At 41.1% G+C, this 72,089-nt stretch overlaps 1 long non-coding RNA gene across 1 annotated transcript; it reads left to right on the forward strand.

Moving 5' to 3' along the window:
* The first annotated feature begins 12,430 nt into the window (after positions 1-12,430).
* On the forward strand, positions 12,431-43,980 carry LOC134516676 (uncharacterized). The gene is made up of 5 exons (XR_010071398.1): positions 12,431-12,579; positions 13,229-13,361; positions 24,290-24,388; positions 30,496-30,698; positions 43,727-43,980. It is a non-coding gene; the product is annotated as an uncharacterized LOC134516676 (long non-coding RNA).
* Positions 43,981-72,089: the final 28,109 nt, after the last annotated feature.

Below are 72,089 nucleotides of genomic sequence, written 5' to 3' on the forward strand. Positions count from 1 at the left end.
CATACAAATTATTTCTAAACATAACAATACTCTGAAACTGGGATGCATTTCTGGAAGGAGACACTCTGTTTATCTCGGCTCTATGAAATACGTAGAATACTGTGTGGTCAGAGGCAGCGAGGAGCCACCCCAGGATGGGATCCTGCTCTGATGCTGCTCTGCTCCCATCTGTGTCCTTTCCCTGCCGTTCTGCGGCTCTGAGGCTGGGAGCAGCTTCCCAATCTATGTGGAGCAAATCTAACTGTAAAACGAGAAGTAAATCATATGTAGCATCTCTCCCTGGGGATGTGTGCTACATACACATAACAATACTTCCAGCTGAGAAAGCCATTCCCAGTGTGCCTCTTTAATGGGAGGAAACTAGCGCTTAATACAAGTGCTTTAGTAGCATGCACCCCCATTCTGCTTAATCTTAGCAAAGCTTCTTTTTCCTGTTTTAAATTCAGAGCTTCAGTTCCCTTGATCCAAGAGGTTAAATACTTCAAATCACATCAGTGCCCTAAGATTGTGAAGGGCCAGCTCAATGCTGATGACTGCAAGCTGAAACATTAAGAATGCAAATTATCAGCCAAGTGACAACTGTTAAACTGTATTAAAAAGTATGTTGCTTCTCCTTAGCAGACACACAGACAGAAATGATGCTACTGTGAAATTTGGAGGGGGTAACAGTTCAAAGTACAGGCAAAGCATTTGTTCTCTTGTCTGTTCATTTGCTGTTTTGAAAACAAGCAACAGTATCACCTCAAGAAATCTGCAGCTGAGATCTGTCACCAGGCAATGGCCTTACTAATAAATACAGGATGTTGAGGAATAAAGAAAAATATTAAAAGAACCTTTTGTACAATACCAGATTCACCTTATTAGACCAGTTTAATACTTTCTGTGAGTCACAGGTGGCATAAAACAATATTTAAAGGCAAAAGCCTCTGGCTGCTGACTGCTAGCTAATATCATATAAACTCCAAAAGCTGACAGAACTTGTCCAAATAGTTCTGTATATCATGTTGAGTTCATCTTTTCCTTCCATCAGGACACAATCCTAAACTGCATAGAAATTCATGTGCTTTAAATGTGCAAAAGAGATTTATTCACAAAGTCAACAGCCACCATGCAAGGAACAGTCCTTTGCACGTGTCCTTTTACTTGTTTTTAAATGGATGCACATTCTGCTTTTAAGCCTTCTGCCACAAATATGGAAACCTGACAATGACCTCAAATCAAAACGTACCAACACAAATATGTCCACTTCCTCCTCCTGCCTCTGCAACTTATTGCTGCTGGAGATCAAAGAGTTAAATACTATCTCTAGGTTTTTGTCAAAAAAGAGCTGGATGATTTTATGACACCGCTCAGATCCCACTCTGGCATCGTGCAGTTCCCAGGGTAAATTATAGTTTAGCTGTCACATGGCATTTCACCTTTGACTCCAATAAAAGCAGGATCAAACCTCATTTTCTTCTAAATAATGAGGGTAATATTGTGTCTCCACCAGAGTGTGCGTCCTGCACTGAGCCAATCTGCTATGGTAAATCCCACTTTCCTCCTGCATCGGTACGTTTTTTGTAACAGTACAAAAGCTGATGAAGGCATTAGTGCCCGCCAGTAAGACTGCATCATCTCACTGAAACCTGTGATGTTACTCTCATCTCACATCGTACAACTTCTGACATTTCTGTGGCCTGTGAGTATCTCATTTACTGATGGACAACCTAACAGCAGGCAGCCTGCAAATGGAAACCCACCCAAATGTAAATATAATAACACTGACTGAGTTTATAGAAAAATTGTTTTGAAATGTGCAGATCTAATTACTCATGTTACTGCAAGGAAAAGAGACACAGCACCACTGAGCCTATCAGAAAGGTTTTGTTGATGCCCAGGACTTTTAGATGATTGTTTCCAAACATCACGAGAGAATACTTTGCACTTTGGTATGGAAATTAGTCATACATAACTGCTGCTTATAATGCAATACTGCATATATGGCAACTTGCATTAATTGCTGGTGTAAAATCTGCATCCGTAATAGGATGATTCTTTGGTGGATTATTTTCTAATGCACAAACCAACTTGTGAAGTTTAAACGTTTTTTCTCTGGCTATCATCACTGCTGCTTATAACTGGTCTTCCAGAAAAAAATGGCTCAGAGGTCTGGTGCAGTCCATTACTTTTTGAGACACTTCCTTTGGAAATGGTCCATATAGACTGCCACTATCCAACAAATATCTTTACTTGCTTGGCCCTTAGTACTTGGAAGACATTTTTACCTTGGCATTTTCAACACCAGGTTCTGTGAGATAAAGCACAATGTAGCTCTTTTGGAGAAGCATCTGGAATTCATCTGTGTGAAGAGTGAGCATAGACTTGTAGAAGATAGTGTTCGTAAAATGATTACCCGCCTTCTTGATTTAATAAAGTTTTATAGAACTCCAGATTCAAGTTAATACAGCTCTGAAACAACCAGTTGTATTCATAACATAAAGTAAAAACTAATCGCAATCTCTTCTGTTTGCTGCTTTTCATTTGCTGCACCTCAAAGTACTTTACAAAGGAGGTAAATATCATTATCCCTAATTTAAGAACGGCACAACTGGCAGAGAGAGAAGTAAGGCCCACCATCTTTTAAGTTTTTCATGAAGCTTTTATGAACTTTCCGAAAAAAGAGATCACAAAGAGCAGCTAAGCAACCAACATCAAACACAGCTCAATGAGAGGATGGTGGATAACTATAATATGCAACCATCTCAGATTTCTGGAGTGGTTAATAAGGTACCATACGTGACATGAGTTTGCTGTGCTGTATTACCCACAGGGGAAGTCACCAGAAAGAAAGAGACCTCTGCTATTGATGAAAATATTTCCCCATTCTTGTCCAGAGCAGGATGCCAAGGCAGGCAAGCTACCCTGCCATGAAAAATACATCTGAAGCCAGCTACGCCTGCTGAATGCTCTAATAGTGCAGAAGAACCGCTCTCACCTAAGGAGGCCGAAGTGACCCTTTTGGAATTGTGAGTAGTTTGTTCAGGCAATAACCAACGTATAATTGGAAGTTCCTCTAAGGAGTGATCATCTTCCTTCTCTGTGAACCGAAGCTCTACCCGGCAGCTCAAGTGTTTATAGGAATGCAATGTTACGCAATTCCTGACATTCAGGTAATGTGACTTTGACTGTATTGAACATAACCATAATTTGGAGGAAGTCTGATAGGAGTAAGGAAATGTCTTTCCTATCCCTAGCCCATGACTTAGCACGAAAACAATGTGATAACTGCATTTCCTGAAACAAAATAATAGATATTGGAATGGTATCACCACTGTTTCCTACTGCAAAAACATTATGGTGAGCTTGTCTTACATTTTTTTATACAGAAATCCTAATGTTAAATATTTCTCTTAAATTTCAGTTGGTTAATACAGAAGTCTTTAACATTGCTATGCAACCATTTCAATTTATGAGCATGAACCACTATTTTTATCACATCCTCCAGGTATACAGTGTATAAACAGTGTAGCTGCTTAAACCGCCCAAAACAGTTTTGCCAATGGACCTTACCCCTGATTGGGAATTTCCTTATTATTCCACTCTCAGGCTTTTCTTGATGAGAAATGGCAAGTTGTGCCAAATTTGCATAGCGATCTCTGCATCGGTAAGAGAACTGTAAGAATTAAGGCTCTGTCATTTTCCAGTTGCAACAAATAATATAATTTCCAAAAAAGTCAAGGCTGGGTTTCATTCCCAGAATGGGTTTCGGCATGGTCACAACACAGCACCGCTGCCTGGCGCGAGAAGGCTGCCAGGTTAAGCTGAGGTTTGAACCTAAATTCCTTCAATGCGGTTATGAATAGAAGCGCAGCCCTTGTCTGGAAAAGAAGGCCCTGAAAAAAAAACACATATGAAAGAGTAATTGGTGGTTTTGCTGTGAAGAACACAGGCTTGGAAAAGGCATCCTGCGTCATTGTGTCCAGTCCCCTGCTGTCTTAGGCAACCACAACATATAATCCTTTTCATAAATTTATCAAGTCCCATCTTAAACCCAGTTAGGTTTCTTGCCCCCAATGGGAAGGCTGTTCCCAAGACTCACTGTGCTGAGGATTAGAAATATTCTTCTAATTTCCAGCTTACATTTATTCATGGCCAATTCAGACCCATTTGTTCTTGTGCCAACATTGTTCTGTAGCTTAAATAGCTTCTCCCCCTCTCTTGTGTTTACCACCCCTGATGAACTTATAGAGAGCAGGCTGTCCCTTTGGCCTCTCGCTGTCATGCCATCCTGTTTGTACATGAGCTGCAATCCCCCCAAAACAATGGATGGGCTATTGTTTTAGGAAGGTTAGCTGCAAATAAAAGCAGCACTCTGTCTTGCTGTCCGGGGTGAGCAAAATCCATCACTGGGTGTCAGGCGATCGGCGGAGCCCTCTGGAGCTCAAACTCGCAGCTAAGAACGTCCCAAGGAAAACAGAAGCGTAAAGCCATAATAGACCAGTCATAATAGACTCAACATAACAGGGCCGGTTTGACACATTTCCCCAATTATCCCTTACTACTTCTGAGTCTGAAAGAGCAACGACTGTTAATTTTGAAACAGACCTACTGGTCCACAGCGCCTAGGCAGGGAAAAATTATCTTCAGCAACGGGGCTAAACAAATATTTTCAGGGATGTCACTGCGCCTGTGAGAGGAGGAAAACGCATCCACGCTTTTCGTCCTGAGAGCCTGCGGTGTGTCCGAGCCAAACATTTCTCTTACAAAGGCTCTTCTGTGCGTGCTTAACTTAACTTGGTTGCAGCTGCTAACTTCCAGGAGGAAGGTTCTGAGATTTTCTTGACAGTCCACAATTTCAATATTGAAAGGCTAACCTCATTCCTTAACATATGCCAGAGCAATTTAAAAAGTTTCCAGCCCCCTTGTGTTTGAGAGGTTTTTCCTGTGGCTCCGTGATTAGGGTAGGAAATCTCAGTCAATTGTAACATAAACGGTATTTTCTCAATGAGAAATATTCAAATGGTAGAGTGCCTAATGAAGGATGCAATTTTATCCAAATTCCTCTCCCCATATGTTTTTTATGTATATCTATTCTATTCTATTCTATTCTATTCTATTCTATTCTATTCTATTCTATTCTATTCTATTCTATTCTATTCTATTCTATTCTATTCTATTCTATTTCTATTCTCTTTTGTAGTGGTTTTGGTAGGAGAGTTAGGAATGGTAGAATCTTCTGGGAGGGCCTCGTAGCTTGAGGACTTGTAATCTAAGTTTGAGGAGATCTTATAATTTAATTCTTGCCAGTATTACTACGGTTGCTGTTATATTCATAAGTGTCTGGCTCTTTTTCAGCTTCCCTAAAATATCAGTCTTTTAGTCAAACCACATTCTTCAGAGGTTTTTCTGCTTTCCAATATTCTTATAAAGGTCAGAAAATTCATCCATATTTTATTTTCAAAATTATCCTTCAGCTAGACACAGATCCTTACATGCTGCTCAGAAAAAAAAATAAAGAAAAAGAAAAGAAAAAAGAAAACCCTTAGACTCTCAACATTTCTATAGACCCAGAGTCAAACCCAAGAAAAAAAGGGTCAAACACAGTCTCACAAAAAGTAGCATGAATTTATTAAAATGAAGTGATTTACAGTTGTAGGGCAGGGTATTTCCTGCTCTAGCACTTAGAAAAAAGCATTTTGTCCTGTTACAAAAAGCTTGTTCTTGGTTTCATATGCAAAGGTGAAGAGCTTCTGGCATATTGTTTCCTGGAAATCCCTGGTTTGCAAATCACACATAACAATGCTAAGGTCAAAATGGAGAAGTGGACTCCTTGGGATAACATCTGTCCATAACGTTTTCTTTCTGTGTGTAACACTGCCGCACACATTTGAAGAGCCGACTGGGGAGCACTGTTCTACAGCACCCATTTCAGCAACGTCATGGAGAATCTCCTTCCACATTTGGCACCCTCACCCATTTCCAGGGCATCCAGCACCAGCCCAGTCCCTCCAGACAGAGCTGGAAGAACAGAGGTAATGTTTTCTCAGGTTGTAGCCATCACTTGCTCACGGTTTGGAGGCAAATTGTTCTGTCCAGCTCCTCTTTCCCAAGGTAACTTTTGGCATAGGCATCATGTCTGCCAAAACAAAGGGGTCTGCTCTTGGTGTGAGTGCATTGGGAGGGGGAAGATGGACCTAACTCCACTCCCAGACAACTCCTGATAGTTCGTGGCCGCAGTTGAAACAGATTTGCTATTGTCCTTGACACATGATCAGACTCAACTTCAGCTCATATATATCTCAGCAAGACAGATTTGGCAGTGCAAGCTGGTGTTGGGCTTTTCAATAAAATTAAGCAGTCTGGGTGCAATGGATGAGACTATTCCCTTGAATCATCTCACTGTGATTCTGACTTCCTTTCGCAGCGGCTTGGAGGGAGGCCAGTGGTTCGTCAGGGTGTCTTGGGCCAGGAAGAACATTAGGAGAGATAGCAAGGATTTATCCACTCTGTTGGAAATTAGTCCCTCAGTGATCAATGCTGATTTGCTGCTTCTCTGGACAGTCTTTCCTGGCTTCATGGATCAGATGCTGGTAGTGTGGGGAATAACAATAAAACCATTCGCTAGCTGCATCTGGTGCAGGGAAAGCTTTCCAGAGATTATTAGTTTAAGCATCCTAGAGAGACATAATAAAAGGGGAATCATTATTTCAGTGTGTGTGTTTTAGGGGATCCATTACTGCAGTGTCTTGGCGTTATTACGTGATTTAAAATGATAAAAACCATTATCCTTCAGGATAAAGGAGACTTTGAAGACACTGAGTTATATGTCACTGCCTATGTATTTGTTAGGCCAGAAGCACCCTGGCTTGGCCATTAGAAGCTGAGTAAAATGCCAGCTCCAGAGGTAAATCTTGGACAGCAGTAGGAAAGCTGCAAGAGTTGGGTTCAGCGCTATCCACAGCAGAAGTGAGTTCCGCATCCCAGAGCTCACCACCAGTGTCACTACGCTGTTACGTAGCTCAGACTCAGACGGTTCTTCCTCAGCCTTGCATTTCTCTGTAGTGAAGGGAGGTACAGAAGAGCAGGGGTGGTTTTTGTCCACAACGGAAGTAATTTTCCTGCACAGCCATCCCATCAAGGCTGTATCTGCAGATGCATTGGGACACAGAGATCAAATGGAGATTCCCGAAGTTGTTACTACATCCCAAACCTCAAGCTGGAAAATTTCTTCCACAAACTGCTTGAACGCTTTAGGACTCAATTTTTGTGACCCTTGTAGCAGGTCTGAGATGGCAGCAGTGACGTCCAAAAAGAAACCAGTGAGATCTGTGAGGTGTCCTGCTCTTGAGTTACAATTGCTGTGGCACATGGTAATTGCTTGATGGAGACACATGTGAATGACTTGGGTCTGAGCATGAGGGATTTTTCGCCTGCATCTTTTCCTTCTATATGACTTGCGTAATACCGTAGGTATTGGAAACTGCGGGGACTCACAATTTTTGAATACAGGAATGCTCTTTCTGAGCCTTCAGTACAGATTTAATTGTCTAACTTCAACCCTCCAACTTTGTAAATGTCAGCTTTCACTTACTTGTCACAAAAAAGACTTAGGAAACCCAGTCAATTCAAATTAGTAATATGCCTACCAGACACTGCATAAAACATGTTACTTACATGCAAATTATTAGTGATTATGTATTATTTTGTCTATATTAAAACATATCAACACTGAACATATTGTCATAGCTACTGGAGGATGTGAGAGGGCTACCCAGGCCAGTCATCTTTATAAAATACCATGTGTTTGGCATAAAAGTTAACTGAGGCAAACGTTCTGTTTCAGTAGATGTCATAAAACCACCAGTGTGCGGAGATGACCCTCTCCCACACTAACACAGCCTTGAAGGACTGGCATTATGGAAAGCATCCCAGTCTCAAAACGCTGGACCACTTTCATCTCCCTTGCATACGGCAAAATCCTCTTGAAGTCAGTGGGTGGTTGGTCCTAAAAGAAACGCTGCGTCGAGAGCTGTGTTTTTCTTAGATAAAAGTTGCATAGAGAACTTGCTCTCTGTGTGCCTTCCTCTGCTTTCCCCAAGTATCAACACCGGCAACGGTTTGTATTGGCCACACCATTATTTTAAACAGAAGGGGCTGACTTGCACGCAGCCCACACACCATCAAAATCATCATGTAGCATAAAGCTGATGTCGCCTCTTGCTGCTACTCATAGAATGGATTTTGTTCTCAGTCTGTGCACCAGTAAAAATTTTGCTAGGCGACATCGTTCCAAAGGAAAGAAATTACTGAATCAAAACAGTCTGAAGGGTTACCAAAATTCAAAATGAAGTGAAAAATACGAAGATGTCACATGAATGTCCTTAAAAATTTCTATCGGCTTGATTTTCACAATCCATTTTTCTTTTCAACCTGTGGAACATCCCCCTCCGAGAGTTAAACTTTCACAAATCCCAGGCTTCTTTTCTTTTCTCCCAAAACAATTGCTTTGTCACCAAGACACATATGATAAATTTATGCCTGTCTCTGCTTGGCATCACTGCCACCTCATGGATTAATGAATTCTGTGTCCTCTAATTCCCCCACATTATGCACCTCTGTTTTGTATGAGTAGCCAAATGTATCAAGATTCATTTTAATGAATGTGAGTCATTCCCCTTATTCAGAAGGCAGGGCTGTTATGTTGTAAGCAAGCACACCATTAGCTGTGCTAAAAATAAACAGGCATTACCTGCAGGAAAACCTATATAGTAAAAGTACACACTGTTATATATAGGGGGGAGAGAAAGAAAAAGAGAAAAAAAACCCAAAATACATGGCCTGGAATGGTGTTCATACTGTAGGCAAGGGAAACAGGATAGGTTGCACAGGGTATCTACTGTAAGTTTCCTCCAATGTGTCTGAAAGCAGAGTAGGACCTGAAGATTACTTTACCATGAAATTTAAATTCAAAACATTCAATGTCAGCATACATTTTGTCAATGCTATACTATGTTTAAGTTAATTTAATTGTTCGTGCTGAAAGAAAAATAAATGGATGGTTCTTTTTAACACCGGTTTTCTTCCGTGTCTTGGTTGGTGTAGAGCAACTACTTCCTGTGTGGTTTGCTGGAGATTTCAAGGTTTGGAGATTCGGATATTTCAAGGTCAGCCTGACGTTGCTTAAACAGAAAGCATGCATGGCTTAGCCATGTGGTATTTCTGTTCCATTATTTTCATGACTCTTAGTGTGGTGCAATGGGAAAGGCTCTGGTTGAGTCTCAGAAACCGAGCTCATAAATCAGTAAGTCAATCAACAAGTCTGGGGAACAATATGTTCTTCTATTTTAATTTCTTTGTGGGAAATGTGTAAATAGATACTGGCAATGAGGCTGGAATATAATGGGTATTTATAAATTAAGGCATCCAATGATTTATCTTCTCTACGTGCAATGTAAAAAGAGGTTATGCTTTCTGATCCGTTAAAAGACTATTTTTAAAATAATAAAACATCTTTAGTTTTCAAGGATGAGAATTACTGTCTTCTGACCGGTTTCCAAAAATGTGGGAAGTTAGCACACTGCGAAGAAGATTTAAAGACTCTCGGCGGAACATTTCTACATGACTGCACGTTATCGGAGACCTACCGGCAGCGTGTCGTGCACCACGTGGCAGTACGGCAGCCTGACCGGGGCAGGTACGGCAGGAGTTACCACAGGCTCAACCTGTCCCTGCAGTTCCCTCAGTGTAGGACCTCTGTGTGTCCTTGTCCACGTGTTTCCCACTGTAAAACTGGATGACGAACACCGGGCTTACCGGTTTCTCAGCAGTCCCTGGAGACTAATTAGTTAATGTTTGTACAGAGCTGATAAAGGTAGTCATAAACCATAAAATGTAAAACATTTAGCAAAAGAAAGCAAAAGGGTTTAAAATCACTTTGTCCCTATCCCTTTGCTAATGAGTTTTTACTAGCATTTGAACAACTAAAGTGCTGTCTGTATAACTGATCCCAAACAGCTAATTTAAGCCCCACTTACTGAAGTCCTTTTAAACAAAACAAACAAAATGTATTATATGTTGAAAATTCATTATGGAAAGAAACAGAAGTAATTTATAAAGTTACATCATCCATTCCAGGAAAATAATGCAGAACTTGTGATTTAGGAAGCCAAACACCAACCCTACATCAAAGAGTCAACTACATATTTACTACAAACAGCTGACAAATGGCAATTCATAACTCAAAAATGTCCACAAAACTGCTGCCAACCTATTTTAAATAATTTTATTACTTTTTTGCTGTTAAAAAGGGCCATATTTCTGGATAACTTACAAATGGGAGGAAAAAATTAGCATTTGAGAAACCAATTGTTTGCAAACAGTAGTCTGTCCTGCCCTAAGGACCTGACTTTTAAGGTGTATTTGGGCAGGCAGACCACAAGTGGACTTTTCAAAAGCTTCTAAATATCTAAATGAGGTACCTATGAATTTTTAAAATCTCATTTCTGCCTTTCCAAATCTTGGCATGCTAAAACGCCTTTAAAAGCTGACCCCATGTTTTTGCAACGTGAAAGGCATTATCTGAAGGCTCATCTCCACCGCAAGAGGCAGCTACTATTACTGTACCACAGCCATGTCCCTCAGATGAGGCCAATGAGAATAAGCCAAGACATCAAAGCAGCACGGCGACACGCAATGAGTTGTGCTATTTCAGGCTGCTCCTACCTTTATCACCAGAGGACCATTAGCTTGAGCGTTACCTTCCGTATTTAACCTGTTCTCTGAAACTGCAAGCTAGCTTATGCTTAAACGTGGCCTAAATTGTGCAGGAAGAAGGATCTGGAGAGGAATGACAAGGTGGTATCTCAGACTGCAGTGAGGAAGCTTCAAGTGACAAGTATTAATCAGATACATCCTCAGGCATGATTTAGTACTTGGATTTCAATCTAAAACCTGGAGTCCATCCTTCTACTTCCATAAAGATATATGGTATTTCTAAAAATATAATTCCTCAGGAAGATAACAGAAGAGTATGCCCTGTCTTCAGTCACAGATGTAAAGACTTAATAATGGATTTTTGAACTAGAGAGATGCCTTTTCCTTTTCAAAAATAATACGGAGGCCAGATGTGTCGATAGTTGCTTGAAACCTAGTTACAGAAGTGCGTTAATTCATTCCTCCTCTAAACTGCAGCAGGTAAATCTTTACCTGAAAACAAAGTTATGAAACAACAAGCATACCAGCAGGTTAGAAGCTGCCCACTTGTACCTGTAAAATAAACAGCAGCAAAACTTACTTGAAGCGTGATCTAAGAACTGGGCTGGGACCATCGGTGAAAGAGATGTTCCCTAGAAAATGAAACGGTTCTCAGCGTCCCTTGGGAATGCAGTGATTAATCGAAACTCAAAAGGAAGGGACATAAAGAAAGAATCTAACAAAATATAAACAACAACAAAAATACCATAAACAGCACATTGCAGAGAAATCTGGCTGGCTCTGAACCCTGCTGATGATAATACAAAAAACGAAACCATTAATTTAAAACAAGCTTCTTTCATGAATTTCTCTGGTTTTCTTAATATTGGGGGTTTTAGGGTATTTTTATTGAATATACCTACTACATAAAATACTATTGGAATAAACTTTCTATACAAATGCGTATATTTGTATATGAAAAGCTTTATGGATATAAGCTTTATAAAAATAACACAGCACCCACCACACTGTGGGTGTTAATATCATCTAAATAGGTGGCTCTCCCGGTGGTAAATGGTCCATTTTCTGCCTTTATTGCAATGACTTAAAAACTTAGGACTAAAATCCCAGCAAAAATTAGTGCACCTGAACTTAAAAATGAAGTTTCCACCTATTTTTTTCAGTACTCTGGCAAACACTCCTTCCACTGAATTAATTTGCTGGAATACTCCTCTAACGCAAACAGCTTCAAAAACCAGGCGACGCAGATTATGTTAAAAACATAACTGAATTATTAGCATCACAGCACTTGGTGAGCTACTCCATCGCGTTTTTCAGAGCGACAGAGGCTGCCCTTAGACCTGCAAAAACAGGCAGCTGCACAAGGTGTCTCCTTGCGCTGAAATTACTTTTGGGCTGCTTTGTCAACAAAGTGGCTCCCCCTAGGCAAGTCTTGCTTGCCCTTGAAAGAGTCGCAAGACTCGTTCTGCACCATAAATATGATCAACGGCTAGTGGGACAGATTTACTGCTTCTCAATCCTGTTCTAATCTCTTCCTACAATACCGTCAATACCCTCTGTTGCAAAAATTTCCTAGCGCAACAGCGTGAGGCTGGAAATGCTTGCCTCTGCTCTCCAGCAGCCCAGGGGGTGGCTCCTTGGTATCCTGGAGGAGGTAAACTGGGGAATATGTACAGCAGGTATGAGTGGCGTGGGGGAGGTCTCCGTACGAGCTGATCAGGAAAGATGCCCTGAACATCCCCAGCTGCCGCCATGACTTTGCCAAGGCCTTTAGACAACACAGCGACATTGTAGACATCGCAGCTTTACGACAAAGGGAACCGTGCAGCGTAGAAATCAAAGTGCAGTCGTGCAATTGTGTGACAACGATGGAGGACTTGGACGGTAAAAAAATTAAAAAAAATCACAGAATTTAAATTGCCTTTCTGTGTCCTGTGCTTCCTGGATTAATTTAGCTACTGTCGCTTCCTGTGCTAAAACTCGCATTTGCCAGTGGGGTCCTCACTTCTCATTCACAGTAGGAGCTGTTGCACTCTCTGGAATCAATTAGCATAAAAGTGCTATTTTTATTAATGTAGTTTCCTTGTTGCAGTTTCTGCTGTGACTGAAGGCTTTCAAAGGTCAACCTGAGCATGTCAATGGGAGGGTGTATCAGGTGCTGTAGAGATGCACTGACAAACCCTTTAACAACTGTTCCCTAAACTGGGCAGACAGTGAAAAAATCCAGTATGAGACAGATTGGAATAGAATATGAGCAGGATGCTGAAGTCTGAATTATCCAACAAAACTCCAGCTGCCCAAACAGAAATCAAACCTCAAAGATTTCCACATCATGAATGATATTTGAAGCCATTGTGTTTTCTTTTTTCTTTTCTTTTTTTTTTTTTTTTATTTCTTGGACTATGCCAGATTGTCTTTAGTTTCTAAATGAAACAAATTTAAATGGCTACTTACTAACAAAACCAAAAAAGTTTTGGTGGCGTTTTTCATAGATTTGTTTCTTCATGTCCACCTACCCATCTTCCTTCTGCAGATGTTTCCTGCTGAGGAGGACAGACGACCAGCTGGTCAGAAATCAAACCACGACCTCTGATGCTGAAAGACACCCCTTTGGATATTCTCTGTGATGTATGCTCTACTGCAAGCAAACCAAACAAGGTCCAAAGGTTTGTGTTAAGTGCTTCTTAATATAAGAAATCCACCTATCTCGCTTATGGGTAGTATAAAAAGTCCATCCTAATGTCTGCACTGAAGTCAGACAGGAGTCCTTAAAAGAAAACAAAAAAAAAAAGAAAGATTGGCATCTTTTCTGAACGCAGGTCATGAAATAATTATAGACTTAAAATGAAACTATTCATCTTTCAGCAGTAAATCAAAACAGATAGGTAGATATTTTCCCAGACAAATGTACAAGAAGACTGATGAAGTCTGGCAGGATGAGTGGTAACCGTAGCTCTGCGTTTGGCAGCCCCATGTTTGAGTTTACCCGGTCAGTAGCTGAGACAGGAGCAGCTCTGAAAAGGGATAGGCAAAACACAGACATGTAAAACCTTGATGAACCTAAGCTAATAAACTAAAATGGAAGCTTAAGAAATCATACCACTTCCTTCAGCAGGCTATGTCATATCTATACTGAAGTAAAGTGCAATGTAACTTTGCTTCTTTTTTTATCTTCTATATGTAATGCTGTTTACTATATAGGCCAATTCTAATAGATTAATAACACATGGAAGAAAGTCTACCAGAAGAAACTTTGAAGGCCAATCTTTGGCTCTCAGCTGCTGCGCCTAAGTTTTCATGCTTAGACCTCGTTGGAAATGAACCCTCTTTAACCTGTTTCAGACTACGTCCCCAAAACAATGATGACATCTCAGAAAGTGCCGTGCTCCTGAGCGGTGACCTTACGCTGTTTTCTCCCCAAGTACAAGTCCGACACTGACTGATACACATGTAGGAAAACCAGAAGAGCTGGGTTTAGTTCAGTAAGGAAGCACAAGTTTTCCAGTATGTTTGGGGTTATTTTATATAAAATTGCGTGTGTGTTTAACCATCACTTCAGGATGTTAGCTCTGAACCTCGATTTTGTATTATTAGCAAATAATTGACAGACCTGAAGATAAACGATTTCCTCTCTACATCGTATGTCTTAGTAGCAATAATAATAATGACAACAAAAATCATAGTAACATGATTGTCAGATAAATGGTTCATTTCTGAATTAATCTCTTGGTAAAACTTGCTCTTCTGCTTGTCCATTAGTTGACAACTAATGGCCTTGAAGTTATAACTGTACATTTGTTCGTAATTATTAACATCTCATCTCACTAGTCATAATGATTTCATTGACAATATCTGAATCACAAAATCAATTTGCTTCTCTTAGGTAAAGAGTTCATTTAATTAAAGTCAGCATTTAATAAGGGGGAAACATTAACACATTATGTAGCAGCTATCTGTTTCGTAATTACATTAAACAGCACGCCTTCATCTGTGCACTTCCCTGTGGTTAAAAAAACCACAAAACAACAGTATTGCATGAAAAGGGTTACATTTGTGATACCTTCACTTCATCATTTGAATAGTTATATATATTAACAGAAAATAGCATTAGCATGGAGAACAAGCATAGATATAAATCACCAAGAGAAGGCATCTCAGCGAATAGAAGAGAATGACAAGGGCCCGGCAAATCATGGTTGTCTAATTACTTCATTTACATAGACATCGATGTTGACAACAAAATATCAGTTGTTGTACTGGAAATGTCTCTGGGAGTCCAGTTGAAGTTAGTTGAAGGTGGGCTTAAGGATATTCTGGAAGCAGTTATCAAATGAAAATGTGACAAGAAGTTGTTTTTAAATTGATTCAAGGACCTAAAAGAAAGAGTAGCCCTGACAAACTAAGGAAAAGAGAGGACAGAGCCTGAATGAACCACTCTCTGCAAGACTCTCATTAAAAACAAAATATCATTGAAGATTATTGAAACTAGGGTCAATAAAAGAGCAGTTGCAGTTCCTCGTAAAGCAGCAGCCATGCCTGGGATCAGCCTCTGGTTTCCCACCCCATTACAGGAGATTTCCCCTTGTAGGGCTCCCTACTGTGCTCCCCACCTGCCATCTCACCAGCCTCTCACACCAGGTGCAGCTGCACCTGAAGCCTGGCATGTCATGAAGGTGACTACTGGAAGGAAAGAACTTATTAGCCCTCTGTGGAAAACCCATATGGACAAACGAAGATGATTTACATTCATCTCTTTTTTTTTTGCTCTCAAAGCCAAGTAGAATCCGGTTAATAATAGAAGTTGGCTGACACATATCCGACACTTAAATCAATTGCAGTGGCATGGCAAATGGCGAATTTGGTAATCACCGTAGATTTCAGTATATGAAAGTGGTATTTCAGAACATGCAGTGCATTTTCAGGTTGGGATCTAGATACCATGGCCGATATCCCTGATAGGTGATGAGAAATGTGACTAGACAGCCTAGAAATCATATTGACTAGACACTCCTGGGCTGCTCATGGTCGTGCACCAGAAAGCACTACCTAAATTTGTTCTGGGCCTGGCTGGCTTCCTATTGATCTATGCAGACAAGTTGTGGACCCCTTTGTTCAGCCTCAGGTGGAAGGTATGGATGCCACCAGGCCTTGAAGTCCTCAGCCTTTAAAACAGAAAGTCTGCTCCTGCCTTCAGATGTGCAAATGCAGCTTCTTCGTTCCTGCAAATGCAGCTTTTATGGGCGTTTTCAGCTGGCAAGCAGTACTCTTGCTCCCTTGTTTTTACTAAAGTTAAATGCACAACGTGCAAAAGGCTGCACCAGGTCCAACATCTATCTCTAATCCTCTGCTTTATAATACCCATCTTTGCCTCCAGTTGCTGGAGCAAGCCTCGCCAGCAGCAAGCTTCCCGAATCTCCTTCTCAGGGACTGCTTGTGTTTGGCCTCCAGGTTTCCATGCCAGCGTGGTGGTCTATGTGCAAGTGCCCTCCCCAGGCATTGGGAGTTCAGCAGCTGTAGCCCAGGTTCCATGGACAGTGGTGCCAAGCACCCTATGCCTGCCTCTGAGGGCAAAAAGAAGTCTCAGAGCTAGTGCAGGTGAGGGAAGAGCATATAGACACTGAATATAGCTACATTATTTTCATACCTCTTGTGATCCTAAGTGAGACCCATGGGCCTACAAGAAAGCTGGGGAGGGGCTGTTTGCAAGGGCATGTAGCCATAGGATGAGGGGCAATGGTTTTAAACTAGAGCAGGGTGGGTTTAGATCAGACATTAGGAAGAAGTTCTTTACAATGAGGGTGGTGAGACACTGGAACAGGTTGCCCAGAGAGGTGGGGGAGGCCCCATCCCTGGAGACATTCCAGGCCAGGCGTGATGAGGCTCTGAGCAACCTGATCTAGTTGAGGATGTCCCTGCTTACTGCAGGGGGGTTGGACTAGATGACCTTTAGAGGTCCCTTCCAACCCAACACATTCTATAATTCTAAGACTTCCTTATCTGCTGGTGGACCAGGCTGTAGCATGAGAACAAAACCAAACTGTTAAGCATGCGATGTTTTTAAATGCTGATTTTCCAGTTTTAGGAATACCCATCAGGAAAAAAAACCAGTACCAAATAAAGAAAGAAAGCATGAGGCAGAGGATTAGTATATGAATATATTAGTAATACAAAGGTAAATATTGCATAATGAGAGAATAAGGTTACACAGTGGCTACCTCTGAGTGAGAACGAGACAGGTATATATAAGAAACACCTTTTTCCATCAGGAATTGTGGCAGTGTAGTTTGTTACTTGTATGTTCTGTCATGAATAGAATACACACATAATTATTTTTAGTAGCACTTGGCTTAATAATAGTGGTACACAGAGATTCGGTGCATAACATTTTACAATAAGATGCCATATAATTTTAAAGTAATGCGATGCCTTCTGCTTCTTGTGCAATGAGCCTTGCTTTGAGAGCAGTTGGGAAAATTGTTTCAGCGCACAGTATTTTACTATATGTCCCCTACAGCTTATGAATTCAACACGCATTTTTGCGTGCAACAGCGTCTTAGTTGCAGGACTGACCATAAAAAAAGGTACCTTATTTAAGTGATAATCTTTTAGGCAACCCAGGCCTCAGTGGACAACAACAACAGAGCCTTTATAGAGAGCTTTAGGCACTGGACCCAGAACTGCAATTAACTCAGAAAGACTGCAAAGAAACGGAGGAAGATGAAGGCGTGCCAAGGAAATAAGATGTGGATTTTGAATCCTACATCTAAATGGCAAAGGGAGTCTAGATTCCATCATGTCATCATAAGAATCTACCAGAAGCATTTTTGTTCCCCCTGAAATCTTCTGTGAGATTCCCTCTAAATATTATGTGCCCTTGCCAGCTGAGAACAATTGCTCGCAGTTCCCTCCAACTCCAATTATCTTGCATGCAAGAGATTAAGGGAGACATAAGGTACTTTATTGTCTCAAAGGCTAGGACAGTTCCATTTAAAGTAAGTAGGAAGGCTCCCGGTGCCTTCGCTCACATCCAGTCTGACTCCAGGGGAGCTCTCTCTCCTTCTACTGCTGCTTCTGGTGACTCTTGCTTGTTACTGCTGCTATGCCTCGAATAGGGGAGAATAAGCGAGCATTTCCCACCCCTTTGTCGATCACAAAACGGAAAGCAACAGCACAGCCTGTGAAATACACCCTCAGGAGACCATAGGGAAAATTTGGCCATTTAAGTTGTATTTATTGTCCTGTGTGACATAATGTCACACGTGCGCACTACAAGCAGCAAAGGAAGGGATTCCTAAATGGTTTAGTGAAGAAATCTCCCCACAACTCATTGTCAGCAAAACAGAAGGCGGTTTGAATTCAGTCCCTGTTATTTGAACTTAACACTATAAGATTGGTGAATAAAAAGAGAAGCTGACCTGCTGCACTAGAGATGTGCTACACTCCTTAAATACCTTTTGCTGCATAGCATGTGCCTAAACTGCTTGGTACATGCACCAGCCCGAATTGCCTGGATCCCAGTCCTTCCCTAGCCAAACTGCCATGACGTTTCCCCACTTCATGTGGCAGGTTTTCCTCCCCCAGTAAACAAGGAACTGAGGAAAGGAGAAGTGTACATATTCAAATGCGACCCCCCAAAACCAGGGTGGCGTCGGGATACACAACTTGATCTGTGATCTCGGAAGTACTTCCAGGTGCTGCATACTAAACATACCCAAAGAGTGCTCTGGCAGAAAGCCTAGATCTCGTGGTATGGAAAAACTGTAATAAGCTGTTGACGATGCATATATGGAGATTGCGTATACAAAATTTTCTAAAACTTCTTTAACTCAGCTTCTTCCAGAGCATTGGACACCCCATATGTTTTTTCTTAATTGTTCCCTCAAAACAAATCATTGTTAAATCCATACATATTTTGCATGCATCCTCATAGGGGAGGAGTAGAACAAGCCCATACACAGCATTTTCAGGTTGAAAGCCTCTAACAAGCATCAACTAATTATGCCATTTAGAATAAAAAGAAGAGGGACTCATCTGCATAGCTATAGACGAGCTAGTTACCCTTGTCTCCCTTTCAGTCAAATGGCATCTGGGCAATACAGACAAGAGAGTCTAGGACACTATTCATCTCATCCTAAAGCAGCCACCTGTAGATCAGACGTGTGTAACCTAAAAACACCTTTTTCTCTCTACTGACTGTAAAGTGAGTCTAGTCTACCCTGGCTGCCTTAGCTGTAGGACAATTATCCAAACCTGACCGGGAATAACGTTGTGTCCTCTACCAATTATATTCAGATCAATTATATCCAGCTAAGAAAGCAATGGTTTCAAGAATTTAAATTTTCTGAAGAAGGAATAAGAAATCTCAGATGTAAAATACAATATAGCAATATTCGTAAGCAATATCCTTCTCCTGTTAAATTCAGCAAATGGACTGAATATTTGTTGTTCTTGCTATGATTATTAGTTTCAAAAGACCTGTTTTCTCCACTCTGCAGGGATTTTGTTTCATGTTATAAATAATAACCCTAGTATCTTCAGACCAAAATACTGATAACATTAGCTATTTTAACTTTTCATGAAAGGTGATCTGTTTGACAGCAATCTGGTGTTCAAAACTGATTATCCCTAGATGCTTTCAAATTATATCGTCATTATTGTATTCTTTGCCATTCAAATACCCTGCATATCTGCTTCTTCTACAAGAAATCATCTTCAATTGTTAGGAAAAAAAATCCTACTTACAAAGAAGAGTCATGAAGAAGCAGCTGACATGTAAGTTAGTCATACTTCCTTGTGGCTTGTCTCCTTAAGACATACATGGCCAATCTGCTCACAAAATCCACAGACGCACTGTTAACAGTGAGAGACACAAAGCCTACATTTGTTAAACTTTTGGCCAATCTTCTCAAAGTTTCCAGGTAACAAATATAATAGTCTAAATATTAATGGTTCTGCGATAAAGAAAAAGAAACACCCAAGAAGAGAAAGCCAGTGTCACATAACAATTTGGTAGCAGATGAGTCAAATGAAGCCTGTTTGAGCTAAGGCTGTAGCCAATGCCACAACAAGCGGCAATAGTAGCCATATGGGAGTCTGAGATTTGGAAGGATGGTTGCAAGTACAAACCCACCCCCTCATCTCCTGGCTCCTGAGGGAAAAGGGCACCAAGGCATCTCAATTTCAAATCTCACCCAGTCTTAAAGAATATATATTTTTTTTTTTTTCAGCCTTTGTGTATGAGAGTACAGCATTCACACAGTGAGCCCTCTACTCCCCAGGAGCATGGAAGAAAGAATGACTCATGACTCAGATGATAATACTGCCTTGGCAGTGGTAGAGGCTCCCACAGCAAAGCTCAGAGGTGCTCCATAGCCCTTTAATACAATTTAGGGCAACCAACAGACGTCTTAAATTACACAAAGAAGGAGGCATATGAAGTAGCAATGAGCTACTTCTTTGAGCAAGAGCAATGAAGTCTCTATACTGAAAGTATGGATAGTTGTAAGTCTTCCATTCCTAAGTCGTAAGTCCTACTCATTCTAGGCTATCATGAAATCCCGCCATGAGGAGACAATTAGCCGGGCTTAGGTCACTATACTTACGAATACCCGTAGATAGACAGATAGATAAACAGGGTAGCAAACATTTTCTATCACACAATGTATTTGTCCATACACGACAGTTTACTTCCATGCCTTTTTCTAACAGGATTACAAATGAGAAAAGTGTGATCTTGAAGGAGAAACAAGTTTGGCAACAAGAAGAAAAGATGAATAATACTTCTGTTTCTGCTTTTCAGAAGGTTTTGTTTGAATGCTCTGCTGTGCCTGAAGTGTTGACTCAGCCATGACACTTTTCAGCACCGACATTTACCCCGAAGCACACCAAACGTCTATATGGGAAAGTAAAAAAAGGGGTGCATTACAGAAGAGTGAGAGGTTCATACAGTTTGATATATATGAGTATAGTTTGAGGAGCTTCATAGCAAATCTGCTCATTTTACAAGAAAAAAAAATTAAAAAAGGAAAAGAGAGAGCAAATTTGCTTTCAACTTTCAACCTGTCAAACTCAAAAACCCGAAAGTCAAACTGGGTTTATTCCTTCCTGCACATTATTGCTGGTACCAAGGAGCCCAAGACACAGATTATTTTCTCAGTTGTCCTTGAGCAACCCTACTGTCTTCAGAGTACACCTTCAGTGACCTCTGAGCACCCCGATTGCCATCTGCGGATATGCACAGTGAGCTGTACTTCAGAGTGACATAGAGGGAGTTACCCTACTGATAGCGAACTGGGAGGAATGGGATGTGGCTCAGTCTCTTGGTCTGTATTGCTCATCAGGGTTCGTAATTTTAAACATCAGTAAAACTATTTTAGTCACTAAGGTCATCAGATGTAACTATGAATGTAAGTAGTCAGCAAAACTGGGGAAGAACTTGTCGTTTTACATCGTCACTTTTCAAAGCAGAGCTATGCCTTTCGAAGTCCCTTGTTTCTTATGCGCATGAGTCGGCTTCTGCCTTCTCCCACTCCCATTCTGCATAATAAATCTATATCTTCTCTATGGACTGTATGTGAAATGGCAGCTTCCACTGGGACGAAGAGATTAGAAGAGTTCAGAAAATGGACAGCTATTTCTAGATCTGTTCTAAAAATTTACTTTCAATAATTTTAGTATGCTGTGCATCATTTTTCTCTCACTATTATTTGTGCTCAATAACATTTTATTGTTTACTGCAGTTAATATTGTTTGCATTTAATTCACTGAAGAGAGTTAAATGTTGAGATGTTTTCAAGTGCGATTAGCAGTCATTCTCAACAAGACAAATTCAGAGTCTAATATTGTGGCTACAAGTGCATATGAGTAATTTGACAGAATATTTGGAAATATTTTGAAAGATCTGAATATTTTGGGAAAAAATAAAATTCTATTGAACATAAAATATCACCCTGGAAATGTATATAAATAATGTAAAGATCAGAAATGTGATTACTTCTGCATCTATTTTACTATTCCTATCAAGATTAAACATATGACTTTAGCGATCATTCACACAGCACAAATAATGAATAATCAGAACACCCATATTATGGCTAGGAAGTACTCATTGACTACTTAGTAAAAAATTACCATATCTGCGGAAAGCAAAAATAACTCTGATGACAATTTGCCAAACAAAAAAGGAACTGAAACTGCAAACTATGAAATGAGAAGTAAGTACCTATATGAGATCAAATGTCAAGACAGCGCATATAAAAAAGAAAGAATGGGAGAACAAGGGTACCAGGCTTCCAGGATCCTGTATGTAGTAGCTACAAGTATATCATGTCAGCTGGATCTGACAACTGCTCAAATGATCTAGACTGAGTTAATAATCACAAACATGAATTTGTTATCCATATCTGAAAGAGAATATCTAACCTCCTAGACATAACCACATTTTATCATTCATTCTGACAGAAGAATTATAATTAATTCACAAAATGCAGACTCAAAGGTGGTGAAATACATATATATATATAGATAGATAGATCTATAGATATATGAAAGGCACTCAGAAAAGAAAATATATTCATGCAGTACAACTAACCACTAGCAATAAAAGTCTCCCAGGAGCTGTGTGTAGATCTCCTCCTTACTGGAAGTCTAAAATAAGAGGAAAGAGAGGGGGAGCGAGTTACCTCTTTTTTCACGCCCTTTCCCAGAACGCCTGGCAATGCCCGTAGGGACTCAGAGTTGTGGAGGCAGCTGGGCCGGAAGGTGAGACATCCACACCACACAAGGTTCAGCCTCAGATCTGGAGTTCTGGATGGCATTGCGTGGCACTGTGCAAAATACCCGCTCCAAATCCCAGGATAGCAGTGCAAGACAAAGTCCTCAGCATCAAAGCTATTCAGGTTATTTCTAGGGAAGTGACTGACTGCCTGGGGGGTTGATTCTTGAGTGCATATCTACGCTATAGATCATAATCTCTCTGAACCCACACAGCACAGCATTGCAAATCTGCGTGAAATCAAGTTTGCTTTTGGGGAGTAGCTTTCACTGTACTGGCAAGTTGGTTTGTATCTGGAGATAAAACTAGTGTTAGGGAAAATACATTCTTTCTTCCAGTTTCATTTCCCATGACTACATTGGTCGTCCCGTGAAGATGTTTCTGAATACCATGCAGGTGTTGCCCTGTTCTGGTAGACTGATACTCAGGCAAGCGTGTCTAGCCAGACAGTTGAAGACAGACTTAATAATAAAATTGTTTATATTTACATCAGTCTCTCTCCTAAAAAATTAGATGACAAGCCTCACTTTTGACAGGCGGTATGAATGTCACTCGTGCACAAGAAATAATACAGTGTATTACAGTACCCTCTAGTGACTCCTGCCATAGCTGGATTTCAGCCAACATTCAGCACATCCCAGGATAGATCCCACCATGGCAAAAGCACCACCCCCAGATTTCTCCAGGGTCGCCCCTGAACATAGGGAGATCAGTCTGCAGGTCTCTTTCTGAGGTAGAGTAGAACTGAGTGTTGAGCGTTCAATCGTTCCTTGTTTGCTCCAGGGTTTGACTTTCTTAATTCCAAATATCCAGCTTTTAAAATCCATGGGAGCTAGCAGCTAGACACTCACTATTCTTTGATCTCACGTTAAGAGCTTCCTACACAGCAGGAAGACGATATTTTTTTTTCATGTCAAAATCCAGTCATATCTCAGAAGGAAACAAAAATAAGCTTTTTCTTCTCTGCCCCAGTTTTCATCACAAAACCTTTGGCCCCTGTTGCTTCCATAAGATCTTTCCTCCCTGTCTGACACATGAACTGTGGGAAATCTTTCCCAAGTGCAATTAAGCCCTTCCCATCACCCCATTCCAAAAGCCGCTTTGGATTCAGTGTCCCTCAATTCAAACACTCCCTTCCCCTCCTGTGGGGTGTAACTCAGGAGCTGACAAGAAATATTAATATCACCTGAATGGCCTGGCCTTGAAAGGTCATCTTCAAAGGTTTTGTAACTCCCTTCTTGACCGATGTTCTACACAGCAGACTGGAAAGAAAAGGAAACTTCAGCTAGCTTTGTTACTTTTAACCGCATTTCTTTGTTGTTCTTGAAAATAGTCAAAGAAATTTTCTGACTTAGATCACAGGTAACACAAAGAGAATGGTATTAGCAAAGTGAAAGGGTATAAAATCTGTAGGGTTCCATATGTGCTATATATTTTCAATAGTTGCAAACTCTACCTGTAACAAGATCTAACTGCTTTGCTCTTCAAAGTTACAGACCGAATGCTTTGAAAAAGTTGCCTTTTAGCTAATGGACCATAAAGGCAGCTACAGTTTAGGCAAGGATGTTTGGAGGGGCGAGGGTGAAGAGCAGCTTTTGGGGGAGAGTTTCAGGCTTCCTTTGGGAACTTTGCAGCTCATGGCTGAACAGTTGTTTGTGCAGGCGTAGTTGGAAAAATGTGCCGAGCAGGCTGTAGCAGAAGCATAAATGCTTCTGGAATGGATTTATGGATGGATACCTGAGGGGTCAGCACTACGTGATGTGGTATTGAGTTATTTTAGTCCTTTACTCTGTCCATTTATGCCTTTGGTCTCATTCCCAGAATGGCTGAGTCACCTTTATGAACTTACGACGGAGAAAGACAGCAACTGGGAAGGGAGCAGGACGCCGATGTTTGAACCCTGAGCTAGCTCTGCCAATGGTACGTCCCCACCATTCCCAGAACTAGCATGGAAAACTGTCCGATCTGCTTTATTTAGCACTGCAAGCCGCCCCGCAAAAATATTGACACACCACCCTCTAGAGCAAAAATCCAGCACCTCCAAATTGTCCGAGGCCCCAAATCAGCCGCAGAAGCTGTTCTGAATTTGGGTTTAGGGATGAGCAAAGCATGACAGGCAGCTATCATGACTCAACCTTGATACTAGGCAAATTGAGTAGTTAAATAATTCACTGTAATTCAGCCTAGCAATTCAAAATACCGCACACTCCTGATTCCCTGGCAAGCTACTTCATGTAGGGTATGATATATTTTTTCAGCAGTTTCAAACTGCCAAAAATGTGGTATTATTTCTCAAACAGGAAACAAATTAATGAAGGATATGAGAGGTAAATGAAAACATGTCACAGAATGAAAACACGGTTCAAAAGCTCTTAATAAATTAAAAGTTACAAAAAGCAATTTACGGAGTGTTTTATGTATGTCACTACGATGAGGTTTTATTGGTGTGATATCATAATTTGGCTGTCTCTGATTCCTTTCTCTTGGCAGCTCTAGCTCCAAAGACATTATGCGCTGATCATGCCAGCTCACAAAGCTGAGTGCCAGAGGTCTGCTTTATTTGGGCAGTAATCAACGGGACTTGTAGGTTTACCTAAGGACTTCCACGTCAATTCTCCAAGCACCAGATCTTGGGGTCTTTCTTGTTTGACTTTGGTAATTGCTTTTGTGCAGAGAAACTGAGTAAAGTCAACAGGACTCGCCATCCAAATTGCATGGTTTTTAGTTGGTTTCCAAATTTCCCGTGGAATTATCTCTGTTTACAAATGTATCCAGATTTTACTTTGAACTTTTTCCCCTCCTCCTGCCCTTAAAGAAAAATGAATTCCTAAATACGTTTGTACTTGCAAATTCATAGATTTATACACTTCATGCCCCTTTAATCCCTATTAAACTAATCTGAAGTCATGTCAGGCCAACTATCCACAGTAAAATGGATTAGACAAGCCAGTTGATCAGATATAGAAATGACTCTGGGCGCTTTTTCTGTCTAGCCTCCATGCACTTAGAGTACTATTTTCATACAAATAATTTTGTTCTCTTTAATTCCTTTGCAATTAAGCTAATTCACAAATAACATTGGTTCTTAGAGAATCATTAGTGTAAAGCAGAGCAGACAATGCTTTTAATTAGCACTTTTCATACCTCCTCTATCCATTTGCTAATAAAATTACTTCTCTATTAATTGATTAGCTATTTTAATTTACACAGCAATAAGTGCTGATATACAGTGGCCATAAAACATCTTTGTTAAGTAATTTTTAAAGTACAACTGATATTTATTTCCTGGAGAAAAGGAAGGTGTTTGTTTAAAAGCTTTGTGATGTATGTACTGTAGCTCCTGACAGCCCTACTCACCGGAAGATAGTAGAACTTCAAGTGAATTTTAAGGAATTTAACATGTACAGATTTTTGTATTACCAAAGGAATATATAGGTTCTTTGGATGTCTTAAAATTATGTATAAGACCTTGTTGTACAAAGAGTCTCAGTCTGCAAAAGAATGCTTATATACTGAAAACTAAGAGCCATTCTGTGTTCTCAATTTTATTTACACTTCTGTTAGTTTTTGACACAAAAAAAACCAAATTAAAATACTTCAGCTTACTAAAGTGAATAGTCATTTTAAGTGGTTGTTGGAAAACCAGTTTCCCATACATTTTTTAAATAGAACAAATCAACACGTGGAATAATGGATTAACGTTATTAAATTAGACACAAAATCTCTGTTCAGGTGGCTGCGTCAACATGGATACCCAATGAAGCTACTTCTAAAGTCTTGCTTTCCACATTTCATTTTGAGAACAACGGCCTGACTTCTCAGCTACACTAAGTTCTTCATATTGAAGGATAGAAATGGAAAGGGGGTTTAGATTGATCCATTATAAATCACTTCACTCAAATGCCCCCTGTACTGCTTGGGGGACATAACACAGTTTTGGTGCAGATATTCATCTGCCGCCTTTGCCTTTCCACTTCAGAAGGAAGGTTGCTGGCCACATTGCCACATTGCAAGCCCCTTTGCAGCAAGGCAGCTGACTGACCCAGTGGCCTTCATGGCTGCCCCTAACCACTTACCCCTGTCCCTGGGGATGCCTGCTGCCTCCAGCAGGAACGGGGCTTTCACACCCACCTCGCTTCCACCGTAGCATCATGCCATGGTCAGAAAATCAGTGGGCAACATTCTGTCCTTCTCCTCATCACTTGCAAAGCTTGTCACATGGTACCTGATCCCGTCTTACAGTTGTGAGTTAGGGTGGAAAATGAAAGAGTTCAGTTTTCTTCTCAAATTGCTGGTATACGGTGACATTGCCTTGTCGTCAGGCCATGCTTTGGACCAAAAAGAGAAGAGCTGAGTGAAAGTGGAAACGAAAATGAAATCTCCCAATAGGAGTTTAGAGCAAAGTGTCTGATACTCAAAAAAGACGAATTTTGAGGTCAGATTTGCAGCCTGATTTAAGCAAGCTTACCACACTTGATCATACCGGTTCATATCAGACGTCTTTTCTGAATGCATCTCCAGCAACACACAAGAACAAGCAACTAAGAAAAGGCAAGGATTAGTGAAACAATCTCCAATGCTATCTCCTGTCCCATGGAAAAGCATAGGGAAAGGGCAGAGTAGTTAACATTTGGGGGAAACAATGACATTTACTGCTCTACAATCCCATTTTCCTTATCAATTGATGAAGCATCAATCATTTAGAAATTTCTGGTCAGATATGTGTTTCCAGCTGAATCTATTTAGTTTATTTGTTTCTCAAAAAGAGGCCAGAAAAAAAAAATTCCACAACTAAAAACAACCCCATTGAGGCATTTATTTTTACTAGTTACAGCACTTTGACACAGAAAAATCGTTAAGTGAATGTCACCCATTCTGCTCATTGAATGAGGCCAACATCCTCTGGGAAGAAAAAGGGAAAATAACATGCAATCATGTGGTCACAGGCTGCCTATTTGGGGCATTTTGCAACTCTAGAATATTTGATTTTTGAAGACTTACCAGTCCCTTAAGATAGTTTTCACATGCCATGTTTGTAACTCTGCTTTGTCCATCTTCTTCCTTTCCCACAGCTTTTGCCTCCCTTAGCAGTTGTTTTATATTTGTCACAGGACTTAAATATTTTAGGGCAGGAGACGTATCTACCTGAAAGTCTAGATGACAACCTGCATATAAACAATATCACAACCTGAGTTATCATTTTAAGCCATAAAAGGGCATTATGTTAGGAGAGAGGAGACATAGGAAGGTACACTCTTAAGAAAAATGTTATTATGGTGTTCAAGGTCTTAGCATTCATGAAAAAGAAAAACATTTCCAAAAAGCTGATGTTATGGCTGAGTACTTGCTAGCTATTTTTTGGATTTTCTGTATTTGGCAAGAGAAAATTAAAAACGTAATTCCTTCCTTTCCAATTGGCATTGCTGGTGTAACTTGTCCTAAAGAAATCAGCAAGGTGACAGAAACAGATTCTCAAAAATAAGGAAGAGTCAAACCAAACTTTTCTGGAGTATCTAAGTGGTAACACTATCCAGCATCTCCAGTTCATTGCACTTGGGAAGCTTATATTAGGCATAGGCAAAGTATAGAATATGCCACGAATATGTCTAGTTACTGTCAAGGTGAGCTTTGCACTGAGCCTTCATGGAAGTTTTATCCCAAACAATGATAATCAACAGAGATAGTGACAAATGGAAAGGAAGTGGGGAAGAATAGTGACATTTGGTGCTGAACCATATGTGCGTGGTTTGAAAGACATGACTGAATTGTTTTTGGTGCTCTATTATTCTGACATTTAGAATGAGGCAAGTTTCCATTTCCATTAATGTACTGCCAACTCAAAGGGGAACTGTCGCAAATTTGAGACTAAAGAAAGCTGTTCCTCAAACTTCTCTTGAGCTTAATCAATGCCCTCGCTAAGCAACAGAGTAATGTCACAATGTAGAATCTAAATTATTATTATGCTTCCTGCTTGTTGAATGCAAGAACGTGTTTTACACCTTATGATGATATGGGATAAGCTACTTCAACAAAAGACCGTGAATTTATATATGAATGGAGAGCAAGCAATGTGAAGGAACCCTGTTGATCAGAATTTTCTGATTGTTAGCCTGGCAAACATAGCCACCACCCTTAGGCGGAGGAAGCTCAGGTGAAAGAACCAGAAAGCTTGAAATCTTTTCAAATTGTGGCTGAAACCAAAAACTGTTTGGAGAAAAAGCACAATGATCATCAGTTTCCTTTATTCTCTTTGTAGATCACTGCCTATCTTTACCAAAAGATTAAAAGTACCGAGGGAGAGGGAGAAGAGAGAGAGAGAGGGAAGAAGCTGGAGGTGATTCAGGATCCATCTAGGAGACTGGACTCACAGATTCTTCCCTCTTTGAAACAGCTCCTGGATGCTGAAATTTCCAGCTGAAAGCAGCTGTTTAGCTGCTTTACAAACAACTTAATTCAAAGGACTCCACTGACCTTGTACGATGATAGATGAACACAATGTTAGGGACATCACTCAGAGATCAAAATTGAAGGGATGATTTTTCTCAAAATCATCGATGCGAGTTTTCTTTACTAATTAACTTTCCCCCCTTGTGACTACTTAATCTCTGAAGCTTTTGTGGTGGTGGCTCAATTTCATTCTCTCTAGGAGACAGTGACTGTCCTTCAGTAATGGAAAGAATCCTTTGTAGGCCACGCAGCCACACAAAGGCCATGTATCAGCTCATTGCCGTACTGATCGTATGTGAAGTTATTATTTGTTTGGTTGGGGTTTGGTCTTTTTTGTTTAATCTGGCAGCAGTTTAAGAAAGTCCCCAGGTGATGAACCCCAGTTTTTATGTCATTTCGTTTCCCTCGCGGACATGGAGCTCAGTGTTTGCTGTTTCACCTAGGAATAGCACCAAGGTAATAATCAAGGTAATGCACCAAGCCCTGTGCCCTCATATCTCACTGAAGAGTCCTGAATCACAACCCTGGGTGGTCATGACCCCCTTCCCAGTTCCTCTCACCACCCATTCCTGGAACACTCCCTGGACCCCTCAGAAATGAATTTCCTCGTGTGATTCCCAAATTCCCTTATGACCATACAGGCCCTTGGTGCCATTATGTGCATTTTCTCTTCTTCGTTTGGACCCACTTCCTCGCTTTTTATCAACTTGAATTTTGTTGTGGTATTTTTCCATTCTGCTAGCATAAAAAAGATTAAGAAATATATAAGAATGAGCACATTATGTATATGCCTTGACTTTATATAAATGAACTTACTGCTAGAAAATGTGCCAGGACTGGCAGCCATGGCACCCGAAACCCTTCATTTACCCACAGACCATGCATTATAAAGATTATATGCTCTGTAATAATGAAGTGCAAGCTCCCGCTAACCACCTCTTCAATTGGTCTCAATATTTGACTTTTGGTGAGGAAATGGATCATACCATGAATAAGAGCTAAGAATAACCAATAGAAACGCCAAGGGAGAGAGGCACAGTTTGAGTACGAATCACAGAATTTACCTTACAAAGAATACAAGCACAATCCCTAGAAGTGCTGGAGATATGTGAACTGAACATTGAATTCATCTCTCTTCAAACATTGGGTAAAATACAAACAATGACTAACGCAATCTCATGTGAAATGGGGAAATAAATGAAACCTAGAAAGCAGAAAAAAGTAACGAACAAAGACAGACAATCTACTGGTCTGCCTGCAATGATCGCTAACAAAAATACTGCCTTGGGTAATGATGCCTTCTGAGGCAATAGGCTAAAACTCCCATGTCATCTGACATAAGAAGTCGAGAAACTATCCACTGGAGCCGTTTCTCATAGTTATCATTCTGCTCTGCATTTCGCTTGCTGCCATTTGGTCCACAGAAACCACCCACTGAACATTTGCCTTCGAAGTGCACCACCTTCTCCTATGTAGCATGAGTGACTTCTGGGGTCTCTCTCAATTCGCCACAGACAGCTTCTGAAATTTCCAAGTTGTGAGTTTCTTCTTTTCTTTTTTTTTTTTTTTTTTTTTTTAAGAATTGCTGCAACATCTTGCGTGCAAACCAGGAACCTTGGGGGTAAGGAACTGCTGGCTTGGATTACCCAAACAAGACCAGACCAAGAGTGAATACGGCGATGGACAAATACTCAGAGTACGGCTAACCTGCATTAAATCCATTTCACAGCAAGATGAGACACTTTGTACACTGCAGACACCCACTATCCCAGATTTTCTTTAGGTAGGCTTTTTTTTTTTTTCATATATTTGATTCACAAAGTACAAAACCATGGAGACTTATGCTGGGTTACAGTTTATTGCAGCTCACAGTGACAAACTTTGACTCTCTGGAAAGTTTTCTCAGTCACCTAAGACCAGTCATTAATTTGTGTGAAGGTCACTATACTTTATATTCAGTCTTTCTATTATTAGTCTCCCAGCCATGTTTTTTTGTGTCTGGCTGGCAGTTATCATTGTATTATTTGATAAATCACTCATAAATCCTTTGCATTATGTTTGTGGTCCCTTTCTAGCAAGAAAACATTTGTTGCTGAATTCAGAGCTATAAAGATGAGAAATTCCACAAGAAAAAAAATTACATGCATGTATTACTGGCATTCTTAGGGACATAGCTGCTAATTATTTCTTTAGTGGATTCTAGTGGAAGTTGGGTTGGGGTTTTTTTAAGAGAAAACCCTTTCTGCCCATGCCTACTGTCTGGGTTATCATTTCAGATAGCTTGCGGACCATGCTAACTTCAATATAGCTTGGATGAATTCATGGCACTGAATATTCATACTGCGTATGATACAGACACTGAACCCAATTTAGTAAATGAATACTTGTAATTTCACCAAAGCCCCTCTGAGAGATTATTATGCAGATTTATGAAGGAATATTGCTGAAGCAATTCTTGGCTGTGTTTTCAGTCACTGAGGACTTAAAGTATGTAAACCTAAAATAATTTCAGACTTATTTACTGTCACTGCTTTCATCTTCTGAACTTTTCTGACATTATTTCTCTCACTGGTTTGTATCCAGCATCCCCTCCCCTGTCCTTGCCCTTGAGCAAAGAGCCAGCGTCACAACACCTACAAGTGTTGCCAAGTTACTCCCAACAATATCCTTGCTGCCATAATGCCAGCAATCTGTTCTAATCCTGCTGCTGCAAAATTGCATTACAGGCAGGGGGATATATGGACACGGGCATGTGGGTAGTATCACTCACCTGGAAATACGGAGACCTGCACATAACCGGATTGTGAGCAGACTCTCACACCTCTTCTGTATGATGACGATTACCTCACTATTTTGGGACCATTGACCTCGTAAAAGAAGAAATAATCAGGCTGAGGAATGATGGAGATACTTGACCCCATAGTATATTACAGCCCTTTAAAATTCAGGAAGTGTGCTGTAAGTTGCTCTCTGCGTTACCGATTTTACAGGCGGTATCTTTTTTAAAGTATCACAGCCCCATGTATTTTTTCAGCAGTGTCCCATACCCACTTTATCACCTTCAACTTCATCCCTCTGGGTGTCAGAAAGAAAATTCATTGCTGCTTGCTAAACGTCTCTTAAAATAACATTCTATTATCTGACTTTGCTACCAAAAATAATAATTAAAAAAATAGATCAGTATCCCTCACTCTAGTCAGTGTTACCTCTCCTGCCCCACTCGTTAAGGGAATTAAGTCACCACTGGACTACCTCAGTTTGCTAAAGGGCATGGAGCCAGATCCTGAACCCTTATTAATATTGCGTCACTCATTCCTCAGCAATAGGAGTCCTACCTCACATGAAATGAAGTAGAACATGGGTAAAGCCTTTGGGATGTGGCCCACAGGCTTCAGAAGACTACAGCAACAGTTAAATTTTAGCATACTGTAAATACCACGGTTCCTCTCGGTTACATTTCTTGGTATACAATATAGTAACATATGCTTCATGGAAGTGAATTGTAAAGGCCAACTTCTGCTCTTGGATTCAGATCTCCTTGACTTCAGTGAGACTGCAGAGCAAGGGAGCCTGGTGACACCTGCAAGCAGCAAGTAACCATGGCAAAGTCTCCACGGGGGAGCTGAGGGAAAGATCAGCAGACAATTCCTGAAGGTTTCTTGTGCTTCATGTAAATTGTCACACTGAGGCTCGTTTTAGCCATGTTTTGTGTGCTGAACATGCACACATACATCTTGAACTCCTTTTACAAATTAGTATGCAATAGAATAAGGCAAGTGAAGACTACGGGCCAAAAAGCTAGAAAATCTGCATGTCGGAGAGACATAGCAAAAAGAGAAGAGCTGAAGATAGACAATGATGGGAAAGAACAAGAGACCTGGTGCAAAGCACCTGTTTTTCTTCTTTTTTTTTTTTTTTCTGGTAAACAATAGTTTATGAATTTATTTCAAAAGGTTTTCCAGTTTCAATCTTCTCCATTTTTTCTTTACATTTCTTATTTTTTCCTGGATTCCTTTTCTGTCTTCATTTCCCAGTCCTCTGTCTTTTTCTCCTCGTTACTCTGTGCTTGATTGACTGTCAAGTTAGATATGGGAAGAGGGAACTATCTTTGAAAATGTCAAAGAGTAACTGCGAAAAGACACATATTTGCACACTTTACAGGAAACATGTTCAACTCTACACAGACAGAAGCCAAGATACTGAGGTACAGAAAAGTAATTAAAGAAATCCTCCTCCTTTCTACTCTGCAGTCACTAAACTATCACTAGCACAAGTAAAGCACGAGATGGCTGAAACTTAAGGACGGCTCCAAGCACTCAGCACTGTGTGAGTGAAAATAACGAAAGCCAAGTTGCAATTTTCGGAGAGTGAGTCATGGCTGTAATTGACTCGACTAGACCAGTAAATTGCACATGGCTTAAGGACATTTTTCTCATTGTCAGGAAATTCCCCTTCTCTTGCTGCACCCCTTCAATAGGACCAATGAGCACTGCAAGCGTCGGAAGGTTTGAGATGAGCTTTCCTCCGGCGCCGCTGAGCCTTTATCATCTTTTAAACAGAATCATACAAACCCCCATGAACTGCAAATAAGTGGCACTACGCTTAACATCTCAGTGCCAGGAAGTGATGATGATGTTCCACAAAACATCACCCCAATCTCCTCTCAGGAGCCCTTTTCAACACCCATCTCAGATAAAATTCCAAGGCTCGCAAGATAGAACTGACTGCGCCTGAGTCATAATCAGCTTGGCTTGAAGATCATTATTTATGGGTGCTAATAAGAAGGAGTTTGAGGTGGTTCTCTCAGCTACCAGGACTCCACCTGCCAGCTGGAGGGGCCAGGCACAATTTTGCAGCATTTGGAAAGCTGGGCATGGTCAGGGGGAGATTGGGAAGGCAGAGATTACTCAAAAGCATGTTGAGATTTTCAGCAGAGCACCAACACCTTTTCTCTAACTTTATAATGCAGCACTTTCATAAAAGGTTATGAAACTTTTTAAATGTAGTAGTCCCAAGTAGCAATGACGAGGTTGTATGTTATCCTTTTATTTACAGTTAAGGTCATGCTTTAGGGGTGCCAACCTCCTTACTCAACGGTACAACCTGCCTTCCTGCTGCTTTTCCAATGGACCATGGATATTTTTGTCAATATCTTCTCCTCCTCTGTAAATGTACAGAAGAAAGTATTAAGCTTAAACACTGGCTGAAATTTTTGGGAGATATTGATTCTTACAGGACATTATTCTTGGTTCACATCACCAAGTTACGTTGGCGTTGTGACCGTCCACACTGTAGAAGCCAGTGCTTGGCCCCATCCATCATCTTCCAGCAAGTCAAATGGCTTCACTGTATGTGGTTTCTGACCCGGGCCAGCACTGAACTAGATGAGAAGCCTAAGGGCTGCTGTAAATAGTCAGCTAGCTATGCCAGCCGTGCTTCCCAGCTAACCTGCTCAGAATACAAGGCATAATCAAAGCTCTGCTGGCTCCCAGGAAGGCTGGTAAGCTCCAGTTCTGGAGCTGCTTCTTGCTTCAGCAAGGAATAAAGGAAAATTGTTGATAATGCTCTAAAGCTATATTTTTGCTTGAATATGTACACAATAGGAGGCAGTGAAGGAGGAAATTCCAGATACAGTACATTTACAGTAAGTACAAAATAGCTCTCCCCCCAGTAATTCATCCAGCCCGATATAGTAAACCCCTTCAAGCTGTTACGCACAGGAAGCGTAGAAATTAGAGAAAAAGAAAACATGAGAGCATCCAAAGTCTACTTTCCTTCTGACATTCATTTCTATACAGTGATCATTTTATGATCTCCTTAATTTCGGAGTTCATTTATCCACCAAAGCAGAACAAATCTCTTGCTCTTCAGTCGAGGCCAATCTTTTTACTTTGTACATAAAGCTCTACTGTATTGTCTGACATTAAGCTTTTCTCTAGATAGCATACACCCAAAGCATGTATAATTTCAGGTATTTGTAGTAATGACAAACTATAGAACATCAGCTGTACTTTTAATTTGAAGAGGGTGCTTCTGTGATGAAGACAGAAGTTGAATACAACAGAGCAGTTTTGCGTCTAACAAGTACCTTCTTTTGGAAAAAAAAAAAATTCTTTGAGATTTAAAAACCAAGTCTGAGGCATCATACATAAGCAAAATCTGTTACTATGGATTTCTTGGCAGTGTTGTGATATAAATGTGGTTTTCCTTTTGTCCAAATGACAAAAAAATTGTAGGCAAGCAAGCTTCTAGATACAGAAGGTGCAGTCAGAGTCTTGTCTGGGTCGTATAATGCCCACTGAGATCTGCTTTAAGTTCTAACTGAGGTTTTTAGAACCCTTTTCCTTCTGCTTGTACAAATTGCTTCTCACGCAAATAGCATGCTTTCTAGTGGAAACTCACAAGGCTCTAGAGCATGCAAGCCTAACACTTGCTCCTCTCCATGAAAACTTCAGAGTGCAGAAAAAAATCAGTTACTCGAGAATTTATGAAAAGTGGAAAAAGTGATGTGAGTACAGCTGCAGGAAATTCATTTTATAATCTGAATAGCTGCTCGAGATTTTTTAGTAATAACCACCTAGTTTTAATGGGGACATTTTCATATTGCTCATTCTATATTCCTGAATAACCATCTGATACTTTGTTTGTTAGAAGTACTTGCAATATCATTTAAATGAAGCGAAGCCATTCATTTTCCTTCTTTTCCACCTCAACAAGATTTGCCTTTTTTGACTCTGAAAAGCCCATCCACTTCTGCTAGTCAGTCCTCTCCAAACACTGTGTGAAGATGTTCAGTAAATCCCAGATACACCTTACTGTGGCACTAACGCCATCCATCATCGTTTGCTCTCCGATATCAATCTTCTCCTCTCTCTGTTTGCGCTCGGTACAAGAAGGAGCTCCGAGAAGGTGACCCGCATGACTCCTATCTTCAGTTATCTGCTGTGGTCCCAGAAGTGATTCATGATCAGATCAGATCTATCTCCCTGGTGCTGTTTTGTCCTTAAGGCTTCGGCACTTGCGGAGACTGACTAGAGACTCCAATCAACCATCTGGTGTCTGCCAACTGTAGTGTCTAGTCAGGCTACACTGAATGCAAAGAGAAATGTGTTTTGTATTTGGATCCCTAATGCGCTCATCTCTTCCCATGGGCCAAGCAGAATATTAAGCGGCTGCAACTCTAAAAGGCTGGGATGGCAGCGGAAGAAAACCTTAGATTTAAAAAGAGTATTTAAAGCCAGCTTTAAAGTTTGACTGAATGGAAGGGCTAGTATAAGGTAGGCAGCAGCTCTGTACTGGCAAAGGATGGATTTAATAAGTGACGGGACTTTTCCATCAGTTCTTTCTACAATTTTATGAGCTGTTTTTAATTGTAATTTGCCTATTTATATGTGATTAGAATGTTGTTAAGGGAGTTCATTTTTTTTTTCTTTAAACTCTGCTTGTCCTCTGAATAATAAAAAGGAAATACTAGAAGTCTGAAAAACTCATTACATGCCTTTTGCCAAATATTTTTCAGAGTAGGCTGCATTAATCTGTGCCTCGCATAGACTGTTTTATTCCATGTATTTTGAGATGAGCCTTTCCCCCTAGATCTCTCCCTTTCCTTTCTCCCCTCCCATGTATACCACACAACTGGAAATACAAATGCTTTTGCCAGACCCAGTCTTACCACATTACTGCCACGTGAAAAGTCCTATTAGTTATAAGCCCTTAATAATAAGCTTCTTACTCAGCTGGTTTCCTTCTACCATGACAAGTTTTATCACGGGCTTGCACAATCACAGCAGCCAAGTACTTGAATCGGCCATTTGGGGTGGCAACACTATCTGCCTTGGTAGCATGTATTACTAGGCAGAGGGCACTAAGGGCATGTCCTCCATGGCATTTTGGCGCCTCAGGGTCCCATCCTTGAACACCAGAAGCAGTCATTGCATGCTTGAATCGCAACTTTTGTAAAACCGCTCACTCCTGAGTTATGTGCATCAGCTGTTCGCGGGCTGATTTGATGGGTAATATCGCCCACGGGCTTGAGACCGGCCAGGAGGGTGCTGTGGGATTTTCATCATTTTCACTGATTGCAATGTGAACTGTAAACTGGCATTATATTCGCTATTTTGTTTCTACAAACTAAAAAAGCGGACACAGGGCAGCTGCCCTGCAGGAGACAGCAAGTTAGCCGTGGATCCATTTAATTTAAGCCAGAGGGAAAGCCAGACTGGCCACAGCAGTGCTGGTCAGCCTGTGCAGGCTGATGACAGCGTCTGCAGGGGTGCATCTTCACCCGTGCCCCCAGCCATCCCTTTCCCCCGGGGACAACGGAGCGGCAAGGGCACCTGCTGGCTCTGGAGGGATTTCCCTGCATTCCACCCGCTTTCCAGCCACCCAGGGCTGTGGCTGGGTCCTGTCCTTCAACCCAGCCTGACCTGGATGACCAGAATTTGTCTGTTAAGGCGGCAGGATCTGATAAGCAGCCCAGGTTTAAATACCTGCTCAAACTGGTACAGAGCAAGGCTTTGAGCCTGCAGCTCCCAAGCCCCGGGGCCGGGGGGGTACCTCACTCACTTGCCTGCTCTCCATTCGGCCTCCCTCTCTGCCTCCCGCCGAGATCTGAAATTTCATCCAACACCTGACAAGCCTTCCCAATCAGAGTGATGTCGAAAGTGAGAGCATCTGGCCTGAGATTTGGTCAGAAAGATGCGCTTTCCTGCAGAAGCTGGATTTTTACACAATTACCTGGCCAGTTCTACTCAGGTTTAAGACCACGATTAAAGCTCAGGTTCCGGCTTATACCTGTTCTTCAAAATTCATTACTCAGTTTTTCCTTTTACATCAGGGCAAATGAGGAATATCTGTGCCCGCCAGAGGAAATTAGTCCAGTGGAGGTACAAATGGAACAAGAATAAACAATTTCTCACCTAAATATGAGGGAAAACACAGAAGCTTGCAGTTCCATTTGATACCACATAAATTCTCCTTTAGGACATACACATATGGACAGAGGCTGAAGTTTTGGATTGATTCTTATTTTGCGTACTCAGTTTGCCTCTCTCTTTTAAGGAAGAATGCCTGCAGTGAAGTCTAGCTAGAAAAGAAAAGTGAACTACGGTTTTTAACTGAAAACAGAAAATCCCAAGAAATCAAGCTTTTAACTTCTGAGAGCAAGTGCTTCAACACCAGCAGGTTGAGATCAACTTATCAGACCTCTTCATTTGCTAGATTTTAACCAGGGCTGTCCATGTGTCACACACTTCCAGAGCGCGGCCTTGTCCAAAAGTAAAACCCCAAAACAACGACAGCGGCACCAATAATAAATCCTAGGGAGGCAGTTCAGACTATATTTACTATATACCATCTGCACCGAGCCCTGAGAGACATTATGTTCCACATTCCCTGCCTGTACTACGGAGAGCTTTTCTGATGTGTAAACCATCATTTATCTTGTCTTTGATTCCCTTCATGTGACCTTTTTCAGAGTATGGCAGTATAACATCCTTGCTATGGCAGGCTCTGAGACCATTTGAGGACAGGCCTCATAAAGCCTGCCTTTAACATTAATCGATCACTTTATTATGGAAGTAAATCAAAGCAGTTAAACTCAGGTCTTCTGAGAGTTGAAGGTCAAACAGGGAAAAACAAACTTTGTTCTGGGAAGAACATAGAAAAATTCTTTCAGCCCCATCCCTTTGTTCTTTGCCTTAGAGGCATGACAAAAGCACATAACACACGCAGCATTTAGGGAAGTACGAAAGCAAATATACATCAATATACACAAAGTATTTGTATTCCAAGCAATTTTGCAAAACCCTTCTTTCACGTCCCAGAAAGCAGAGGCTGGAGAGAGGGGGTGATCGAGGAGAGAATACAGACCCACTTGCCTTCCCAGCAGCTCGGCTGGAGAGGCAGAGGAAAGGAGGAACAAGCGGTGCGGATGAAGGCTCTGGCAGATCTGGTCTTTATTCACCGTTGCCCCTCACCGTACCTTCACTGATATGTTTTGAGAATTGCAGAAAGACCTCCACACCTGTGTGTATGGAGTCTGCAGGAGCACGGGTACGGCTGTAGGTGTTGGTGAATATGTAAATGTTTTCAGAGAGGAAATTCAGCTTAAAGAAGTTTTACAAACAAGGAAATATGCAACTTCAGTCTTCCTTAACTCTGCAGGGTTGGATAAACTGACATCTTCCCGTCTTCTAGCAAGTCTGGAGAGGTACCCTTCTCCACCACAGTCGAGCTTCTCTGTGGTGCCCCAAACATGAGTGGCCTCAGCGCTTTATTACTCTAACCCTCTGTTTCTTGAACTAAAATCTGGAAACTAAGGCTGGAAACAGCACCCCAAGACTGAGTGAAAGGGCTGTGTGAGGAGGAGAGCCCAGCAGAAAGCTGCCGCTTCGCTGTGTGCCCAGGATTGAGGCGATGCTGATACCCAGGACTTGCTCCTTCCCCACCAGCTGCAGTGCCTGGGGGGCTGCCCATGTCCCCCCAGCCCACAGGAAACACTGCCTCTGCTTGGCAAGCCCGTGTGAAACTGAAAAGCTGTCCCTTCCCACCTTGGCGATGGGACAGAAGAGCAAGAGGTGTTGCAGAGGCGAGGATACCCCTGGAGCGTGACAGCAAGCTGCCTGCCAGCCAAGGGCACACCAGCAGAGACTTGACCATCACCTTGGACCAGTCTCTGATTTCTGTGCCTCAGTTTTCCCTTGCTGAAATGAGGAATACCAAATACTGATATTTTTTTTCCCTGTTTTTCCTGTTTCATTTGTATTGTTTGTTTTGAAGAAAAGAGTCCTCAACGCTGACTTTGCTTTTAGCCTTGCACCCTTCTAGCCCTGTGATCTGACGCTGAAGTGTTTCCTTGAACCGTTTTGCTTTTTGACTTACCTCGGATTTTTCAGGGCTTCACAAACACACAGGCACACCCAAATGACACAGGAGGGTGTTGGTCAGTAATGAGCTTTGTCGTCAGGGGAGCCTGACAGTTTAATTTGTTTCTTTGTAAGACAAAACCATTTTTTAAGCACAGAAATTTGCTGACATAGCAAGTAATATGAGTGCAAGCACCCACCAACTCTTACTTACTGGATTCAGTGTGCTGAAAAGTGTGGCAGAAACTTTAAAGAACACAGGTGAAGATGTTATCCCTGTCCTGAAGTGTCCAAAGTTTAAATGTAGACACGTGGTGACACACCAAAAAAGCACCGCTGGGGGCAGGCAGGGTTAGGAGAGGCAAAGGTTAGAAAATAAGATGATGCCACCGATCAGTTATGGAATGTTCTTATCTTGGCATCTCCATTAGAAATGTAATAAATAAGCTTATTCTAATGGGATTAGAGCAACAGTCGACTCACAGACAAGGTAACCACTCAGGAAAAATGTGCATGTGAAGGAAGTGATTCCCAGCCCCAGGAAGCAAGACATGGGTGTTTATGGGTGAAATGACAAATAGACTATTGTAGGCAGAGCTGTGGATGGAGTGGGAAACATGGGTAAATTTATGATAGATCCCAGAGACAGAAAAGCCGGCAAAGAAGAGTTATATAGAATATATGTATCTATTGTATCTATTAATGGAAGGCTGAGGAAGGGAAAAGAGCACTGTCAGCTTGAAATATAACACGTTTCGTGGAGTTATGTTTTCCTATTTTTAAGTGATTTCATCTCTTTTTCTTTTATGCAGTGAATCATCTGAAAAGAACAGGGAAAGCTGACTGCACTATTAATTAGAAGAAAATTGAAATATAAAGTGCCATCAAGTACACAGCACTAAAAACCTAGAGCCAGTATACATATTTCCACATCTCTGTCAATTACAGTAGTATTAAAAGTATTACCAGTAGAGCAGAAAAATCAGAAAAAAATATGTTTTCAATATCACAGTGACCCTTTTAGGCCTGAAGTGCTGGGAAAGGGAGTTGACTCAAAAATGGCATGATGCTGCCAGTCAGCGAGAGAAAGGTCGTTTTTCTGAAGAATTCTCTGAAATTTAGCCAGGTTGATTGAACAGCACAGTGTGGGTCACGAGGTTCAAGAGCAAGACTGCGTGAGTGGTCACAGAGTGGTAACTCTTACTCTAACCACGGACACAAAGGAAAACAGAGGCTGCCCTAGAAATTACGAGTTCTTAGTTATGGTTGTTTCTGATGGGAGGCACCCGTAGCATCAGAGATGGGCTCCTGTCCTAAACGGAGCATGGGAAATGCAGTGTCCATTTGAAATAAAGAAAGGGTCCAGCTCCAAAAATTTCAGCTGACCCCTCTTTGGAGACAAGCGCAATAGGACACTTTGGCTCCAAATCCCCCCTCACTTCTAGCAGGAACGTCAATATGAATCCGAACACTGTGGCTGGGGCCCGTATCTCTTAAAAGGGTCTCTGGTTTGGTTTGGACAGGCATCCAAATCCCAAACGATCTGAACCTCTGGGATACGCCCAATTAACTTGGAAATATTTATAGCAGGACTTCCTGAAAAATCTTGGTGCTTTCTAATTCTTAGTAGGTCAAGGAAACAGAGGACTGAATATTCTAATATTCCCGTCCCTCTGACAACCGCAAATTCAAGGGTCAAAGTAAAAGATGCAGAATATGGAAGATTTTTTCTGAACTGTCTCAAATCTCAGCAAAAGGTTCAGCTGGGTTTTGCTTTGAGTATTTGAATGAAAACTTGACTTATTATTTCATCCCAACAGACTCGTACACTACGTTAACAGTCAGTCAGTGTTGGAGCTCTTCCCTCTGTATTCACATGTGCATGTAAATAATTCCAATAATTTCCCTGGACACAAATTCCAGCTAATGGTTTGTTTCTAACTATAATGTTTGTCTCTGTGCATGCTCCCTCTTCAACATGCCATTTCAGCGATATAAGATTTTAATTTTTTTTTATCGTCTTGCAAACTGACAAAGAAGATACGTTCCCAGGTTAAAAAAGAAAATGGCCAAATTTTTCCATCAGGATTCCCATCTGAAACACTCCTCTCTACCTAAAAGGTATAAATATTCATCTATCTGTCTGAGCTAAAACCTACTCAGCGTTTCAGTGTGTGGTTTTTTCCTGATGTGGCTGTTCTACAGAGACAGACACAAGAGTTGTTTTGTCTAGCCACTTACAGTCCCGACTCCTCAGACTTCAGTGTCCCCCAGACTGTTAGAGGCCAAAGCCTGAACTTGCTGGCTAACCTTTTAAAAGATAATTTCACCTGTATTTTTATGTAGGTTGTTCAACTGGATTGCTGGCCACTATTCCTAAGAGTGCTTACAATCTTTACATAGCTGATGTGTGACGAAACATGCTCTTTTTGTGCTGCTCTCTTACGTTTGCTAAAACGTTTCTGATTTGCTGGATGAAGCTTAATGAGCAGAATTCATTCGCTTTAGGGTGCAACTTCTCGTGAAAGCAGACAGATTTATTAAAATGCTAGCACTCTAGATAGGAAAACTAAGCTTAAATGTTGGCTTTGAGATTGGCAGTCGGAAACGACAACACTTGCAAATGGACCCGCTTGTACACCTATGTGCTGTAGCTCCACTGGAACAAAATACAGCCATTTTCAGGGCTATTTTCATGATATACTGCATTCATAATCAATTTTTGTATAATCTCTTCCTCCACTTAAAAAATAGAACCTTTCAGAAAATGTAAAACACCATTGTTTAATGAAAAATATATAATAACTAGCTTGGCAAATGTTGTATGTGAAATTTCAACAGAAACCATAAATTATATTAAATGCCCAATAAAAATGTTCAATCAAAAGCTCATTTTAAGATACATTGTTAATGAACTGTATGAAATGATGCTTAATCAAAACCCGACACCTTGCAGGGGAGAGAGATTCCACAGGACCTCAAGAGCACTATTGTTCTGAACAAAAGATAACAATAGAACAGGGTAATTAATAGTCTGCACTCCCGTGGCATTCTCCAGGGAATTCCAATTTCTAAACGAGCTCCATTGTTTTTCAAGAAAGCAGAAATTTTGCTGCTTTATACCGTTAATGCCTTGAACTTGATCAAACATTAAGACATCATTTGTCAGGCAGGTTTTGTTTGCTCCCGAGTTTTGATCATTCCCCCATTTAAAGTTATTGTGTGAAAAAGAGAAGAAACTTTTCCTGTAAAAGCTCATTTTGCGAAAGCAGTACTGGGTCCTTATCTTGTCTGTCTGTAATTTTGTAATTCTCAAATTACATAAAACAAGTTAAAGAAAACATCTAGGAAGAGTTCTTCACCATAGCAGCATTAGTAAGAGGTTCAGTGTGGGTATATCGATATGTACAACAGATTTTCTTATTTGGTTCCCTTTCAATTGGCACCCTATAATGAGCATGTCATACTCATCATATATAAATTTCTAAATTTTCCTAGCCAAAGATAGAAAATGCTACTCTATCTAGCAGAGCAGAAGACTACTACAAGGACAGCGTACTGAAATACTCAAGTCATCCTAATTACTGTCAGCATTTACAGTTGTAAATAATCTCAAATTCGGTTCTGCGTATATTTTTTCCCCTCTTAAATCTTCCTTCCTTGGAGCAACTTGGAAACATTCATTTTCTAGCAATGCCATTTTTCAAAACAGTCATAAGCTGCTATTATTATTAATCACGGTATTGGTGTTTGTACAAAGATGGATTTACTGAAGAGCAGAGGAAGACGTAGCCCCCTCCCCTTCTCTTCATTATCACCCCCCACTCTGAGCTGTGTTCCTGCTCGCTTAGCCTGCAACGCTTAGGGCTAGAAAAAAACCACAAACATACCATCGTCAACAATGCCTGAGAAGCATTAATGCCTTGATATTTATGTTTCCTAACAGGAAAGTCAAGTTTTCACACTGGACTTGTGCTCCCCCGAGACCACCGGCAGCTGACTGAGTTCCAGGGAGAAGCTTGGGTGCGAATTGGAAGCCATGGCTGCTCCTCACACCTGCACTGGCCCCAACCGGCCATCTTTCCCTTGCCCTCGGGCTCCCAGCACATCCACAGCCACTGGCAAGAGGTCAACCGACGTGCCACAAATTCAGGCTCCTGCTTCTTTATCCCTGGCAACGTGTCTGCATCCTTGAGCGCTTTTGAGAAGTTGCCCCCCTGTCATGTGAGTGGAGCAACTCCATTTGATGGGGCGGGAAGTGAGAAAGCCCCTGTGGAGCACACCTTCCTCTGGGGACTTCCAAATCTGCCAGTGTTATGAAAACGCATGCAAAAAAAAAAAAAAAAAAAAAAAAGGATTTATATTAAAGACAGTTAGATGTGAAATGTTCCTATGAAAAGCCCCTTTTAATGCATTTTCTGCTGGACCGGAGACAGCTGTACTGAAATGAGCAAAACAGGCTGAGCAGGGAGGCTGTGAAGGGTATTGTATGGCTGCACAGGACAGCCTTCTGCATGCCTGAGTGTACATGTCTCGGTGCAGAGAAATAGTTCGGATTACTAAGGTTAGAAAAGCTCATTGGGATGCAGATTTTGCTGACAGAGGCATTACTATATCAACGGCACATAACATGTACTGTGTTAGTAGTAGTCTCATTTTCGCTGTTTCCAGCAATGAGAACAGCACTTTAGGCCCCCTTTCCAAAGAGCCCGGCGTTGGGCTGACACAGACGGAGGAGCCGCTTCTTCCATCGGCTGCAGACGCTGCCTGGGTTCAGGCCCCAAAGTCAGTCCCCGCAGGGAAAGGGGCTGGCTGGCTCCTCAGCTGCTGTAACCAGCACGTCAGCAGCTCCGCGCTGCCAGGAGGGCTCTTCCTACTGGTGTCCGGGGTCTTTATTCCACAGTCAAGTGCAGGCAAATGAAGTAAAAATATGTGGAAATTCAGGAAATACAGATTAGGCCACGGAATCACTGCATTCATCAATCTTTGTGTGTTTTCTGGAAAAAATAAAACACCCAACAAAAAAAAAACAACTTCTGTTTCTTTATTTTTGCTCCTTATAAATGAATGTATGTACACAGAGAACTGTGAAGAGCTTAGATATGCAGCCAACATAAGATACAAAAAAACCCTGATGTGGCAAGGGAGAACACCAGATCTCTCATACCTCAAAGCTGTCCTTTAACCACAAGACCACCTTTCTGCTCTATCTGGTTATCAGTTTCAGCTCTTTCCCTCAATTTTTTACACAGTAAATGTGGTCCCATTGCTATCCTTGTGCCTTAAATATCTAATATAATTGCTCTATATATTTTCTAGGCAATGTTGTTCCCAACTAATCATTTAAATGTATTTTCAATTTTTTTTTCATTCCAGTAATGAACGCCACTATACTTTTTCTTATTTTTAATTTCAGATACGATGCACCTTCCTCTTCCATTTTTTAACCTTTACTTATGATTTCTTTTTCATACCTTGCAGCATCTTATAAAATATAAAATAAAAAAATGTAATGAAACATTCAGACGTTTCTTCTCCTTGTGGGTTTTAGGAGATGCAACATTGTGCTGAAGTTCCAGCCTGCATTTTATTACTTCCAAGAAGGTATAAAGAATAAACAATAAACACCTGTCTACACTGGTAAGCTGACAGAGAGAACGTGCTCAAAGCTCCTCTCACCTCATTTTGGAGTCACAACTGGATGCCTCCAAGGCAGGGATGTGGACATTATGATATGTTGTCATTCTTCTTTGCATATGGAAGTTCCCCAAACATTAATTTAAATATACAGTACTCATACAGTCTCGACTGATTATTGAAGCGGACCAAAAGCTCTTGCGTTCTTGCTGGAATGATTCGCTGCCCCAACTAGCCATGCTCACTTTTGCTTTTTTTTTTTTTTAATAAGGAAAAACATACTCTGTTTTAGTGTCTGTGGTTGTCTAGGCCTCTGCGGTGATTTCACAGCATACTTTCCCACCTGTCTTGTTCCACTCCCTTTTTCCTGCCCATCAAGATCTTCATTACAACATTCTTTCTCTTAGTCATATGCATTTCTTCTAGGTTACATGAGCTACTTGACGCCAACCAGGAAACTAAATGAGATACCATCTGAAAACTCCGGTTCTAAGCAGTTCTCTCCCTCTTTCTCGATTGCTTATGAGGGCTGCTTAGGATTAGCTGCTGCTTACAAGTATGCCTGTGCAGACAAAGCAAAACCTGACAGCGAGCACAACTGTACATGATGCTGGAAGTGTCATCAGGGCGCCGCTCTCCACAGAAGAGATGGGTCTGCAAATGAGGGACTCTGAGAATTAATTCTGGGAATACAGCACTTCCCTGGGAAAAGGGTAGTTTCTGGATTTTTGAAGAGTGATGCTCTAAGAATCTCTTGGAATCAAAAGTGAAAAGGGGAAATGGTATTGGGTAGTCTTTGTTGAGTACGGAAAGATATTTAGATGTGTATATTAGCTGAAGAGGAAAAACAGCTGGTGACATACTATTAATAGGCTTTTTAGTGATGGCACGCTAATTAAGTTTGCTGATGACACAAAACTGGGAGGAGTGGCTTGACACACCAGAAGGCTGTGCCACCATACAGAGCGACCTGGAGAGGCGCTGGGTGGAGAGGAATCTAATTAAGTTCAACAAGGGCAAGTGTAGGGTCCTGCACCTAGGGAGGAGTAACCCCATACACCAGTATAGGTTAGGGAGAGGGACCTGTGAGTCCTGGTGGACAAGCTGTCCACGAGCCAACAAGGTGCCCTTGTGGCCAAGAAGGCAAATGGTATCATGGAGTGCATTAAAAAGAGTGTGACCAGCAGGTCGAGGGAGGTCATCCTCCCCCTCTACTCTGCCCTGGTGAGGCCACATCTGGAGTACTGTGTCCAGTTCTGGGCTCCCCGGTTCAAGAAGGACGGGGAACTGCTGGAAAGAGTCCAGCGGAGGGCTACGAAGGTGATCAAAGGAATGGAGAAACCCCTACCATTCTGTGATTCTGTAAAAATTAATAGGCTTAATATAGACCATGGCAGGGGGGTTGGAATGAGATGATCTTTAAGGTCCCTTCCAACCCAAACCATTCTATGATTCTATGATTGTATATTCTTGTCATCCCAAAGGTAACCCTAGTGTTCAATAGCAAAAGAGTCTGTCAGAGTGTAACATTCAAATACACCTACAAAATACTCTGGGTGAGAATTAACGTTCCTAGGTGAGGTTTGTGCTTTTACTGATATATATGAAGTGTTGATCTCAGGGAACAAGTCCCTCAAAAGTTCACGAGTCAATCATGAAATACATTCCATTTGAAATAAATCAAAGTTTAAATGCAATGGATTTAAATATGCCACTGTTAAAACACATAGAATAGAACTCAATTCCACTGAAAATCCAAGTCTAAACAGAAGACAACACTTCACTGAGTGTTTATGCAGATTTTAAAAAAAAAAAAAAATCTATGCCAAAAGCAGGCAGACAATGAGGCTGTAAACAAAGAGAAGAAGCAGTGGGAAGTATGTGAAACCACAAAACACAGATGAAAGTCTAAAAAAAGACTGGGAAATGGGAAATGTGCAGATCTCCGAGAGTCAATGCAGTGGACTCAGGGTCACAGTACCGAAGGAATGATGCAGTGGACACACAATGCCGCATGAACAGAAATAATAGAAGGTTCAGCTATAATAGCACAGCATATTCACAAAGGTTACCAGCACGGAGAAATGACACCAGGGTAAACATTAGTGGATATTTAGCGTGCATATTATTCTAATATCCATAAAGATATTTGAGCAGGTAAAACTGTTCAAGCTTACCGCAGTCATTGTCTAAGAACTAGCCCCATTTTGCAGATTAGTCATGAATGTGCAAGATGTGTGTATGCATTAAAGCAGATAAAATATTTACAATTCTAAACTGCAGATACAATGTCCCACTACTGCTTGCTTTCAAACCATGCCTGAATCTTAAATCGATGGTGTAGATATTGAGACTGGGAGCCATCTGACTTCCAGTGCTACCAGCATTAAGCCAGAAGATGTAATGGAAGGATACGGAGATTCATTTCATAAAGCCCGGTAGTTTCCTGGGGAATACAAGATTAAAGTGAATCCTCCACTATGAGCACCATGAAATATCCCTCTTGTGCTAAGACAGATTGGCTAGCAAGACTCTTTGAGACTAAAAAACATACAAAGCTCCACACCAAAACCAGAAAGAGGCATGCGTGAGAGAGCTGGAACTGCGTCTAAGTCCATGATCGAGAATATGACTAAATGACTGTGTCTGATTGTGTATACATTTATATATGCAACTTAGGCTATACTAAATATTTCAGATGAAGGGTGTAAATACAGCTCTAGTTTATTGTTCTGTGTATTACACGTTCTTAAATCTTACTGCTTGCCTGCATTGAGTCTATAAATTTCCTTTGACTGCAGCGCACTTTCCAGAGGACACCATGCCTCAGAGACATTCAGTTGTGGCAAAATCACCCCTTTCTTTCCACTCCCACACAACGGCTCTTGGTAGCACACCTTCCCTCATCAGACCAAAGCACCCTCAGCACCCTCATTTTTCCCCAAGAGCGTACATATATGCAGTCATCATTTTCCTTTATGATACTTTAACGAGGCTGAGGTCTTTAAATCTCTTGGATTATTTACAAGGCTAAGCTGAGCCATACCATATAGCTCTTGTCGCCATCACTAAATGAAACTCCTGCAGCAGGATCCTACCTTTATGCAAGGGAAACCAGAAACCATAAATACAAGGTCATTCTATGATAAAAGGATGGATAAATAGGAAACTCATTTGCATAAGGGCTTGTGAGTAAATGGGTCCAAGAGGGCAGTCAGTAATTGATACAAACAAACCTCTAATTCTCAGGAAAACATGCTGTGCAACAAAGAGGTATGCCCAGGACATTTCAGCTGTCCTCCCGTCAGCAAAGTTATGCCTGAGTTTTGACTAAAACCTCATTAAATCTGGCAAGGCAACATCCAGTCTCCAGAGAATAATATTATGACTATGGAAATAACAGCAATGAAGAAACAGCGATGGAGAGAAACTCAGATTCAGAGACAGATATGCCAGCTGCTGGAACCTGAAACAGGCTGTGGCCGAGCATAATAATACAGAGAAGTGAATTGAGGTAGGTGATGAATGCCGTATAACTAAGGGCTTCATCTAAGCCAGATCATCAGTTACATCTGGTTTTAGATATTTCCTTTGGGTGTTTATCAAAATAAATTCTGTGAACATTGTATTTCCAAACAGGAATGCTTCCTCAAACCTGCGCTAGTTCAAAAAAAAAACCCACCCACCCACCCAACCAACCAAACAAAAAAAAACAGTGATGGATAAGAAATTGATCTATATGTGTGAAAGACTGGTTAGTCCATGACCGCTGAAAGACCATGTGGTCATTCATACTGCATGCAAAGTATGAAGGTAGTCCCAAAATGTAGTCTTCTTACTTGTATGCAAATGCATGAATAGCTTTGCTGGTCTGCATATATTACGTGAAAATACCGACACTAAACTGCGTACTCAGAATTTGCTTTGGACTGGGAATAGAAGAATACTTTACAATCTTAAATTACAAGTTTATTCTAATCCGTATACTTCAGATTACCTTTCATGAGTCTTTATCTTCAGATTAGATAAGATTTGCCTCACTCTGAATTTTTCTGCTTCCGTCCATAGAGAAAGGAAAAGATACAGGAAACCTCTGTTACCGTTTTGTGTTGCTTGTACTCTGAAACCACCTAAAGGCTTGAATATATGAATATTTGCTCTGAAGTTATCATTAAATGTTCCTGTTGAAAGACAAAATGCAGTGCACTGAACTACTAGCAGAGCACTGTCTAAAACCCACCTTAATTGTAAATTCAAGGGGGCTTGCTCTCTGGAGCAGGTCCTGAGCTCCTGAAGCGATGATGATTTGGACCCACCATGGAAGTGGGGAGAACAGAGGTTGCGGGTAGGTAGGGGGAGCAGTATTTTGGGGAATCACTAGGTGGTGTTACGGCTGACACCGATATAACACTGTCAGTTCTGCTTAACCAAAAGCAGGGTGAAAATCTTCATTCCCTGGTGTGGGACCTCTCCTTTCAGAAGCAGAGTATATTATTAGCAAAACCTTCCTATCACAGCTTTTCTGCCTAGACATGATTTCTTACCCATAGTTATTGCTCCAGGCTAGAGCTAGATCTACATTTCAAAATGTAAGTCTAGACTCGCAGGCCTTTCTCCTGGAGTGCCAGCAGATGGGGAGGTGCCACCTATTTCCCTTCGAGTTTTCGCATCCTCGGAGATCCCAAATTCCCCAAAGACTCCAATCCAAAAGATCTCCCTGTTCCCACCCATTTGTAAGTCCAGACAGACATGGCTCCAGAAAACAGCGGTGGACGCAAATGAGGTTACAAACCCACGTGGGCCCATCTTCGGCTGCGCATGGCCAGCCCCTGGCAAAGGAGTTGTGCATGTGGGAGCTGCGTGGTCTGCTCCAGACAAGACAACGCAGGTTATCAGAGGTCAGCAGCTTAAACCTGGAGCAGTGAGAGAGGAGGAGGTGATAGCTTTGGTCAGGGAGGCGATGGGGAGCCGCAACGACAGGAAGCTCCAGCAGAAGCTCTGGAGATGGCATCCAGCTGCTGCCCTGGTGGCATGGAGGCCTGCACAGCTCCTCGCTGGCGCTCCTGCAGGAGCTGCTGGTCCTGCACGGCCGTGAAGTCAGGGCTATGGTGTGCATCCCTTGACTAACACAAGCTTCTCCTTCTGCACATTTCCTGCTACTTCAACAATATGTTCCAGATGTCTGCCTGTGCCCCTCCACTGTGGGGATTCATTCTTTTAAGAGTTCAACTACACCAAAGACTTCATTGTTCGAAGTTGGTTGTGTCTCTGCTGTTTCTGGTGATCAGGACTGTCCTTCTGGACCGGTACGGAGAATGAAAAGAGAGAAATGCAATGTATTGATTTTTTAAAACATATTTATGATGTCTTTCAATATAGCCTACAAGAAGATACTACATCAGAAGACCACGGTTTGCTTTTCATTCCTTTCACAAGGCTGAGAACTTGTCGCACTCTTTGCAATAAAGGCAGCCATCAGTCTTCCTGCTTCTGCTGCAAGGGTTCCAAAGTAATTGGTTGGTTTTATTACTCGATCAACAGGCAGGGTATGAAATATGCTATGAGGAAACAAGGCTTCTGGCAATTTATTTATAAATATGTTTAATACATCTTTAGAATGTTTTTTTTTTTTCCAGTTCTTTACCGTTGTTCCAAAATGTGTCTCCTTCATTGTTACTACAGAAATGCACGTGTTTACCTTGAATATCTCATTATGATCTTTCCTACAAAGACCTTCAGGAGTTTAAAAGAAAAAAAAAAATCTCTTATTCAAAATAATCTCATCTCAATAGAGCATTTTCCTCTAGCCAGTCTGGGTGCAGTGCGAGTGTTTTGCAGGTGCATTCTTGCTGACCTTGGATATAGCAAATAGGTGTAAATGACATTCAGGCCCCTCTGCTGCTGTCATTATGGGTTCTTTGTTATACTGCGGGAGTCACATTAGCATTACACTGAGAGTACAGTATTGCAGGTGAAAGAGAAAACTGAACCTCATGGATATTACAGTATAACAGCTTTGGCTCAGACTCCTGAGGCATTGAGCCAAGTGATAACAAAATGTATGTTAAATTAAATACAAAAAACCCTCCTACATTAGCATTAAGGATTTGACTTACACTCCTAAAGAAAAAATATTCTAAGTTAAGTCTGCTGCTGTCTGAGTTTGGAATTAAAGAAATACAGGCAATTTAAACTTTCAAAAATTGGGCAATTTCTTTGTTTAGTTTTGTGGTGTGCTTTTGTGTGGGGTTTTTTTGGGTTTTTTTTTAAATCTCTTTGGATAATTTGTAAACAACATATCTTAGATTTTGGCTTTAAACCTTTATTTGTTTGATCTTAATTTTTTTTTTTTTCAGACAGGAAAAATTAAGGGTCCGCCCTATGATTGTTGTGATCAAATCCAGTGGACTTCGAAGCAGGTCCGGACAATGCAGGGATATAAGTGAAACAAAATTTTGGGAAATGCATGAAGAGGACATGCTGGAAAATGGTTTCCAGAAAAGCCTTTTCACAGAGTTGTTCAAGTTGCACTAATTTCCAGCATTGCATGCATCTATTGTAGTTTCACATTTTTTACAGTAAGAAATACAGTTTCCCAATTGATAGAGTCTTGCTTAACCATATAATTTTTTAGTAAACTTTAAAAAATGAGCTTACATATTAAAGGCCAGGGAGTACAAATTATTAATCATATACAAGTTCCCTTGAAAAGAATGGAAGGACTTAACATGAGCAAACCACAGGGCATCTAGGCTTGTTGCAAAACTGAACTGTTTATTTGACCTGCCTTTTGTTTTTAACCGTAGTGCCATGCGTACGGCACAAGTAATCTAGATAGCCAGTCTAGATTCCAAGGGATGACTTGAAATATAAAAAAGGGGCTGCTAAGAAGTCCCTCCTCTCCTTCAAAAGAAAGGATGAAGAAAATACCAACAGCTACATAGTAATGTATTCTCCTGGTGGTAGGGAAGAAGCAGGAGTTTAAGTCATTCTTCATCCACAGGAATGGAAAAAACAAAACAGGATGTGATCAAATTATAATTCTAAACCTGATTTTTTTGAAGTATTCTTAGCTTCTTTTTTATTAATTACCAGATCTTATGAACCATTACATATGTCACAGAAACGAGTCAGACAAGAAGTTTGCTTATAATTAAGCTGATAAAGAAACATTGAAATAACGTCCCATTTCAATAAAAATTAATAAAAATGAAAATAGCATACATGTACTGGCAACAAATTATATGAGCATGCTTGAAAAATATAAGGCAGGAGCCAAAAAGGACATTGAAAAACCTGCAGCCTACTGGTAGCCTGAATGGTCCTGCACATAGTAAAATGCTTACCTATCAACCTCTCTTACGGAAATTTATGTTTATGAAACTTGTGGGAAATGATCTTAGCTTAAATTGAAATTGTTACATCCACCAGGAGACAAAAGTGCTCATGGGGCTTCCTTCGTTTATTTCTTATTAATTGAATTCTAAGTAGAAAATGAAAAAGGCTGGCATTTATATGAAAAAAATAACAAATTAACATGAAGACAGATGAAATTCAAAACAAACTCAATTTCTTATTGATATTGATTAACATTATTCATCACAACATTGTACACATCCTCAATTAGTGAAATACAAAAAGAAAAGCAAGATTTTTCTCTCAGTATTTTTACTGTTTAGTTTGCTTTTGCGGACTGCCACAAATTCTGAAAGGTTACAGAAAAAAAAGAGTTCCTCCTAACCAACACGCTGTTTCTCCAATTGACCTTTGCTCTTTTTTTTTTTAATTGGGACCAACCAGGAGACAATAAAATGAAAGTCAATAAACAGGCCAGCTTCTATCCATCCCTGTGGACATTTCTGGTTTTGTCTAAAAAACCCAAACCTCCCATCATATGGCAAATGTTCTGTCAAAAAAATAATGATGACAAGTTATGAAAAAAAGATTGAAGAAGTAGTAAGAGAGTTTGAAAAACACTCTTTCTCCTTGCAATAGAAAATTTCAGATTGATCATTGTGAAATGAAAAGGCAGCAGGTCTTTTCCATGCACTATGCACGATGAGAGGCAGAACCAAGCGCCCGAGCTTGAAGCCATCCTGGTGCTACCTTGGGCTCATCGTCCATGGTCACATTCTCATGCAGGTGAGAGTCCATGGGCAATCCATGGGGTTTTGTCCATTTTTATAAATGCCAGCCTTTTAACCTCCAAGTGGATCAGAGGATAAGCATCCTGGCACCATGTGGTCCAAATACACTTTGAAGGTAAAGTTGCATTGAGATTTCATTATGACCAACAAAGCTTCTATCTCCAGGGACGTGATGGTGTGTTTAGGTGAGCTCATGTTCCTAGAGCAGCCTAGCTCAAGGTCGTCTGACATGTCCTAAGGCATGTTTTAGTTGCTTTTCTGCGTTTACTGTCCTTGTGCCCCAGCGGCTGCTGTCCTTGTTCACGCTGATTAGTGTGTGGGGCAAGTCCATCCACTGTGTGCTGAGTCACCGCATTAATCAGAGGTTTTCTGCCTCTTGTCTCCTCCAGGCAAGGAGGCTGGAAACACAATTAGTATCCTTGAAACTGGGATCCAAGATGTGAACAGGATGTCGTGCTACTCAGACTCTTAATACCCTGATGCATGAGTCTCTTCACAGCATCTGCTGCATATGAAGATCTCTTTTCACCCACTTGCTTACACTGAGACAGCACTAATGTCTCACTGACGTAATTTCTCTAGAACCAGATGAGATGCACTGTTTGGCTGAAGGAAGTAGGTTGATTGCCAGCTGATTGACAGGTAGCAGTGACCTACAAAGTCCCAAACAGGCCTTTCCTGTGCTCACGTCCTCTTCTCTCCCTCTATGAGTCCAAGGAGATTAAATAGTTTAGGCAGACAGTTAAGAAAAGCTTCTGGTCTTGAGCAGATTTTTGTCTACATTTCCAGAGTTCTTTCATACAGTGATTGTTTAATCATTTACCCAAAATAAGGAAGGGACGGACATTTCCAAAACTGAACCAAAGGCATCATTGAATTTAGAGTACAGTATGCACAGACTCTTGCTCTGAACAGGTAGAGTAGGATGCAAGTTCACTCCAAAAAGTACAATTTTTAGGTAACTAGAGCCTCTGGAGAGCTGCTGGACAGTTGGGTTTGAGGTCCCTCTCAGCCATTGTATGTGAGCTGCAGTGGGGGACTGAGGGTAGAAATACGCGTCCTTGCAGAGACAGAGCCTTGCATTCCTCCTCTAGCCTGTTCAGATACTTCCACATCCAATACGTCCTTAATTAAAGGAGAGGCTGCGAGTAGCTTCAACTACAAGCTTTGGTCTGGCCCCGGAGGCCATTCAGCTGAGCCACATCTCTAGGCTTTCTCACCATGCTCAGCAGTCGCTCTGGTAGGGTATAACATGCCAAGCACAATCAATTAAACTAGCCACAAGGTCTTATTAGCGACGATCGGGCTCTTTCCACATTTTCTTTCAGCAGTAACAGTAGCGTGAACGATCCTGCCAAGAGAAGGTGGATGAGCCACATGACTTTAAATTGTTGATGCTGAATTATTAACTCTCCAAGAGGCTTCTGGGAGTTGAAAGTTAGAGGGGAGATGTAACATCCAAACATCTAGGGATCATTGAAGAAGGACTTGTTCCTGATAGGGACAGCAGGAGACACGAGATGAGGAGAAAAGTGCTGACCTGGGGGCAAGTTGAGCACACCTTTCTTTCCTGGGCTCTGAATTTTCTGGAGTTGTACACAACCATATTAAAAAATGGGCTTTACAGACTTTGGCCAGAAATGATGCTAAACAAATCCTAATGTAATTCTCTTAAAAGACTACTGCTGAATTGCTTATTTCTTCCTCAAAACGGTTGCCCAGTAGTCCCCCAGGTGAACACGGACAGAAGACCACTCCTGTGAAAGCTGTCCATCAAGGCAGGCTGGCCCTGCTGGCTGAGATTCAACAGGCCTTGAGTCCCGCGTTCATTTGCAGCGGGAGAGAATAAGGTTTAGCCAAACAGGGCTGACTGCAGCAGCTCCAGTAATCCTGCCCTAACCGATGTTAAAGTAACAGCCTGCATGAAAATGCTAGCCCTTGCGGGCACAGGCCAGAGTGTGAAGACTTAATGCTTGGTGAACATTAGACTGAAGGAAATCAAACTAAAAAGGGCTGGATAATCTCCGTTATCACCATAACTGAGCAAGGGTGGGTGGGGGGTGCTAGCTGATCACTTCCTACCTCAGCGCCCCCAGGCTCAAGTTGTCTGAAAGCCTCATTAAGACAATGGGTCTCATGAACTGCCTTATGGGTCTGATGAATTAGAGAATTAGTGTCTTCCAATGAAGATTTCAGGGCAACTAGGTACGTTAGCAAATGTAACCTGGTGTGTTATTTGTGCCAGGCCTTGTATATTTCCATCAGTGCATCAGAAATTCAGTTCAAGCCCTGCTGAAGGCAGGCCTTTCTAATACGTGGTAAGTTACTTTCACGTGTTGATGCATCATTTAAAGTTGATGCAGGAGAACAGAGTACAACGTGCGTAACGTGGAGAGAGACAATGGAGTTGAGGCAGAAAATCCAGATTTGCCACTAATGTAAATGATCATAACTTCACTGGAGCCCTCTAAAACAAAGGCAGCTTTAAAAATCCAGATCATAAAGCCACACCCAGCATTAGCTTTCATCTTCTAAACAATGAGCCACTGTCATCCTCTCATCATACCCAAAGGAGAAGAGAGGAAAGGGGAGCTCTGGTTGCAGAGCAACACTTACATTTGCTTAGATATCCCCAGTCTGGGGAGAGATGGTAGGTTTCTATATGTCAGTGCATTCATTTCTTTACCTTTCAAGAGACCCTGAAAATAGAAATGTCTGTGTACTGGTGTGCGCTGTCTCGACTTCAGCATCAAGATTTCAGGCGAAACACTAAGTATAAGGCTTTGTGAATTTAAGCTAGAGGATATAGCTACTAAAGGAAATATTCAGAATGCCTTTGAAGGGAGGGTACGAACTGCTTGTAGAGGCTAAGGCTGGTAAAGCATAAATGGCATTTCTCTTAGACTGTTCATGGCTAATAGCTGAATCAATGTTCCAGTCATAAAAATTAATATGACCAGGCCAAGTCAAGTGGTATGTCTGACCTGTGGCTCGAGAACTGAGTGGCAATAAAACTCACAGCGACGGCTACTGGATGAGGGAAATCGTGGTCCACGTCTGTTCCATCACTCACCCTGCGTAATGGAAATGACTCTAATGTAGCGGGTGTTTCCTGCCTATCAGGAGAAGTTCAAAATCCCCCACATCTGCAGAGCCACTGATGGCTCGTTTGCAGCAGAGGTAAGCGAAAGGCCGTGGTTTTAACCCAGCTGCAGAATAACAGCAGATCTCCACTGCAGCCTCAGGTGGGTATCAAGGGCTGCCCGTGAGCTGCAACACCCGCTTCAGTCTCTTCTGCCGTGCCCTTCCCTGGTGGTCAGCCTTGTTTGATAGAGCACGCTGGAGCACGGAGGCATATCCCTCCTTCAGTTGTGCCCGTGCGGCTCGGTGTGCAGGTACTTCCCATTACATAGCCAGCAAAACGTCACAGCTCGTAAATCATCAGCTTTTTTAATACACCCACTGGCTGTGCACAACTTCCCTGAGCCTCCCAGCCACACGTGGTGGGACCAGGCAGCTGGGGAGCTCCTCCGGCCGCACCGTGTGCTGCCCAGCAGAGTGGGAGAAACATCAGCTCTGTAGAATGACCCGATAGGACAAAAATCACTCACTTTTGACACAGGCAGAGTTTGGGGTGAAGGCCTGAGTGATTTGCTTTGCACAAACCCAAGCAGCGTCTAATATCTTTATAAATCCCCTACGTGTTTTTAGATCTGATGAAAGTTAAACTGGCAATTCGGCAAAGGTGAAATTCATCTGTGTGCAGGGGAATTGTATGAGACTGTGTGTCTTGTGTGCCAGAATACGGCTTCAGTGAGATCCAGAGGTACGCTGGCCTTTTCCAAGCACTCTGCCCAGGGAGGAATTCCTCCCTAAATGAACAACAGCTCTCCAGTAAGTAAAACCCTCCAGAAATAGCTTGCATGACTGATGTATCACACGGTACATCGTGTACTATGTTTCCCCCCCAGGTAACCTGCCTGAACAAAGACTCACTTTTGTGTTCACCTTCTTTTGCCTCCTTGTGTGACTTGTATCGCTCATTCTTCAGCAATGCCCTCCGTGCTGGAGAGACGCCGTGAAGCCTTGCTAAATTGTGCAACGTTGTCAAAGAAATTTATGGTACAATATTTCGTTTTCAGAAAGCTGCTCCTCCCATTTATGCTTTAGCAAAGAATTTACTCTGGCCAAGGTCATGTGAATTTCAGCAGTGGAGATGCCTGACTGACAGTCCACCTCAGCATGCCCCAGAGATGTATTGCCCTTCAAAATACGTGACAACAATGTATTAAGCCCATACTCAGTCTACAGCTTTTTAATTCCAGGTTTGACTAGGTTTGCACGCTATACAGGCAAAACTTTGGTAGTTGCTGCAGAAAAAAGAAATAAATTGAGAAGTCAGAATAAAAGCATGAATCCATATCAATCACTTGCACAAGTTTATACACAGATAGGTGTGTGGGAAAACTGGAAGAACTCAGTCAAAACTGATGTGAAGAAGAAATGACTGGCTATATTGACAATGAGGGATAATCGCTATAGAGGTACACGCCAGGAAGACTTACAAAAGGGAGCCACAGAACTAAGTGACATAATTTGAATGAGAAATGTCTCAGGAAAACTTAAATGTCATTGCTGTTCAGGCTGTCAACAGTAATTCTGTCATTTAGGTAAATGCTCCATTACTTTATTGCAAGCCTTTAATTACTGTTCTTGCATTCTAAATACGTTTTGCTCTTTGAAGCTCAACGATAAAGTGACCCATCATTTATTAAAGGTACAATGGCAGCGTAATAGCACGCTAGCCCAAAAAAGTCTTAATATTGAGATGCATTCACGGAACTGATACAGGACAGACATTCTCAGTACTTCATTAATATGTCAGATATGTCAGGTGTGTTGTTTGGTTTGTCTGTTTGTGTTTGTCACATCTTCGAGCAAGTATGAAGATTAGCCTTACCCCATACATCACGTCATGACAGTGTATTTCTAAAGATTGTGGAAAACTGACTAAAAACAATGACCCTTTGTTCCAGTAATCTTCCTGGATGGGCACATTATAGGGCTCCTAGCCCTCTAGGAGATAGATTTTATGGAGGGACTGCGATCAATCTGCTTTTCAAAAGGAGGCTTCATACCTTGACAGGTACACCTGAAAGAGAGATCACATCAGGTAGCTTTCCAACCCAGGCTTCCTTAAGGACATTAATTCATGAACCTATTTTATAACTGGCAGCTGAACTGTGAACTTTCGGGTCTTTGCACAGTATGTGAGATTGTGCTCCCAAACCCCCAGACGATGCGGTGGAAAAAAACTGGAAAATGCAGTTATACCTCAGTCCCATCACATGACTTGTCTGTTCTTGACCCCAAGTTCACATTCAACTTAACTAAGAAAATGAAACAGATACATAACAAGGGAAATGGGACTAGGGGAGGGGAGTAATAACGGCCACATGCTGCCAAATCAAAGAAGAACTGGAGCAAAGTATTAACACATGAAAATCACAATTCAAGGCAGGAATAAATCAAATGGGCTGCAAAGACTGCAGTGTATCCAAGGTACTTTCTGTGAGCTAGAGAAAAAGAGGCCATCCAGGGATTTGCAGAAGGGACAGGTGTCAGCCCTTAAAAAAATGTTCCTCTTGAACAAGTAGCAAATATCACCCTCTGATCTAATATTCTTACTTTGCAGTTTTTTCTTGACCTGCCATAATTTTGCACTGTGCTCATCGACTTTGTGTGGCTGGTCTGCTGCTTCAAACAAACTGACTCATCAAATGATGCGCTTTTCCTGCTCTGTTTACACTACTGTAACAGCCTTATTTACAGTACAATAGTTCACTGCAATGCCTGAATATATAAAAAGAGACAGGCAAAGCTACCAACAACAGAAGCATATTCTCATCTTAGGGGTCCGTAACAGAACTTGCATAGTGCACTACGTTCTTAGACTCAGAGTGTGTTTTCCATCTGAAGTACTAAGTATTCAATCCTTGCTGGATTTATATTTATGCAAGACTGCACGCAAGACTGCTTCTGACTTCAAGACGCCTCAGTGTGAAACACAGGATTCAGACTGAAAAGAGGAAGGATGTCCGGGAGAAAAGAACCTGAATTTGATCATAAAACTACATTTGCATATACCATACACAGAGGAAGTGGTAAAGCAGCAAGAGGAACTGCATAGAAAGTATAGAGAGAGTTGACACGAGCTGATTTAAAGAACATACTTAAGCCCCTCCAAAATTTGATCCCCACCCCTTAACTTGCCTTTTTCCTTCGCCTTCAACAAAGCTCTTTATCCATCGTAAATGCTTAAAACTTCTTTTAACTTGATGCTTTGAAAAGGAAGAGGTTAACGCCACGCTCAGGAGCCAAGGAGTAGTTGTGGGTAGGTCTGTGCAAGCTTTAAATACCCAGCTCTCCTGCAGCACCTCTGCCTTGCCTATAATACCCCTCCTGCTAAGTTTACGGGGTTGAAACTGTAAGCCAAGTAGAAGGAAGTTAAAGCACAAGATGCTTTTGTGATGCGAAGAAATCTTCGTTGGAGACTGTATTTCAGTGACAACCCAAATGCTATATAAGGCTATTTGAGCAAAATTCCTGAGTGTGGCTCTGCCCTACGTATCTCAGGCTGCTTTTGTTCAGCGCTCAGTACCAGGCAGCCATTTCAAATGTGCATGAGCAGGAATAGGAACAGAACAAAGTAGTTAATGGGAAGGATTTGTTATTGCCTAATTGCATCAAATATATCAGTATGTAAGAAAGCAAATTATAAATATAACTGACAGTCATGGGACTGTTCAAGGTTGAACACAGTCCTGGAGTCAAAGATTAAATAGCCTTTGCCTGACATGATTCATCATCATGAACCTGCAGGTATAATGGCAGCCAAGGCATTTTTGGCCAAGGAGAGAATTCATAACATACGACAACTCAGTGGATTTCCAGTTAAATTAAATGTCTTTTTTCTTTAAATATAGACCATCTATATGAGTATCTACTCATTGTTCCATAAGGGTCAATTACTAGCCTTTTGCAATTATTCTTCCAGCCTCTGGGGCTCAATGATGCCTTTTTTCTTCCACATTTTGAGCGCAGTTCTCAAGTGTTCAAGTACAGAGAAACCCTCTGTGGTGAACAACTGTACAACTTAATTTCGCATCCAGAGCTGACATAGCTGCATGAAGGAAGCAGGCTAACACACGCAGGTTTTGCACGTAATGATAATAATGGCCCACATAAATGGGAAACGGTATTGCTTGTAATTTGACCAGTAGGTTTTTTTACAGAAAATCAAAATAGCTATTGATATAAACAATTGACTCAAATGTATCTTGAAGGAAATAAGTGACTCCTAAGGTCACTGGCTCCTGAAAGCAACAGTACTGTTCCTTGCTTGAAAAACTGTTTGCTCCCTGAAATGTAGCTATCCTCCATGCTAAGACTAGTTGCGCTACTTGTTCATTTACATGAAGGACTTGTCTTAAAATGGCAAAATACATAAAGAAGACTAACAAAAATTACAGTGGAGATGAAAAAGAAATGAGGTATAAACTTAATCTATAATACCTCAAAGACAAAACTCAGCATCGGCCACACAAATGCTATAATATATCACACAGTAGCAAGTAGTTTTCATTAACACGAATGAAACCAAATCTAGCACTATTGGGTTGACATCATTAAAAAACAGTAAAAAAGGTGTACACACAAGATATACTGGAATAAGATTTTTAGGACAAGAATTAAAAGACAAAACAGTTCTGAATGGATGAAAGTATTACTGCAGTCTTTAGTCTAAGCTCACTACTTTGTAGTTTAACATTATTGGTTGTTAAATCCTTGTGTGTCACTTTCATAAAAAAAAAATAATCATAAAATAACACCAAACCGACAAGCCCAGAGGGTTACTGCTATGGCTGCTGCAGAAGGAGGTTCTAGTAGTCCCTTAGAATTGTGATTTAACGTGACCACCACAGGCAACAGAGTGCAGCTGAGGCTGGTTTCCCTCTCCTTCTACAAGCTGAAGAGTTAATGAGCCATGTGTGTTTTAAATGCCACTGAGGCTGTCAGATCATACTCTTGGCGGGGGGAAAAAGTGAGAACAAAAACGAATCTAAGTCACTGGCCAAAAATGATGCAGGAAAGGAGGGAGGAAAATGAGCTAGTGACGCTTACCTTGCAGTTCTCTGTCACCATCCACCGCTCAGCTTTTACAAACTCTGCATGGGCATGAGCATCTTCTCAGATGTTCATGATGACTTTTGGAGGGAGCGTTTCCCCCCTCACTCAGACTGAAAACATAGGTCTATATAGAACAAATAGGCCATTATATTGTGTATTAAACAAATCCAGCACTGTTCTGGTAGACTTGATCATCGCATACTTTTGTGTCATTTGGAGAAGTTATGCCATAAGTTCTTATTTTCCTGGCACCCCAGGCAGTGTCTCCTCCATTTATGCATTGAGTCACTTCAGAGAAAACTACTGTGTAAAAGCCTAACGAAAGCAGTAAAACTCATTTTGGTGCTCCCTTGATGTGCAGTGGGCTCTGACATAAGTTCTCACAGTCATTCCAGCATAAAGAAAAAAGCAGTCCCATGTCTGCTTTTTTATTACATATTAAACCTCAGCAACCAAAACGTAATCAGAAATGGAAGCACTGATCAATTCTGCCGTGTGTCTTTGACACTAATGGAAAAACAGAGGCCACAGATAGATTCATTTGGAAAGAAGAAAAAAATACAGAAATGTTATTTTCAGTCATTCAGGTAAAATCACCTTCTGCAATATTCTAAAAAACCTGATATTTAGAGGCCATTGTACAGACTAGAAAAATGAAATCCACGTTGACATCATTGTTTAATTACTTACAGTGAATTAAAGGATCAAAGTCCTGAGGAAGTGAAAATAAGTTCTCTTGCACTTTAAAATTATGGATTTTACTAAACCATACTGAAATATTCAGCTTCAATCACTTCGCAAGTCGACAAACAAGAGGGGGCAAAAGCTCCCTCTCACAGTCGCTTGTTCTCTAATGTGAAATTAGTTTTCATTTACCTTAATTTCTTCTGTTTGCTAAGAATTACTGGAGCTATTAAAGCTCAGACTTGAATTTTAAGATCAAATTACTTTCTTATGAATTTATCGGTATATTAATCTCACTCACTAGTGGCATCTTGCTTTCTCAACATTTCCATACCTCCTGTTCATGTCTGCAGTGGCAAAATGCGTATATTGTCTGTAATATACACATTACTCAGTAGTCTGGAGAGTTCATATAACCTTTCTGGTGTCTGGGCCATCCCAAGGCTTGGTCTCAACTTTCAAGTTGAGAAAGTAAAGGGGGAAGTAAATTATTTCTATGTATTTTTTGATTCAAACACTCAAGAAGAAGTTTCTTTATATTTTTGGGCTCCTTGGCAGCGACAGACCCTGGGAGAGCAGTTTTTAGTGTCCCCCACCACTATGAGGCTGATTGCTTCCAGCTCCCTCGGAAGAGCTTTGCCCAGCATTTGCCTCCTCACTCTTTGATTCGTCAGGACTTCTTCAGTTACGTGTGTATCAATAAACAAGGGCGTGCACCACATGCAGTCCTGAATTGCTGAGGAATAGCTACCAAAAATAAGCGAGCAATTAAAGACATGGTGCAGGTCATATTTCTTGATTTATTAATGCCCCAAGGCAAAACGTAACATCTCACAAGGACCCAGAAGAGAAGAAAAGTAGTCCTAAGGAAACATAAAAAGTTGCAGGGTTTTTTAATCAGGGTAATTAAGTTATATAAAACCTGCCCCCCAGATTTATTAACAATAAACAATATTAGAAATATTTTTCAAAAACAATGTAATGCAAGACCTAGTCGTCTTCTGAAACAGAAATTTTAGACATCCTGAAATGAGGGACATTTGAAAGTTATGTTAGCAAAGAGTGGTTGCTAATGACCTTAGCTATTTTGTTTGCCCTAAATCACTTTGGATAAACCTACTGTGACAAACAAGACATTCCCTGTGCTTGCTCAAGAAGTTGACAGAGCTGGTCGAGGACTCCTTATGAATTGAGAAAGCTCACTTCTGACATCAGAGCAGGACATGGGATCCGGTGTTGGTTTCCCACTTCAGCACAAGATGAGCAGGGGAGCCCGAGAGAGTTTTTGATTGCAATAGGCAGACTATCAGATAATAAATGGGATGAAAGCCCCACAGACACTCAGCCAATTAATTCATAGGATCTCTAAACGCTATGATCTAAAACAAGTGCTGTTACCACGTATGCATCAACATCAAACTACTTTCACACAGGGAGATGACAGAAATGTGAAGTTAAACTCCTGAATTCCCAGAAAAGAAAAGATAGAGAGGATGATAAAAACATTACAGACAAGGAAGCGTAAATCTGACCTCAAAACGAACATGAAAAAAAAACAGCATCAGAAACAACTGGTAAGTCAAATCAAAAGATTTTATTATTGTACTATGCCACTGGAGAAAACAGATGACTTTGCAATACCTATGGGAACAGATAAGCATTAATGACAGCATGGGAAAGATGGAAGAGATTAACTAGCTATTCTGGCAATGTGTCCTTCCTGCCTTGACCTACAGTGCAATGCAATACAACTTATTTTTTGCATAAAATACTTAACATGTCTCATAAAATGCTTTATAGGGAAAGTCAGCCAAGGTAGAGGAAGACTACAGAGAAATGCAATCCCAAGAGAAAGTCATAAGTAATTGCAATAAAAGTCTGCATGATTTCCTTATTCTCCCTTCTCTGTCCACACCTGTTGTAAAATCTGCAATTTTTCTTCATGTTTGCTACCCTTCTATGCCTGTTTTCACACAAGCCAATGTGAGATGCTATGTGTTTATTACTGTAATTTACTTATTCCACAGAATTTGTTCTTCTGGTTGCTGCTTAGTTAGGTTTACAGAAGAAAGAAAATCACACCCTCTGCACCCGGCAACCTCCCAGTTTTTGTGTGATGAGCCTGATAAATTGAGTGTTCAAAGATTCTTAAAATAAAGGGAGATTTATCCACTATTCTGCAAGCAGAAGTCTTACAACCGGTTTTCCTTGGTATCTCTTCTCGAATCAAGCCACAGCAAATAGACGTACCCGGTTACTCCTGAGAAGTGTTACCTAGGTGTTTCCTGTAAACCACCCAGCACTGAAAGGCTTGTATAAGTCTATATTTCAAATACATAAAGTTGCACCCAGACTCTGAAATGTTTATTCCTTCTAGGTGACAGCAGCCATTTCTTGTAGTACTTTGTTTCATTTTTCTTGTGAATTCAAAATTAATAGAAAACCATACTGTGCAGTTTTCAGTTAGAAGAACAGTTTACTTTTAACAGAGGCTGTAATATGTTATGTAAAAAAAAAACCAAACCAAACCAAACCAAAACCCCAAAAAATGAACACCACAAGCCCCAGGAATACCTAGGGTTTCTACTTCTGATGATTCCTAAAAGTGGACGGAGAAGGGGAGAAATTGGTGGAGAGAGTGGGAGGAAGAAGAGCCCTTTTTTGCTGAGGGGTTGCAGATAAATAGCACAACACGGGTCAAACTGGCTCACCTTTCCAAGTGCCTGTGAAAGATGGGACCCAAAGGAGGCAGACGCCACCACAAGGAGCAGAAATCTCTAGCAAGGCTGGCAGTGGAGCCATGTGGAACAAACTACAGGAAGTTTTCACTTTTATAAGAACGAAGCACAATTTTACGGTTGGTCTTAAAGGCAGCGGTTGTGTGTGAAACTAATAAAGGAGATAACAAAGTCATTGGTTTCCGTTGAGACGTGCAGTGTATCCGTAGCGCCAAGTCCATCCTGTTATTAGTGGTCCTGACTCTGATGTCAGTCGAGCTGTGCTTGCAGACGCCAGGGCTGAGATGGGCCCACTTATACTTACACCGAACATGCCAAGCTACATCACGTAGCATGGAAAAATAAAGTAGAAGCAACGACAGGAATTGCAATGAGCTACCATAAAATAAATAGCTGAGCAAGGAGCAAAAGCCACAAATCAAGCAGTGTGTTGAAATGAATAAGAGGGTAATGGGCCAGGGCAGGGTACGCATCTATTCTTTTCTCATGGCTGCTGGACCAGTTCATTGACCACACATATATTTTTAAACAACAAAGTGTTGGGATGCCTAAGATGTTCTGGCTTTTTTTTTTTTTTTACAAAATAGTTTTGGATACATTATGGCTACAGGTAATGTAAGCAACAATATCTAAAAATACAGCATAAAAATTGTTGAGAGTGCTTGGCAATTGCTTTCTGTGGATGGTTGACGGAAGCAGGAGCTATGGAAATTCTGCTCTGTGGCACACATACCTTCTATGGACCATGTCTGGCAGCATTTGAAAAATCAAACTTGGAGAGCAGGAGTTGCCACAATTTGAAGTTTCTGCTCCTATAACAACACATACTGTCCTTTGGTTTGTCACAGAAGAAACTCATACTCCTTGACTTATGGAGGAGTTTTAAGTGTTGTTCATACCAACCACTAAAGGTAGGACATACTAGCACTGGGGGATGCTTTGTCTCTCAGTACAGAGTAGATCACTCATAATGAATGATATCCCTCGTAGCTCATCCCTAGCACTGCTCCCAACAACTCTGGAATTAAAAAGCACGATTTGAAACTACCCCAACTGAAGGCTTGAACTAAAACTCTCAATTTCTGTCCATGAGATCCCGAAAGGTCAGGCTGGTTGTTATTCAACACTAATAATTTTTTGCTTTTGCAGTGAATCTTGCCTGCTGTGGCTGTCGCAGGCAGCCTAGTCCTGGCTTTCCTCGCCTTTGAGCTTTCACCAGTTCACTGCCCCATAATCCCTCAACTGGGCAGTTTCCCCCGCCACTGGCTGCTTCTTTCATCAGACAGTGAAGCTTCAAGCGGATGGTGGGATGTGTCACCAGTCCACAGAAAGGGTGCTGGAAAAGACTCCTGTAATATGTTTATGTCCATGTTGATTAGGACTTAAACAAGTCTTGATACTACGTTAAACCACAGAAACATGCCGTACCAAGAACACCAAAATAGGATGATCTCTTACTCTGTATTTAGTTCTATGTTATTCTGCAATATATACAATACAGTCCATATATATAATAAATAGCTCCATGAACTTATTTTTGTGATTCTACCATCTTGTCAAGCATTTCTTGAAGCACACTTGCTTATTGATAAGCAAAGTTTTCGATTCATTGTAACAGGGAATTTGATTCCACTTACACTTGAAGGCAGATCCATTTATTTTTGGCAAAAATTCTGCTCTTGTACGATTAAGTCCCTATTTTTCATTTAAGGCTCAGCATTATCTAAGACAATAGAAGCAACCTTTAATATCTATCCTTTCAAAGCTATCGCCATAGTTCTAGACTATGACATGAATTGTCCAGTCTAGTTCTAGACTAGACTTGAATTGTATTCATGCATTGCAAAATTATAGTAGAATTCTTATGAAAAACACTGATTACATTCACATGAACTCCAGTGTCATTAATAATGGTTAAATTTTTTGCAGTGAAGAATATAGGACTATTTATGATTTACCGTTAAGGATGGAACGTTGTCATCTGGTACTGACACAAATATGACTGAAAGAGAAAGAGAAGAATTGTCTTGTTGACATTAGAAGCTGTGATAAGCACATGAGGAAGTTGTTACATCATTAGAAATTAAATCATTGCTCTTTTCTTAATTTTCTTGTATGATGTCTTACACACTTTGTCACATTATTTCAACAAGGAATTTAAAAAAAAAATTAAAATACAATGAAATGCTCATGTCTCCTTGTGCATAATTTATTTCTATGCTTGTCTCGTCTTTTTCTTTCCAGGGGAGCATCATTCAGTTGTTTGTGTTGATAGTAAAGAATCTCAGAAGAGAGCATGAGCAGAAAATCATTTCCCTATCCTGTATTAGGCATATCCAATGGATTCCTAGCTTGTACATGTCAAACCTGAATGCAGCTAGGAGCTTGTTTCCTATTATTTGAAAACATTTCCTCTTCCATTTCAAGATGATGGGAAGTCCATTTCATAAAATGTTCCCACCACTTCACCACTGAGCAGTAGAACTCGTCCCCATGCCTCGGTTCATGTAATAAACGTGCCTTAAATCCTACCTATGCTTTCTAATCCAGCTAATAAACTGCTGTGACCATTTTTTGAAACTCAAAAAAAAAAAATCAGTATTTGTAGTAACATGTCCTCTGAAAACTGGGCTATTACATGATGTGCCTCAGTGGGGACACAAAGGCCAAGACACCTGAAATGAAAAATCAGGCTTAAAAATCTTCGTCACGGTATTGTAAGTTTTTAAACTTTCGTGCCTCAGAGTTATGCTGGCACTTTCCACAGGTGTATATTTCATCGTGTTCCTGTAAATTGCAAATATAAATACTTACAGAAGGACATAGCATTCTGAGCAGCTTGGGTGTGTAACTCATTACGCTGCAAGGGGGAACTTTGCAGTAGCTATGGAAGGGAAAGGCAGAAACCTTACAAATTTAGTGAGAAAAGGTCAGAATGAATCCCTGAAGAATCAAATTGGTTTAATTCCAGCTTTCTTCTTCCTCTCAGGTTGTAAATTATACTTTCTTGCCATTCATCTGGCAGTGGGCCTATCATATCTGTTTGAAACAGAGAAAGAACAAGCCCCCAATAAAAAGATCATTTACTTTTTTGAGCCACACTGGCAAGAAGGGAAGTGATAATTCTGATAGCTGCTCCTGGTCCACCTCCTAGGAGAGAAGCTGTGCAGGGGAGCACGGAGAAAGAGAAATGCCTGGGGCACAGTGCCCCTCCGACAGCTCTTATGAGGCGTCTGTCACGGGTCAGGGAGCAGTGGATGGGATGGCAAGCACTTTACACAGTTGCAATGGTCCTGATCACAACAACATGCTTCAGGGTTAGGAATTCTTCCCCTGCAAAGGGAAGGGCTTTTTGCACCTGAAGTAGGTTGGCTTGGATGCAGCATCCCTGGCACCAGATCGCTCTCCGAGCAGCTGCAGGTGCCAGGCTTTGCAAAAAGAGGGATGCTCAGCCCTGGTTCTTGAGGTTCTTGAGAACACGTGGTTCTCAAACTCCCTCCCTTCACGTGTCACATGTCCAGACCTGACATGCCCAGTAAGGCTCTCAAGGATCATGTGCTTGTCTTCAACCTGCTAACAGACTTGCAAGTTTTCACATAAGATTTGAAACGCACTTTTTGGTAGGAACAGCTGAAATCTACCATGGTCGGGGGGACCTGTTCCAGTTCTGTGGATACTTCCCAGTACTAAATGGTTCATCACCACCATGATGGACAGACAGGGACATGTAATTACACCTGGCAGCCTTACACCTACAATGCCTCCAGAAGTCTGGAGAAATACACACATGTACATGAGTCTTAAATTCCTCATCTGTGGAAGGGAAGGAAGCTCACCATAAGGCCTCATAAATTTCTCTTTAGTTCCTATTTGTGGGGCAAATGAGGTTCCATGAAATGCGCATCTCTTGAAGTAGTTAGGGTTAGAATTTCTAGAAATTGTGTTTGATTAGAAAAGGAATCAAAACAGCCCACAGCATGAGCAGGGATCGACCTAAAGACAGCATGTTCCTGTGCAGCGGCGCATAACTAACCAGCAACGAGAGGGGTTTGCCTGAAATCCCAGCCTTGCCAGATACCAGCTAGGTACATCCCTTTGGAACAAGATTTCTTTGCCTGCTAGTCATCCTTTTGGGATGTAGGTGGCCTGCAATCCATAGCAGTGAGCACTTCTAAAATAGGATGGCAGTTCCTTGCTAAATAAGCCCGTGTCTGGAGGCGGAGGGAGGGAAGGGATTTGAACCTTTGGACTCTCTCCATCTTAGCAGGACTTTGCAGCAAGCCAAATGCAGAAGCCCGACCAGGAATCAAAGACACTCCTCTACTTCAGTGCTGCATATTTTGCTAATCCTATCTGCTTACCTTCCTTGTATTGAGCGGGGCAGGATAGCCTTCTGGGTGGGACAGGATGTGTCCAAGAATTATAAACTTTGGCTAGTTGTTTAATTAGTCGGGTCATCAGTCATCTAACAGCATAGATCGGTGGAACTGAGTTACAGCTGAACTTCCACACTGGGTTGCAGAGCACCGATTATTATACTGTAAACAAGAACTGAGCACCACGTGCGCAATGAATACCAGAGTATTACATGCATTCCTCTGCTTACAGCTCAGAGTTCTTTCAAGGATTGTTTTCTGAAGGGAAAAAAAAAAAAAAAGAAAGAAAAGAAAAAGAAAAGACTTTGCATTGTCTACTGGAGATAAGAACACTGCATAATTTTGAGATTTCATGACTTCTGAGTTGTTTTATTGGAAAATAAAACCTTCGTTCGGCCACTGATGAGAACAAAGTATTTATATTTAATAGAGTTTAAGTGATAGTGGAGAAAAACTGTGTCTTAAATTGAGACTTCAGCTCCTAATTGGCCTTCTCAAACTGTATGAGACCATTTATATGCTGAAGAAAGTCACTGCAGTACCTGTATGCAGCCATCTGTATAACCCTCCAACTCTCTTTTGTTTATGTGAATTATAATGGAGATTTACAGGAATCTGTGGTCTGCAGAATATCTTTGTTTAAAATATAATTGCGATGTATCCGCAGGAGGAGTTCTCTGAAGAGGCCTGAACAGCCAGTACAGATAAATATTCTGGATGGCACTTTCTTTTCCACCTGACAACTTATTGTCCTGCTTGGGTGCATGACACCCGACAGAGCAAGGTAGACCGCCAGATCTTTTGAGAGGCGGCAGAAATTAGCTAGCCAGTTTAGTTCTCTATGACATAGCTATTTCAAAACACAAGTGTTAAATCTTTTATGACTTACCTTTTTGATGATGAGATATATGTAAAACAAGTTTTATACTGACAATGGTGCAATGTTTTATAAGACTGCTGGGAAAATAAACAGAAAGCAAAGATGGAAAAAAAGGAGGTTTGATAGATACAGATGACTTACTGCAGCAGTTACTTTTATGTCTCAGTTCGAGTAGCCTCTGAGGATTTGGTTAATCAATAACAATATCCTGTCTGATCATCCTATTCCCTCTTTTTTTGATGTGTGAATAATAACAGATAGCTCCCCAAAAGGTGTCTGATGAAGAAGTTTGTTGAACAGGTCAGTCTTGAGTTCTGCTGCACCTTCTGAATACAGGTCTCCTTCCTAGTGCTTCTTAAATGGTGGTCATCTGCTAAGGAGTTATGTGTGCTCCATATGTGACAAATATGTTCTTATATGACATGTATATTTGTATACATATGTATATGTGTATGCATATACTATGTATAAGGAGTAAAATAACATGATTTCTCCTTTACCTTCTGAATTTTGATATATTAATTTTTTTGGTGGGCTCCGTGGAAGGGAGCGGTTCTAGTCCAGAGCTTTGGATAACCTTGTTTTTAACAAGCTTTCTTGCTTTCCCAGAGGTCTGTTTGAAGTATCTCATTTTACTAAGAAATGGCTTCAGGGGTGGAAAGTCACACTGGTTTTTCTTCCTTACTTGCTAGTCACATGCTACCTTACTGTAGTCACAAGGTTAAGGCACTGGATTCAAATATAAGAGCAGAATGTTCTCTATTTTAGGAAAAATAAAGATTATTTTGCATTTGCTATACTGACTGTCAGAGCTTGCACACCGACATTTTTGCCATGACATCTGATCCTAGAGTATAAATTCGTGTCTTTGTCAGTGCTGCTCTGCAAAAGGCGTATTCAGCTTGAACACCGAAATGCACTGGAGATGGCTGAAGAGTAGATTGATTTAGAGTCCCCAGACAGCCTTCATATGATGCATAACTCCTACAAACCAAGAAGGTTGTAGGTCTTTTAAGCCTGCACTAAATCACATACAAATGCAGGATGATGAACACAATAAGGAGGTTAGATCTTCACTTTTTAGATACCCTTGAGCACATGACAGCAAAATGTTTCACTACTCTAAGACAAAAATGGTGGTCAAGCTGTGATTTACAAAGGGAGTAGCTTAAAATTTTCACTCACTGTTTTGTAGTGAAAAATCATGAGTTTGTGCCCAAAGAACAGTTCAGGCATATTTAAACAAACTTACAACAAAATTATATTTATTTTTGCCTAGAGTTTTGTGACTATCTTGATAGTTTTGCCAGGGGTTGCTAATATTTTGTGATCCTAATAATTAAGGATACTAAATATTTCCTAAAATGTGCTTAGGGAGAGAAACCGCAGATCTGGGGTGGAACGCAAATGCCTAAGCACATCTGCTTAATGCCACTTTAAATGCCCAGCGAGATGCTTTATTGATTGGGTCACCTACAGGTCTTTTATCACACCTGCCCACCCTACATAGACACTTCAGACACAGAGAGTGTAGAAAATGACAACAGGTGACTATGTTAGGCTCCTCAATAATCCTCTGGGTCACCTGAAAGTTCGTTTCTAGATCTACAGTTTTCTTTTTTTTTTTAAAGCACCTATGCACATGTTTCCCGGAAAG

Source organism: Chroicocephalus ridibundus, chromosome 5 (assembly GCF_963924245.1).
Source record: "Chroicocephalus ridibundus chromosome 5, bChrRid1.1, whole genome shotgun sequence".
Taxonomy (NCBI): Eukaryota; Metazoa; Chordata; class Aves; order Charadriiformes; family Laridae; genus Chroicocephalus; species Chroicocephalus ridibundus.